The sequence below is a fragment of the Sycon ciliatum genome, chromosome 1 (assembly GCF_964019385.1).
Source record: "Sycon ciliatum chromosome 1, ocSycCili1.1, whole genome shotgun sequence".
Taxonomy (NCBI): Eukaryota; Metazoa; Porifera; class Calcarea; order Leucosolenida; family Sycettidae; genus Sycon; species Sycon ciliatum.
Window position 1 is genome coordinate 8,842,465 of NC_088643.1, and position 70,280 is coordinate 8,912,744.

Genomic DNA, 70,280 nt, shown 5'->3' on the forward strand with positions numbered 1-70,280 from the left:
ATGAGCCAGATGAGCCAGATGAGCCAGATGAGCCAGATGAGCCAGATGAGCCAGATGAGCCAGATGAGCCAGATGAGCCAGATGAGCCAGATGAGCCAGATGAGCCAGATGAGCCAGATGAGCCAGATGAGCCAGATGAGCCAGATGAGCCAGATGAGCCAGATGAGCCAGATGAGCCAGATGAGCCAGATGAGCCAGATGAGCCAGATGAGCCAGATGAGCCAGATGAGCCAGATGAGCCAGATGAGCCAGATGAGCCAGATGAGCCAGATGAGCCAGATGAGCCAGATGAGCCAGATGAGCCAGATGAGCCAGATGAGCCAGATGAGCCAGATGAGCCAGATGAGCCAGATGAGCCAGATGAGCCAGATGAGCCAGATGAGCCAGATAGATGAGCCAGATAGATGAGCCAGATGAGCCAGATGAGCCAGATGAGCCAGATGAGCCAGATGAGCCAGATGAGCCAGATGAGCCAGATGAGCCAGATGAGCCAGATGAGCCAGATGAGCCAGATGAGCCAGATGAGCCAGATGAGCCAGATGAGCCAGATGAGCCAGATGAGCCAGATGAGCCAGATAGATGAGCCAGATGAGCCAGATGAGCCAGATGAGCCAGATGAGCCAGATGAGCCAGATAGATGAGCCACATGAGCCAAATGAGCCAGATGAGCCAGATGAGCCAGATGAGCCAGATGAGCCAGATGAGCCAGATGAGCCAGATGAGCCAGATGAGCCAGATGAGCCAGATGAGCCAGATGAGCCAGATGAGCCAGATGAGCCAGATGAGCCAGATGAGCCAGATGAGCCAGATGAGCCAGATGAGCCAGATGAGCCAGATGAGCCAGATGAGCCAGATGAGCCAGATGAGCCAGATGAGCCAGATGAGCCAGATGAGCCAGATGAGCCAGATGAGCCAGATGAGCCAGATGAGCCAGATGAGCCAGATGAGCCAGATGAGCCAGATGAGCCAGATGAGCCAGATGAGCCAGATGAGCCAGATGAGCCAGATGAGCCAGATGAGCCAGATGAGCCAGATGAGCCAGATGAGCCAGATGAGCCAGATGAGCCAGATGAGCCAGATGAGCCAGATGAGCCAGATGAGCCAGATGAGCCAGATAGATGAGCCAGATGAGCCAGATGAGCCAGATGAGCCAGATGAGCCAGATGAGCCAGATGAGCCAGATGAGCCAGATGAGCCAGATGAGCCAGATGAGCCAGATGAGCCAGATGAGCCAGATGAGCCAGATGAGCCAGATGAGCCAGATGAGCCAGATGAGCCAGATGAGCCAGATGAGCCAGATGAGCCAGATAGATGAGCCAGATAGATGAGCCAGATGAGCCAGATGAGCCAGATGAGCCAGATGAGCCAGATGAGCCAGATGAGCCAGATGAGCCAGATGAGCCAGATGAGCCAGATGAGCCAGATGAGCCAGATGAGCCAGATGAGCCAGATGAGCCAGATTAGCCAGATAAGCAAGATGAGCCAGATGAGCCAGATGAGCCAGATGAGCCAGATAGATGAGCCAGATGAGCCAGATGAGCCAGATGAGCCAGATGAGCCAGATGAGCCAGATGAGCCAGATGAGCCAGATGAGCCAGATGAGCCAGATGAGCCAGATGAGCCAGATGAGCCAGATGAGCCAGATGAGCCAGATGAGCCAGATGAGCCAGATGAGCCAGATGAGCCAGATGAGCCAGATGAGCCAGATGAGCCAGATGAGCCAGATGAGCCAGATAGATGAGCCAGATGAGCAAGATGAGCCAGATGAGCCAGATGAGCCAGATGAGCCAGATGAGCCAGATGAGCCAGATGAGCCAGATGAGCCAGATAGAGGAGCCAGATAGAGGAGCCAGATAGAGGAGCCAGATAGAGGAGCCAGATGAGCCAGATGAGCCAGATGAGCCAGATGAGCCAGATGAGCCAGATGAGCCAGATGAGCCAGATGAGCCAGATGAGCCAGATGAGCCAGATGAGCCAGATGAGCCAGATGAGCCAGATGAGCCAGATGAGCCAGATGAGCCAGATGAGCCAGATGAGCCAGATGAGCCAGATGAGCCAGATGAGCCAGATGAGCCAGATGAGCCAGATGAGCCAGATGAGCCAGATGAGCCAGATGAGCCAGATGAGCCAGATGAGCCAGATGAGCCAGATGAGCCAGATGAGCCAGATGAGCCAGATGAGCCAGATGAGCCAGATGAGCCAGATGAGCCAGATGAGCCAGATGAGCCAGATGAGCCAGATGAGCCAGATGAGCCAGATGAGCCAGATGAGCCAGATGAGCCAGATGAGCCAGATGAGCCAGATGAGCCAGATGAGCCAGATGAGCCAGATGAGCCAGATGAGCCAGATGAGCCAGATGAGCCAGATGAGCCAGATGAGCCAGATGAGCCAGATGAGCCAGATGAGCCAGATGAGCCAGATGAGCCAGATGAGCCAGATGAGCCAGATGAGCCAGATGAGCCAGATGAGCCAGATGAGCCAGATGAGCCAGATGAGCCAGATGAGCCAGATGAGCCAGATGAGCCAGATGAGCCAGATGAGCCAGATGAGCCAGATGAGCCAGATGAGCCAGATGAGCCAGATGAGCCAGATGAGCCAGATGAGCCAGATGAGCCAGATGAGCCAGATGAGCCAGATGAGCCAGATGAGCCAGATGAGCCAGATGAGCCAGATGAGCCAGATGAGCCAGATAGATGAGCCAGATGAGCCAGATGAGCCAGATGAGCCAGATGAGCCAGATGAGCCAGATGAGCCAGATGAGCCAGATGAGCCAGATGAGCCAGATGAGCCAGATGAGCCAGATGAGCCAGATGAGCCAGATGAGCCAGATGAGCCAGATGAGCCAGATGAGCCAGATGAGCCAGATGAGCCAGATGAGCCAGATGAGCCAGATGAGCCAGATAGATGAGCCAGATAGATGAGCCAGATGAGCCAGATGAGCCAGATGAGCCAGATGAGCCAGATGAGCCAGATGAGCCAGATGAGCCAGATGAGCCAGATGAGCCAGATGAGACAGATGAGCCAGATGAGCCAGATGAGCCAGATGAGCCAGATGAGCCAGATGAGCCAGATGAGCCAGATGAGCCAGATGAGCCAGATAGATGAGCCAGATGAGCCAGATGAGCCAGATGAGCCAGATGAGCCAGATGAGCCAGATGAGCCAGATGAGCCAGATGAGCCAGATGAGCCAGATGAGCCAGATGAGCCAGATGAGCCAGATGAGCCAGATGAGCCAGATGAGCCAGATGAGCCAGATGAGCCAGATGAGCCAGATGAGCCAGATGAGCCAGATGAGCCAGATGAGCCAGATGAGCCAGATGAGCCAGATGAGCCAGATGAGCCAGATGAGCCAGATGAGCCAGATGAGCCAGATGAGCCAGATGAGCCAGATGAGCCAGATGAGCCAGATGAGCCAGATGAGCCAGATGAGCCAGATGAGCCAGATGAGCCAGATGAGCCAGATGAGCCAGATGAGCCAGATGAGCCAGATGAGCCAGATGAGCCAGATGAGCCAGATGAGCCAGATGAGCCAGATTAGCCAGATAAGCAAGATGAGCCAGATGAGCCAGATGAGCCAGATGAGCCAGATAGATGAGCCAGATGAGCCAGATGAGCCAGATGAGCCAGATGAGCCAGATGAGCCAGATGAGCCAGATGAGCCAGATGAGCCAGATGAGCCAGATGAGCCAGATGAGCCAGATGAGCCAGATGAGCCAGATGAGCCAGATGAGCCAGATGAGCCAGATGAGCCAGATGAGCCAGATGAGCCAGATGAGCCAGATGAGCCAGATGAGCCAGATAGATGAGCCAGATGAGCAAGATGAGCCAGATGAGCCAGATGAGCCAGATGAGCCAGATGAGCCAGATGAGCCAGATGAGCCAGATGAGCCAGATAGAGGAGCCAGATAGAGGAGCCAGATAGAGGAGCCAGATAGAGGAGCCAGATAGAGGAGCCAGATGAGCCAGATGAGCCAGATGAGCCAGATGAGCCAGATGAGCCAGATGAGCCAGATGAGCCAGATGAGCCAGATGAGCCAGATGAGCCAGATGAGCCAGATGAGCCAGATGAGCCAGATGAGCCAGATGAGCCAGATGAGCCAGATGAGCCAGATGAGCCAGATGAGCCAGATGAGCCAGATGAGCCAGATGAGCCAGATGAGCCAGATGAGCCAGATGAGCCAGATGAGCCAGATGAGCCAGATGAGCCAGATGAGCCAGATGAGCCAGATGAGCCAGATGAGCCAGATGAGCCAGATGAGCCAGATGAGCCAGATGAGCCAGATGAGCCAGATGAGCCAGATGAGCCAGATGAGCCAGATGAGCCAGATGAGCCAGATGAGCCAGATGAGCCAGATGAGCCAGATGAGCCAGATGAGCCAGATGAGCCAGATGAGCCAGATGAGCCAGATGAGCCAGATGAGCCAGATGAGCCAGATGAGCCAGATGAGCCAGATGAGCCAGATGAGCCAGATGAGCCAGATGAGCCAGATGAGCCAGATGAGCCAGATGAGCCAGATGAGCCAGATGAGCCAGATGAGCCAGATGAGCCAGATGAGCCAGATGAGCCAGATGAGCCAGATGAGCCAGATGAGCCAGATGAGCCAGATGAGCCAGATGAGCCAGATGAGCCAGATGAGCCAGATGAGCCAGATGAGCCAGATGAGCCAGATGAGCCAGATGAGCCAGATGAGCCAGATGAGCCAGATGAGCCAGATGAGCCAGATGAGCCAGATAGATGAGCCAGATGAGCCAGATGAGCCAGATGAGCCAGATGAGCCAGATGAGCCAGATGAGCCAGATGAGCCAGATGAGCCAGATGAGCCAGATGAGCCAGATGAGCCAGATGAGCCAGATGAGCCAGATGAGCCAGATGAGCCAGATGAGCCAGATGAGCCAGATGAGCCAGATGAGCCAGATGAGCCAGATGAGCCAGATGAGCCAGATGAGCCAGATGAGCCAGATGAGCCAGATGAGCCAGATGAGCCAGATAGATGAGCCAGATAGATGAGCCAGATGAGCCAGATGAGCCAGATGAGCCAGATGAGCCAGATGAGCCAGATGAGCCAGATGAGCCAGATGAGCCAGATGAGCCAGATGAGACAGATGAGCCAGATGAGCCAGATGAGCCAGATGAGCCAGATGAGCCAGATGAGCCAGATGAGCCAGATGAGCCAGATGAGCCAGATAGATGAGCCAGATGAGCCAGATGAGCCAGATGAGCCAGATGAGCCAGATGAGCCAGATAGATGAGCCAGATGAGCCAAATGAGCCAGATGAGCCAGATGAGCCAGATGAGCCAGATGAGCCAGATGAGCCAGATGAGCCAGATGAGCCAGATGAGCCAGATGAGCCAGATGAGCCAGATGAGCCAGATGAGCCAGATGAGCCAGATAAGCCAGATGAGCCAGATGAGCCAGATGAGCCAGATGAGCCAGATGAGCCAGATGAGCCAGATGAGCCAGATGAGCCAGATGAGCCAGATGAGCCAGATGAGCCAGATGAGCCAGATGAGCCAGATGAGCCAGATGAGCCAGATGAGCCAGATGAGCCAGATGAGCCAGATGAGCCAGATGAGCCAGATGAGCCAGATGAGCCAGATGAGCCAGATGAGCCAGATGAGCCAGATGAGCCAGATGAGCCAGATGAGCCAGATGAGCCAGATGAGCCAGATGAGCCAGATGAGCCAGATTAGCCAGATAAGCAAGATGAGCCAGATGAGCCAGATGAGCCAGATGAGCCAGATGAGCCAGATAGATGAGCCAGATGAGCAAGATGAGCCAGATGAGCCAGATGAGCCAGATGAGCCAGATAGAGGAGCCAGATGAGCCAGATGAGCCAGATGAGCCAGATGAGCCAGATGAGCCAGATGAGCCAGATGAGCCAGATGAGCCAGATGAGCCAGATGAGCCAGATGAGCCAGATGAGCCAGATGAGCCAGATGAGCCAGATGAGCCAGATGAGCCAGATGAGCCAGATGAGCCAGATGAGCCAGATGAGCCAGATGAGCCAGATGAGCCAGATGAGCCAGATGAGCCAGATGAGCCAGATGAGCCAGATGAGCCAGATGAGCCAGATGAGCCAGATGAGCCAGATGAGCCAGATGAGCCAGATGAGCCAGATGAGCCAGATGAGCCAGATGAGCCAGATGAGCCAGATGAGCCAGATGAGCCAGATGAGCCAGATGAGCCAGATGAGCCAGATGAGCCAGATGAGCCAGATGAGCCAGATGAGCCAGATGAGCCAGATGAGCCAGATGAGCCAGATGAGCCAGATGAGCCAGATGAGCCAGATGAGCCAGATGAGCCAGATGAGCCAGATGAGCCAGATGAGCCAGATGAGCCAGATGAGCCAGATGAGCCAGATGAGCCAGATGAGCCAGATGAGCCAGATGAGCCAGATGAGCCAGATGAGCCAGATGAGCCAGATGAGCCAGATGAGCCAGATGAGCCAGATGAGCCAGATGAGCCAGATGAGCCAGATGAGCCAGATGAGCCAGATGAGCCAGATGAGCCAGATGAGCCAGATGAGCCAGATGAGCCAGATGAGCCAGATGAGCCAGATGAGCCAGATGAGCCAGATAGATGAGCCAGATGAGCCAGATGAGCCAGATGAGCCAGATGAGCCAGATGAGCCAGATGAGCCAGATGAGCCAGATGAGCCAGATGAGCCAGATGAGCCAGATGAGCCAGATGAGCCAGATGAGCCAGATGAGCCAGATGAGCCAGATGAGCCAGATGAGCCAGATGAGCCAGATGAGCCAGATAGATGAGCCAGATGAGCAAGATGAGCCAGATGAGCCAGATGAGCCAGATGAGCCAGATGAGCCAGATGAGCCAGATAGAGGATCCAGATAGAGGAGCCAGATAGAGGAGCCAGATGAGCCAGATGAGCCAGATGAGCCAGATGAGCCAGATGAGCCAGATGAGCCAGATGAGCCAGATGAGCCAGATGAGCCAGATGAGCCAGATGAGCCAGATGAGCCAGATGAGCCAGATGAGCCAGATGAGCCAGATGAGCCAGATGAGCCAGATGAGCCAGATGAGCCAGATGAGCCAGATGAGCCAGATGAGCCAGATGAGCCAGATGAGCCAGATGAGCCAGATGAGCCAGATGAGCCAGATGAGCCAGATGAGCCAGATGAGCCAGATGAGCCAGATGAGCCAGATGAGCCAGATGAGCCAGATGAGCCAGATGAGCCAGATGAGCCAGATAGATGAGCCAGATGAGCCAGATGAGCCAGATGAGCCAGATGAGCCAGATGAGCCAGATGAGCCAGATGAGCCAGATGAGCCAGATGAGCCAGATGAGCCAGATGAGCCAGATGAGCCAGATGAGCCAGATGAGCCAGATGAGCCAGATGAGCCAGATGAGCCAGATGAGCCAGATGAGCCAGATGAGCCAGATGAGCCAGATGAGCCAGATGAGCCAGATGAGCCAGATGAGCCAGATGAGCCAGATGAGCCAGATGAGCCAGATGAGCCAGATGAGCCAGATAGATGAGCCAGATGAGCAAGATGAGCCAGATGAGCCAGATGAGCCAGATGAGCCAGATGAGCCAGATGAGCCAGATAGAGGAGCCAGATAGAGGAGCCAGATAGAGGAGCCAGATAGAGGAGCCAGATAGAGGAGCCAGATGAGCCAGATGAGCCAGATGAGCCAGATGAGCCAGATGAGCCAGATGAGCCAGATGAGCCAGATGAGCCAGATGAGCCAGATGAGCCAGATGAGCCAGATGAGCCAGATGAGCCAGATGAGCCAGATGAGCCAGATGAGCCAGATGAGCCAGATGAGCCAGATGAGCCAGATGAGCCAGATGAGCCAGATGAGCCAGATGAGCCAGATGAGCCAGATGAGCCAGATGAGCCAGATGAGCCAGATGAGCCAGATGAGCCAGATGAGCCAGATGAGCCAGATGAGCCAGATGAGCCAGATGAGCCAGATGAGCCAGATGAGCCAGATGAGCCAGATGAGCCAGATGAGCCAGATGAGCCAGATGAGCCAGATGAGCCAGATGAGCCAGATGAGCCAGATGAGCCAGATGAGCCAGATGAGCCAGATGAGCCAGATGAGCCAGATGAGCCAGATGAGCCAGATGAGCCAGATGAGCCAGATGAGCCAGATGAGCCAGATGAGCCAGATGAGCCAGATGAGCCAGATGAGCCAGATGAGCCAGATGAGCCAGATGAGCCAGATGAGCCAGATGAGCCAGATGAGCCAGATGAGCCAGATGAGCCAGATGAGCCAGATAGATGAGCCAGATAGATGAGCCAGATGAGCCAGATGAGCCAGATGAGCCAGATGAGCCAGATGAGCCAGATGAGCCAGATGAGCCAGATGAGCCAGATGAGCCAGATGAGCCAGATGAGCCAGATGAGCCAGATGAGCCAGATGAGCCAGATGAGCCAGATGAGCCAGATGAGCCAGATGAGCCAGATAGATGAGCCAGATGAGCCAGATGAGCCAGATGAGCCAGATGAGCCAGATGAGCCAGATAGATGAGCCAGATGAGCCAGATGAGCCAAATGAGCCAGATGAGCCAGATGAGCCAGATGAGCCAGATGAGCCAGATGAGCCAGATGAGCCAGATGAGCCAGATGAGCCAGATAGATGAGCCAGATGAGCCAGATGAGCCAGATGAGCCAGATGAGCCAGATGAGCCAGATGAGCCAGATGAGCCAGATGAGCCAGATGAGCCAGATGAGCCAGATGAGCCAGATGAGCCAGATGAGCCAGATGAGCCAGATGAGCCAGATGAGCCAGATGAGCCAGATGAGCCAGATGAGCCAGATGAGCCAGATGAGCCAGATGAGCCAGATGAGCCAGATGAGCCAGATGAGCCAGATGAGCCAGATGAGCCAGATGAGCCAGATGAGCCAGATGAGCCAGATGAGCCAGATGAGCCAGATGAGCCAGATGAGCCAGATGAGCCAGATGAGCCAGATGAGCCAGATGAGCCAGATGAGCCAGATGAGCCAGATGAGCCAGATGAGCCAGATGAGCCAGATGAGCCAGATGAGCCAGATGAGCCAGATGAGCCAGATGAGCCAGATGAGCCAGATGAGCCAGATGAGCCAGATGAGCCAGATGAGCCAGATGAGCCAGATGAGCCAGATGAGCCAGATGAGCCAGATAGATGAGCCAGATGAGCAAGATGAGCCAGATGAGCCAGATGAGCCAGATAGAGGAGCCAGATGAGCCAGATGAGCCAGATGAGCCAGATGAGCCAGATGAGCCAGATGAGCCAGATGAGCCAGATGAGCCAGATGAGCCAGATGAGCCAGATGAGCCAGATGAGCCAGATGAGCCAGATGAGCCAGATGAGCCAGATGAGCCAGATGAGCCAGATAGATGAGCCAGATGAGCCAGATGAGCCAGATGAGCCAGATGAGCCAGATGAGCCAGATGAGCCAGATGAGCCAGATGAGCCAGATGAGCCAGATGAGCCAGATGAGCCAGATGAGCCAGATGAGCCAGATGAGCCAGATGAGCCAGATAGATGAGCCAGATGAGCCAGATGAGCCAGATGAGCCAGATGAGCCAGATGAGCCAGATGAGCCAGATGAGCCAGATGAGCCAGATGAGCCAGATGAGCCAGATGAGCCAGATGAGCCAGATGAGCCAGATGAGCCAGATGAGCCAGATGAGCCAGATGAGCCAGATGAGCCAGATGAGCCAGATGAGCCAGATGAGCCAGATGAGCCAGATGAGCCAGATGAGCCAGATGAGCCAGATGAGCCAGATGAGCCAGATGAGCCAGATGAGCCAGATGAGCCAGATGAGCCAGATGAGCCAGATGAGCCAGATGAGCCAGATGAGCCAGATGAGCCAGATGAGCCAGATAGATGAGCCAGATGAGCAAGATGAGCCAGATGAGCCAGATGAGCCAGATAGAGGAGCCAGATGAGCCAGATGAGCCAGATGAGCCAGATGAGCCAGATGAGCCAGATGAGCCAGATGAGCCAGATGAGCCAGATGAGCCAGATGAGCCAGATGAGCCAGATGAGCCAGATGAGCCAGATGAGCCAGATGAGCCAGATGAGCCAGATGAGCCAGATAGATGAGCCAGATGAGCCAGATGAGCCAGATGAGCCAGATGAGCCAGATGAGCCAGATGAGCCAGATGAGCCAGATGAGCCAGATGAGCCAGATGAGCCAGATGAGCCAGATGAGCCAGATGAGCCAGATGAGCCAGATGAGCCAGATAGATGAGCCAGATGAGCCAGATGAGCCAGATGAGCCAGATGAGCCAGATGAGCCAGATGAGCCAGATGAGCCAGATGAGCCAGATGAGCCAGATGAGCCAGATGAGCCAGATGAGCCAGATGAGCCAGATGAGCCAGATGAGCCAGATGAGCCAGATGAGCCAGATGAGCCAGATGAGCCAGATGAGCCAGATGAGCCAGATGAGCCAGATGAGCCAGATGAGCCAGATGAGCCAGATGAGCCAGATGAGCCAGATGAGCCAGATGAGCCAGATGAGCCAGATGAGCCAGATGAGCCAGATAGATGAGCCAGATGAGCCAGATGAGCAAGATGAGCAAGATGAGCCAGATGAGCCAGATGAGCCAGATGAGCCAGATGAGCCAGATAGAGGAGCCAGATAGAGGAGCCAGATAGAGGAGCCAGATAGAGGAGCCAGATAGAGGAGCCAGATAGAGGAGCCAGATGAGCCAGATGAGCCAGATGAGCCAGATGAGCCAGATGAGCCAGATGAGCCAGATGAGCCAGATGAGCCAGATGAGCCAGATGAGCCAGATGAGCCAGATGAGCCAGATGAGCCAGATGAGCCAGATGAGCCAGATGAGCCAGATGAGCCAGATGAGCCAGATGAGCCAGATGAGCCAGATGAGCCAGATGAGCCAGATGAGCCAGATGAGCCAGATGAGCCAGATGAGCCAGATGAGCCAGATGAGCCAGATGAGCCAGATGAGCCAGATGAGCCAGATGAGCCAGATGAGCCAGATGAGCCAGATGAGCCAGATGAGCCAGATGAGCCAGATGAGCCAGATGAGCCAGATGAGCCAGATGAGCCAGATGAGCCAGATGAGCCAGATGAGCCAGATGAGCCAGATGAGCCAGATGAGCCAGATGAGCCAGATGAGCCAGATGAGCCAGATGAGCCAGATGAGCCAGATGAGCCAGATGAGCCAGATGAGCCAGATGAGCCAGATGAGCCAGATGAGCCAGATGAGCCAGATGAGCCAGATGAGCCAGATGAGCCAGATGAGCCAGATGAGCCAGATGAGCCAGATGAGCCAGATGAGCCAGATGAGCCAGATGAGCCAGATGAGCCAGATGAGCCAGATGAGCCAGATGAGCCAGATGAGCCAGATGAGCCAGATGAGCCAGATGAGCCAGATGAGCCAGATGAGCCAGATGAGCCAGATGAGCCAGATGAGCCAGATGAGCCAGATGAGCCAGATGAGCCAGATGAGCCAGATGAGCCAGATGAGCCAGATGAGCCAGATGAGCCAGATGAGCCAGATGAGCCAGATGAGCCAGATGAGCCAGATGAGCCAGATGAGCCAGATGAGCCAGATGAGCCAGATGAGCCAGATGAGCCAGATGAGCCAGATGAGCCAGATGAGCCAGATGAGCCAGATGAGCCAGATGAGCCAGATGAGCCAGATGAGCCAGATGAGCCAGATGAGCCAGATGAGCCAGATGAGCCAGATGAGCCAGATGAGCCAGATGAGCCAGATGAGCCAGATGAGCCAGATGAGCCAGATGAGCCAGATGAGCCAGATGAGCCAGATGAGCCAGATGAGCCAGATGAGCCAGATGAGCCAGATGAGCCAGATGAGCCAGATGAGCCAGATGAGCCAGATGAGCCAGATGAGCCAGATGAGCCAGATGAGCCAGATGAGCCAGATGAGCCAGATGAGCCAGATGAGCCAGATGAGCCAGATGAGCCAGATGAGCCAGATGAGCCAGATGAGCCAGATGAGCCAGATGAGCCAGATGAGCCAGATGAGCCAGATGAGCCAGATGAGCCAGATGAGCCAGATGAGCCAGATGAGCCAGATGAGCCAGATGAGCCAGATGAGCCAGATGAGCCAGATGAGCCAGATGAGCCAGATGAGCCAGATGAGCCAGATGAGCCAGATGAGCCAGATGAGCCAGATGAGCCAGATGAGCCAGATGAGCCAGATGAGCCAGATGAGCCAGATGAGCCAGATGAGCCAGATGAGCCAGATGAGCCAGATGAGCCAGATGAGCCAGATGAGCCAGATGAGCCAGATGAGCCAGATGAGCCAGATGAGCCAGATGAGCCAGATGAGCCAGATGAGCCAGATGAGCCAGATGAGCCAGATGAGCCAGATGAGCCAGATGAGCCAGATGAGCCAGATGAGCCAGATGAGCCAGATGAGCCAGATGAGCCAGATGAGCCAGATGAGCCAGATGAGCCAGATGAGCCAGATGAGCCAGATGAGCCAGATGAGCCAGATGAGCCAGATGAGCCAGATGAGCCAGATGAGCCAGATGAGCCAGATGAGCCAGATGAGCCAGATGAGCCAGATGAGCCAGATGAGCCAGATGAGCCAGATGAGCCAGATGAGCCAGATGAGCCAGATGAGCCAGATGAGCCAGATGAGCCAGATGAGCCAGATGAGCCAGATGAGCCAGATGAGCCAGATGAGCCAGATGAGCCAGATGAGCCAGATGAGCCAGATGAGCCAGATGAGCCAGATGAGCCAGATGAGCCAGATGAGCCAGATGAGCCAGATGAGCCAGATGAGCCAGATGAGCCAGATGAGCCAGATGAGCCAGATGAGCCAGATGAGCCAGATGAGCCAGATGAGCCAGATGAGCCAGATGAGCCAGATGAGCCAGATGAGCCAGATGAGCCAGATGAGCCAGATGAGCCAGATGAGCCAGATGAGCCAGATGAGCCAGATGAGCCAGATGAGCCAGATGAGCCAGATGAGCCAGATGAGCCAGATGAGCCAGATGAGCCAGATGAGCCAGATGAGCCAGATGAGCCAGATGAGCCAGATGAGCCAGATGAGCCAGATGAGCCAGATGAGCCAGATGAGCCAGATGAGCCAGATGAGCCAGATGAGCCAGATGAGCCAGATGAGCCAGATGAGCCAGATGAGCCAGATGAGCCAGATGAGCCAGATGAGCCAGATGAGCCAGATGAGCCAGATGAGCCAGATGAGCCAGATGAGCCAGATGAGCCAGATGAGCCAGATGAGCCAGATGAGCCAGATGAGCCAGATGAGCCAGATGAGCCAGATGAGCCAGATGAGCCAGATGAGCCAGATGAGCCAGATGAGCCAGATGAGCCAGATGAGCCAGATGAGCCAGATGAGCCAGATGAGCCAGATGAGCCAGATGAGCCAGATGAGCCAGATGAGCCAGATGAGCCAGATGAGCCAGATGAGCCAGATGAGCCAGATGAGCCAGATGAGCCAGATGAGCCAGATGAGCCAGATGAGCCAGATGAGCCAGATGAGCCAGATGAGCCAGATGAGCCAGATGAGCCAGATGAGCCAGATGAGCCAGATGAGCCAGATGAGCCAGATGAGCCAGATGAGCCAGATGAGCCAGATGAGCCAGATGAGCCAGATGAGCCAGATGAGCCAGATGAGCCAGATGAGCCAGATGAGCCAGATGAGCCAGATGAGCCAGATGAGCCAGATGAGCCAGATGAGCCAGATGAGCCAGATGAGCCAGATGAGCCAGATGAGCCAGATGAGCCAGATGAGCCAGATGAGCCAGATGAGCCAGATGAGCCAGATGAGCCAGATGAGCCAGATGAGCCAGATGAGCCAGATGAGCCAGATGAGCCAGATGAGCCAGATGAGCCAGATGAGCCAGATGAGCCAGATGAGCCAGATGAGCCAGATGAGCCAGATGAGCCAGATGAGCCAGATGAGCCAGATGAGCCAGATGAGCCAGATGAGCCAGATGAGCCAGATGAGCCAGATGAGCCAGATGAGCCAGATGAGCCAGATGAGCCAGATGAGCCAGATGAGCCAGATGAGCCAGATGAGCCAGATGAGCCAGATGAGCCAGATGAGCCAGATGAGCCAGATGAGCCAGATGAGCCAGATGAGCCAGATGAGCCAGATGAGCCAGATGAGCCAGATGAGCCAGATGAGCCAGATGAGCCAGATGAGCCAGATGAGCCAGATGAGCCAGATGAGCCAGATGAGCCAGATGAGCCAGATGAGCCAGATGAGCCAGATGAGCCAGATGAGCCAGATGAGCCAGATGAGCCAGATGAGCCAGATGAGCCAGATGAGCCAGATGAGCCAGATGAGCCAGATGAGCCAGATGAGCCAGATGAGCCAGATGAGCCAGATGAGCCAGATGAGCCAGATGAGCCAGATGAGCCAGATGAGCCAGATGAGCCAGATGAGCCAGATGAGCCAGATGAGCCAGATGAGCCAGATGAGCCAGATGAGCCAGATGAGCCAGATGAGCCAGATGAGCCAGATGAGCCAGATGAGCCAGATGAGCCAGATGAGCCAGATGAGCCAGATGAGCCAGATGAGCCAGATGAGCCAGATGAGCCAGATGAGCCAGATGAGCCAGATGAGCCAGATGAGCCAGATGAGCCAGATGAGCCAGATGAGCCAGATGAGCCAGATGAGCCAGATGAGCCAGATGAGCCAGATGAGCCAGATGAGCCAGATGAGCCAGATGAGCCAGATGAGCCAGATGAGCCAGATGAGCCAGATGAGCCAGATGAGCCAGATGAGCCAGATGAGCCAGATGAGCCAGATGAGCCAGATGAGCCAGATGAGCCAGATGAGCCAGATGAGCCAGATGAGCCAGATGAGCCAGATGAGCCAGATGAGCCAGATGAGCCAGATGAGCCAGATGAGCCAGATGAGCCAGATGAGCCAGATGAGCCAGATGAGCCAGATGAGCCAGATGAGCCAGATGAGCCAGATGAGCCAGATGAGCCAGATGAGCCAGATGAGCCAGATGAGCCAGATGAGCCAGATGAGCCAGATGAGCCAGATGAGCCAGATGAGCCAGATGAGCCAGATGAGCCAGATGAGCCAGATGAGCCAGATGAGCCAGATGAGCCAGATGAGCCAGATGAGCCAGATGAGCCAGATGAGCCAGATGAGCCAGATGAGCCAGATGAGCCAGATGAGCCAGATGAGCCAGATGAGCCAGATGAGCCAGATGAGCCAGATGAGCCAGATGAGCCAGATGAGCCAGATGAGCCAGATGAGCCAGATGAGCCAGATGAGCCAGATGAGCCAGATGAGCCAGATGAGCCAGATGAGCCAGATGAGCCAGATGAGCCAGATGAGCCAGATGAGCCAGATGAGCCAGATGAGCCAGATGAGCCAGATGAGCCAGATGAGCCAGATGAGCCAGATGAGCCAGATGAGCCAGATGAGCCAGATGAGCCAGATGAGCCAGATAGATGAGCCAGATGAGCCAGATGAGCCAGATGAGCCAGATGAGCCAGATGAGCCAGATGAGCCAGATGAGCCAGATGAGCCAGATGAGCCAGATGAGCCAGATGAGCCAGATGAGCCAGATGAGCCAGATGAGCCAGATGAGCCAGATGAGCCAGATGAGCCAGATGAGCCAGATGAGCCAGATGAGCCAGATGAGCCAGATGAGCCAGATGAGCCAGATGAGCCAGATAGATGAGCCAGATGAGCCAGATGAGCCAGATGAGCCAGATGAGCCAGATGAGCCAGATAGATGAGCCAGATGAGCCAAATGAGCCAGATGAGCCAGATGAGCCAGATGAGCCAGATGAGCCAGATGAGCCAGATGAGCCAGATGAGCCAGATGAGCCAGATGAGCCAGATGAGCCAGATGAGCCAGATGAGCCAGATGAGCCAGATGAGCCAGATGAGCCAGATGAGCCAGATAGATGAGCCAGATGAGCCAGATGAGCCAGATGAGCCAGATGAGCCAGATGAGCCAGATGAGCCAGATGAGCCAGATGAGCCAGATGAGCCAGATGAGCCAGATGAGCCAGATGAGCCAGATGAGCCAGATGAGCCAGATGAGCCAGATGAGCCAGATGAGCCAGATGAGCCAGATGAGCCAGATGAGCCAGATGAGCCAGATGAGCCAGATGAGCCAGATGAGCCAGATGAGCCAGATGAGCCAGATGAGCCAGATGAGCCAGATGAGCCAGATGAGCCAGATGAGCCAGATGAGCCAGATGAGCCAGATGAGCCAGATGAGCCAGATGAGCCAGATGAGCCAGATGAGCCAGATTAGCCAGATAAGCAAGATGAGCCAGATGAGCCAGATGAGCCAGATGAGCCAGATGAGCCAGATGAGCCAGATGAGCAAGATGAGCCAGATGAGCCAGATGAGCCAGATAGAGGAGCCAGATGAGCCAGATGAGCCAGATGAGCCAGATGAGCCAGATGAGCCAGATGAGCCAGATGAGCCAGATGAGCCAGATGAGCCAGATGAGCCAGATGAGCCAGATGAGCCAGATGAGCCAGATGAGCCAGATGAGCCAGATGAGCCAGATGAGCCAGATGAGCCAGATGAGCCAGATGAGCCAGATGAGCCAGATGAGCCAGATGAGCCAGATGAGCCAGATGAGCCAGATGAGCCAGATGAGCCAGATGAGCCAGATGAGCCAGATGAGCCAGATGAGCCAGATGAGCCAGATGAGCCAGATGAGCCAGATGAGCCAGATGAGCCAGATGAGCCAGATGAGCCAGATGAGCCAGATGAGCCAGATGAGCCAGATGAGCCAGATGAGCCAGATGAGCCAGATGAGCCAGATGAGCCAGATGAGCCAGATGAGCCAGATGAGCCAGATGAGCCAGATGAGCCAGATGAGCCAGATGAGCCAGATGAGCCAGATGAGCCAGATGAGCCAGATGAGCCAGATGAGCCAGATGAGCCAGATGAGCCAGATGAGCCAGATGAGCCAGATGAGCCAGATGAGCCAGATGAGCCAGATGAGCCAGATGAGCCAGATGAGCCAGATGAGCCAGATGAGCCAGATGAGCCAGATGAGCCAGATGAGCCAGATGAGCCAGATGAGCCAGATGAGCCAGATGAGCCAGATGAGCCAGATGAGCCAGATGAGCCAGATGAGCCAGATGAGCCAGATGAGCCAGATGAGCCAGATGAGCCAGATGAGCCAGATGAGCCAGATGAGCCAGATGAGCCAGATGAGCCAGATGAGCCAGATGAGCCAGATGAGCCAGATGAGCCAGATGAGCCAGATGAGCCAGATGAGCCAGATGAGCCAGATGAGCCAGATGAGCCAGATGAGCCAGATGAGCCAGATGAGCCAGATGAGCCAGATGAGCCAGATGAGCCAGATGAGCCAGATGAGCCAGATGAGCCAGATGAGCCAGATGAGCCAGATGAGCCAGATGAGCCAGATGAGCCAGATGAGCCAGATGAGCCAGATGAGCCAGATAGATGAGCCAGATAGATGAGCCAGATGAGCCAGATGAGCCAGATGAGCCAGATGAGCCAGATGAGCCAGATGAGCCAGATGAGCCAGATGAGCCAGATGAGCCAGATGAGCCAGATGAGCCAGATGAGCCAGATGAGCCAGATGAGCCAGATGAGCCAGATGAGCCAGATGAGCCAGATGAGCCAGATGAGCCAGATGAGCCAGATGAGCCAGATGAGCCAGATGAGCCAGATGAGCCAGATGAGCCAGATAGATGAGCCAGATGAGCCAGATGAGCCAGATGAGCCAGATGAGCCAGATGAGCCAGATAGATGAGCCAGATGAGCCAAATGAGCCAGATGAGCCAGATGAGCCAGATGAGCCAGATGAGCCAGATGAGCCAGATGAGCCAGATGAGCCAGATGAGCCAGATGAGCCAGATGAGCCAGATGAGCCAGATGAGCCAGATGAGCCAGATGAGCCAGATGAGCCAGATGAGCCAGATGAGCCAGATGAGCCAGATGAGCCAGATGAGCCAGATGAGCCAGATGAGCCAGATGAGCCAGATGAGCCAGATGAGCCAGATGAGCCAGATGAGCCAGATGAGCCAGATGAGCCAGATGAGCCAGATGAGCCAGATGAGCCAGATGAGCCAGATGAGCCAGATGAGCCAGATGAGCCAGATGAGCCAGATGAGCCAGATGAGCCAGATGAGCCAGATGAGCCAGATGAGCCAGATGAGCCAGATGAGCCAGATGAGCCAGATGAGCCAGATGAGCCAGATAAGCAAGATGAGCCAGATGAGCCAGATGAGCCAGATGAGCCAGATGAGCCAGATGAGCCAGATAGATGAGCCAGATGAGCAAGATGAGCCAGATGAGCCAGATGAGCCAGATAGAGGAGCCAGATGAGCCAGATGAGCCAGATAGAGGAGCCAGATGAGCCAGATGAGCCAGATGAGCCAGATGAGCCAGATGAGCCAGATGAGCCAGATGAGCCAGATGAGCCAGATGAGCCAGATGAGCCAGATGAGCCAGATGAGCCAGATGAGCCAGATGAGCCAGATGAGCCAGATGAGCCAGATGAGCCAGATGAGCCAGATGAGCCAGATGAGCCAGATGAGCCAGATGAGCCAGATGAGCCAGATGAGCCAGATGAGCCAGATGAGCCAGATGAGCCAGATGAGCCAGATGAGCCAGATGAGCCAGATGAGCCAGATGAGCCAGATGAGCCAGATGAGCCAGATGAGCCAGATGAGCCAGATGAGCCAGATGAGCCAGATGAGCCAGATGAGCCCAGATGAGCCAGATGAGCCAGATGAGCCAGATGAGCCAGATGAGCCAGATGAGCCAGATGAGCCAGATGAGCCAGATGAGCCAGATGAGCCAGATGAGCAAGATGAGCAAGATGAGCCAGATGAGCCAGATGAGCCAGATGAGCCAGATGAGCCAGATGAGCCAGATGAGCCAGATGAGCCAGATGAGCCAGATGAGCCAGATGAGCCAGATGAGCCAGATGAGCCAGATGAGCCAGATGAGCCAGATGAGCCAGATGAGCCCAGATGAGCCAGATGAGCCAGATGAGCCAGATGAGCCAGATGAGCCAGATGAGCCAGATGAGCCAGATGAGCCAGATGAGCCAGATGAGCCAGATGAGCCAGATGAGCCAGATGAGCCAGATGAGCCAGATGAGCCAGATGAGCCAGATGAGCCAGATGAGCCAGATGAGCCAGATGAGCCAGATGAGCCAGATGAGCCAGATGAGCCAGATGAGCCAGATGAGCCAGATGAGCCAGATGAGCCAGATGAGCCAGATGAGCCAGATGAGCCAGATGAGCCAGATGAGCCAGATGAGCCAGATGAGCCAAGATGAGCCAGATGAGCCAGATGAGCCAGATGAGCCAGATGAGCCAGATGAGCCAGATGAGCCAGATAGATGAGCCAGAGAGAGGAGCCAGAGATGAGCCAGATGGAGCCAGATGAGCCAGATGAGCCAGATGAGAACCAGATAAGAGAGCAGATAGAGGAGCCAATAGAGAGCCAGATAGAGGAGCCAGATAGAGGAGCCAGATAGAGGAGCCAGATAGAGGAGCCAGATAGAGGAGCCAGATAGAGGAGCCAGATAGAGGAGCCAGATAGAGGAGCCAGATAGAGGAGCCAGATAGAGGAGCCAGATAGAGGAGCCAGATAGAGGAGCCAGATAGAGGAGCCAGATAGAGGAGCCAGATAGAGGAGCCAGATAGAGGAGCCAGATGAGCCAGATGAGCCAGATGAGCCAGATGAGCCAGATGAGCCAGATGAGCCAGATGAGCCAGATGAGCCAGATGAGCCAGATGAGCCAGATGAGCCAGATGAGCCAGATGAGCCAGATGAGCCAGATGAGCCAGATGAGCCAGATGAGCCAGATGAGCCAGATGAGCCAGATGAGCCAGATGAGCCAGATGAGCCAGATGAGCCAGATGAGCCAGATGAGCCAGATGAGCCAGATGAGCCAGATGAGCCAGATGAGCCAGATGAGCCAGATGAGCCAGATGAGCCAGATGAGCCAGATGAGCCAGATGAGCCAGATGAGCCAGATGAGCCAGATGAGCCAGATGAGCCAGATGAGCCAGATGAGCCAGATGAGCCAGATGAGCCAGATGAGCCAGATGAGCCAGATGAGCCAGATGAGCCAGATGAGCCAGATGAGCCAGATGAGCCAGATGAGCCAGATGAGCCAGATGAGCCAGATGAGCCAGATGAGCCAGATGAGCCAGATGAGCCAGATGAGCCAGATGAGCCAGATGAGCCAGATGAGCCAGATGAGCCAGATGAGCCAGATGAGCCAGATGAGCCAGATGAGCCAGATGAGCCAGATGAGCCAGATGAGCCAGATGAGCCAGATGAGCCAGATGAGCCAGATAGATGAGCCAGATGAGCCAGATGAGCCAGATGAGCCAGATGAGCCAGATGAGCCAGATGAGCCAGATGAGCCAGATGAGCCAGATGAGCCAGATGAGCCAGATGAGCCAGATGAGCCAGATGAGCCAGATGAGCCAGATGAGCCAGATGAGCCAGATGAGCCAGATGAGCCAGATGAGCCAGATGAGCCAGATGAGCCAGATGAGCCAGATGAGCCAGATGAGCCAGATGAGCCAGATGAGCCAGATGAGCCAGATGAGCCAGATGAGCCAGATGCAGATGAGCCAGATGAGCCAGATGAGCCAGATGAGCCAGATGAGCCAGATGAGCCAGATGAGCCAGATGAGCCAGATGAGCCAGATGAGCCAGATGAGCCAGATGAGCCAGATGAGCCAGATGAGCCAGATGAGCCAGATGAGCCAGATGAGCCAGATGAGCCAGATGAGCCAGATGAGCCAGATGAGCCAGATGAGCCAGATGAGCCAGATGAGCCAGATGAGCCAGATGAGCCAGATGAGCCAGATGAGCCAGATGAGCCAGATGAGCCAGATGAGCCAGATGAGCCAGATGAGCCAGATGAGCCAGATGAGCCAGATGAGCCAGATGAGCCAGATGAGCCAGATGAGCCAGATGAGCCAGATGAGCCAGATGAGCCAGATGAGCCAGATGAGCCAGATGAGCCAGATGAGCCAGATGAGCCAGATGAGCCAGATGAGCCAGATGAGCCAGATGAGCCAGATGAGCCAGATGAGCCAGATGAGCCAGATGAGCCAGATGAGCCAGATGAGCCAGATGAGCCAGATGAGCCAGATGAGCCAGATGAGCCAGATGAGCCAGATGAGCCAGATGAGCCAGATGAGCCAGATGAGCCAGATGAGCCAGATGAGCCAGATGAGCCAGATGAGCCAGATGAGCCAGATGAGCCAGATGAGCCAGATGAGCCAGATGAGCCAGATGAGCCAGATGAGCCAGATGAGCCAGATGAGCCAGATGAGCCAGATGAGCCAGATGAGCCAGATGAGCCAGATGAGCCAGATGAGCCAGATGAGCCAGATGAGCCAGATGAGCCAGATAGAGGAGCCAGATAGAGGAGCCAGATAGAGGAGCCAGATAGAGGAGCCAGATAGAGGAGCCAGATAGAGGAGCCAGATAGAGGAGCCAGATAGAGGAGCCAGATAGAGGAGCCAGATAGAGGAGCCAGATAGAGGAGCCAGATAGAGGAGCCAGATAGAGGAGCCAGATAGAGGAGCCAGATAGAGGAGCCAGATAGAGGAGCCAGATAGAGGAGCCAGATAGAGGAGCCAGATAGAGGAGCCAGATAGAGGAGCCAGATAGAGGAGCCAGATAGAGGAGCGGAGCCAGATAGAGGAGCCAGATAGAGGAGCCAGATAGAGGAGCCAGATAGAGGAGCCAGATAGAGGAGCCAGATAGAGGAGCCAGATGAGCCAGATGAGCCAGATGAGCCAGATGAGCCAGATGAGCCAGATGAGCCAGATGAGCCAGATGAGCCAGATGAGCCAGATGAGCCAGATGAGCCAGATGAGCCAGATGAGCCAGATGAGCCAGATGAGCCAGATGAGCCAGATGAGCCAGATGAGCCAGATGAGCCAGATGAGCCAGATGAGCCAGATGAGCCAGATGAGCCAGATGAGCCAGATGAGCCAGATGAGCCAGATGAGCCAGATGAGCCAGATGAGCCAGATGAGCCAGATGAGCCAGATGAGCCAGATGAGCCAGATGAGCCAGATGAGCCAGATGAGCCAGATGAGCCAGATGAGCCAGATGAGCCAGATGAGCCAGATGAGCCAGATGAGCCAGATGAGCCAGATGAGCCAGATGAGCCAGATGAGCCAGATGAGCCAGATGAGCCAGATGAGCCAGATGAGCCAGATGAGCCAGATGAGCCAGATGAGCCAGATGAGCCAGATGAGCCAGATGAGCCAGATGAGCCAGATGAGCCAGATGAGCCAGATGAGCCAGATGAGCCAGATGAGCCAGATGAGCCAGATGAGCCAGATGAGCCAGATGAGCCAGATGAGCCAGATGAGCCAGATGAGCCAGATGAGCCAGATGAGCCAGATGAGCCAGATGAGCCAGATGAGCCAGATGAGCCAGATGAGCCAGATGAGCCAGATGAGCCAGATGAGCCAGATGAGCCAGATGAGCCAGATGAGCCAGATGAGCCAGATGAGCCAGATGAGCCAGATGAGCCAGATGAGCCAGATGAGCCAGATGAGCCAGATGAGCCAGATGAGCCAGATGAGCCAGATGAGCCAGATGAGCCAGATGAGCCAGATGAGCCAGATGAGCCAGATGAGCCAGATGAGCCAGATGAGCCAGATGAGCCAGATGAGCCAGATGAGCCAGATGAGCCAGATGAGCCAGATGAGCCAGATGAGCCAGATGAGCCAGATGAGCCAGATGAGCCAGATGAGCCAGATGAGCCAGATGAGCCAGATGAGCCAGATGAGCCAGATGAGCCAGATGAGCCAGATGAGCCAGATGAGCCAGATGAGCCAGATGAGCCAGATGAGCCAGATGAGCCAGATGAGCCAGATGAGCCAGATGAGCCAGATGAGCCAGATGAGCCAGATGAGCCAGATGAGCCAGATGAGCCAGATGAGCCAGATGAGCCAGATGAGCCAGATGAGCCAGATGAGCCAGATGAGCCAGATGAGCCAGATGAGCCAGATGAGCCAGATGAGCCAGATGAGCCAGATGAGCCAGATGAGCCAGATGAGCCAGATGAGCCAGATGAGCCAGATGAGCCAGATGAGCCAGATGAGCCAGATGAGCCAGATGAGCCAGATGAGCCAGATGAGCCAGATGAGCCAGATGAGCCAGATGAGCCAGATGAGCCAGATGAGCCAGATGAGCCAGATGAGCCAGATGAGCCAGATGAGCCAGATGAGCCAGATGAGCCAGATGAGCCAGATGAGCCAGATGAGCCAGATGAGCCAGATGAGCCAGATGAGCCAGATGAGCCAGATGAGCCAGATGAGCCAGATGAGCCAGATGAGCCAGATGAGCCAGATGAGCCAGATGAGCCAGATGAGCCAGATGAGCCAGATGAGCCAGATGAGCCAGATGAGCCAGATGAGCCAGATGAGCCAGATGAGCCAGATGAGCCAGATGAGCCAGATGAGCCAGATGAGCCAGATGAGCCAGATGAGCCAGATGAGCCAGATGAGCCAGATGAGCCAGATGAGCCAGATGAGCCAGATGAGCCAGATGAGCCAGATGAGCCAGATGAGCCAGATGAGCCAGATGAGCCAGATGAGCCAGATGAGCCAGATGAGCCAGATGAGCCAGATGAGCCAGATGAGCCAGATGAGCCAGATGAGCCAGATGAGCCAGATGAGCCAGATGAGCCAGATGAGCCAGATGAGCCAGATGAGCCAGATGAGCCAGATGAGCCAGATGAGCCAGATGAGCCAGATGAGCCAGATGAGCCAGATGAGCCAGATGAGCCAGATGAGCCAGATGAGCCAGATGAGCCAGATGAGCCAGATGAGCCAGATGAGCCAGATGAGCCAGATGAGCCAGATGAGCCAGATGAGCCAGATGAGCCAGATGAGCCAGATGAGCCAGATGAGCCAGATGAGCCAGATGAGCCAGATGAGCCAGATGAGCCAGATGAGCCAGATGAGCCAGATGAGCCAGATGAGCCAGATGAGCCAGATGAGCCAGATGAGCCAGATGAGCCAGATGAGCCAGATGAGCCAGATGAGCCAGATGAGCCAGATGAGCCAGATGAGCCAGATGAGCCAGATGAGCCAGATGAGCCAGATGAGCCAGATGAGCCAGATGAGCCAGATGAGCCAGATGAGCCAGATGAGCCAGATGAGCCAGATGAGCCAGATGAGCCAGATGAGCCAGATGAGCCAGATGAGCCAGATGAGCCAGATGAGCCAGATGAGCCAGATGAGCCAGATGAGCCAGATGAGCCAGATGAGCCAGATGAGCCAGATGAGCCAGATGAGCCAGATGAGCCAGATGAGCCAGATGAGCCAGATGAGCCAGATGAGCCAGATGAGCCAGATGAGCCAGATGAGCCAGATGAGCCAGATGAGCCAGATGAGCCAGATGAGCCAGATGAGCCAGATGAGCCAGATGAGCCAGATGAGCCAGATGAGCCAGATGAGCCAGATGAGCCAGATGAGCCAGATGAGCCAGATGAGCCAGATGAGCCAGATGAGCCAGATGAGCCAGATGAGCCAGATGAGCCAGATGAGCCAGATGAGCCAGATGAGCCAGATGAGCCAGATGAGCCAGATGAGCCAGATGAGCCAGATGAGCCAGATGAGCCAGATGAGCCAGATGAGCCAGATGAGCCAGATGAGCCAGATGAGCCAGATGAGCCAGATGAGCCAGATGAGCCAGATGAGCCAGATGAGCCAGATGAGCCAGATGAGCCAGATGAGCCAGATGAGCCAGATGAGCCAGATGAGCCAGATGAGCCAGATGAGCCAGATGAGCCAGATGAGCCAGATGAGCCAGATGAGCCAGATGAGCCAGATGAGCCAGATGAGCCAGATGAGCCAGATGAGCCAGATGAGCCAGATGAGCCAGATGAGCCAGATGAGCCAGATGAGCCAGATGAGCCAGATGAGCCAGATGAGCCAGATGAGCCAGATGAGCCAGATGAGCCAGATGAGCCAGATGAGCCAGATGAGCCAGATGAGCCAGATGAGCCAGATGAGCCAGATGAGCCAGATGAGCCAGATGAGCCAGATGAGCCAGATGAGCCAGATGAGCCAGATGAGCCAGATGAGCCAGATGAGCCAGATGAGCCAGATGAGCCAGATGAGCCAGATGAGCCAGATGAGCCAGATGAGCCATGTTTTGCCGAAGAAGTGGCTTTGTTGAGCGATGGCCAGCCTGTCAGCACCAGCAGTCGTCTACGACAGCTAGCACCAGCCATTGATGAGGACGGGATCCTGCGGGTTCAGGGTCGCCTCACACATGCGACGGAAATGGCGTACAGTGCGAAACATCCGGCTATCCTGTGTCCGAAGCATAGGTACACACAGCTCCTAGTCCACGAATACCATCTGCGTTCTGGCCATCATGGACACGAGAGGACATTGAATGAGCTTCGCCAGCAGTACTGGGTGACGACAGGTCGAGCAGCTGTGAAGCGAGCATGGTCTGAGTGTCAATACTGCAAGAACCAACGAGCCAATCCCAAGCCACCTGTAATGGGAAATCTACCTGTCCAGCGCTTGACCCCGTTCCTGCGACCATTCACGTTCACCGGGCTGGACTATTTCGGGCCGTTGCACATCAAGATCGGGAGGCGCCGCGAACTACGCTACGGTGCGTTGTTCACATGTCTGAGTACCCGCGCTGTACATTTGGAAGTGGCTCACTCTCTGAACACTGATAGTGCCATCATGGCAATCAGGCGAATGTGCGCCCGGCGAGGTTGCCCCCAAGAAATCCACTCGGATAATGGAACCAATTTCCGAGGAGCTGACAGGGAGCTGAAGGCGGCATTGGAAGATTTCCGCCAAGACCGACTAGCCGCTGAGTGTTCCAGTAAGGGCATCTCATGGCACTTCAACCCGCCACTTGCTCCCCACATGGGTGGAAGCTGGGAGCGCCTCGTCAGAGCAGTGAAGATCGCTATGAAATCCGTCATGAAGGAGCGTGTCGTGACAGAAGAAGTACTAGCCACAGTCTTCGCTGAAGCCGAGCAACTCGTGAATAGTCGGCCGCTGACTCACGTCTCAGTAGATCCTGATGATGAAGAGTCCCTCACACCCAACCACTTCCTCATTGGGTCCAGTAGTGCAACTAGTCGGCCAGGCGTGTTTGTAGATGCTGATTTGAGCCTGAGGAAGCACTGGCGGATTGCACAGAAGATCACCGACGAATTCTGGAAGAGGTGGATCTTGGAATACCGGCCAGAACTCACCAGGCGGAGGAAGTGGCAGGACGGCACACCGTCACTGGCTGTAGGTGATGTCGTGGTGATCGTCGACAGCAACCAGCCACGAGGGCAGTGGCCTCGGGGCCGACTAGAGGCTGTACACCCGGGCAGTGATGGCGTTGTGCGGGTGGCAGATGTGCGCACCAAGTCTGGACTGTACCGGCGCCCAGTCGTTAAGCTTGCCAAGCTGGACGTGCTGCGCTAACTTTGTTTGTGACTTGTAACAGGTCATCGGTTCCCTGTTACCAGGGGGGGGGGGGGGGAGAATGTTACAGACCCTTGCACATGAATTCACAATTATTGTATTTGCTCGTTCGAATTTATTTGTATTTTGTCTCTCTCACCTTTCACTATTCCTGAGTTGATCACGTACCTGCGTGCTCCACTCTGCTGCAGTTAGAGGCAGCTACTCTACATGCAGTCGAGTCGATTCTATTGTGTATCTGCATGTCTCCTTGACGATATCTGTCCAGCTCTAAATAATTAGAATTAAATTCCTTCACTCTTCTCTCTCTCGCTTCTTCTCTTCAATTTATTTATTTTCGCTTCTCTCAGTTATTTTTGTTTTGTTTGTACTTTGTACGCTATCGCTCTATCTGCATGACGCGATGCAGTTTATGTATGTCGTCACCATGGTCACTCCTTGGGGCGCCGTGCCTGCACCTTTGGGGCGCAGTGCACCGGATGTGCAGTGACCTCTACGATGTACGCCAGAGCTAGGCATCTTTTTGGCTGCATGTTTCCTTTTGCGCGGCCAGCTTTTCTGCTTGAGGCTACATGTATGCGTGTCACGCTTTGCTTTTCAGAACTCTTTGAGATTCAGTTTTATTCCACTTTGTAAAGAACAAGTAATGGTTCGAAGGAAATCTTGTCTACCATGGCCACAGGGCCGCAACATGGTCCTTCGAGCCGGATGAGCAGTTCTAAAGAAATATACAGTCTTCAGATTACAGAAACACAGCAATGATGCTGCGAAATCGTAGAGGTAAGGGCGAAACGGATATGGCCGATGTCGCCGAGCAGGCTGCTGAGCTGGAGTTGCCAGCATCCCCTGCCTCACTCGCCTCATCGATGAGATCGTCCTCCTCCGTGAAACGGCAAAAAGCGGAGGCCAATTTGGAGATGGCACGACGTTTGATGGCAATTGAGGAGGCGGATGCGCAAGAACGACTGGATAGGCAGAGGCGCTTGCTTCAATTGGAGTTGGAGGCGCGCCATGCCCAAATCGACAGCACCTCGTCCTCTCGTTCGCGACGATCGTCTCGTCCTGCATCCAGTGCGCCGACACAGCATTTGAGGCCGTTGTTGGCATCGTCGACTACCCGATCAGCAGCGTCGTTGATCAGCTCTGGCCAGGAGAATAAAGTAGAAGTAAGCTCATCTCAGCCCCGATTAGAAACAGTGTGTAAACTTCCGGGAAAGTCCGCCTTGACAGCTACTAGGCATTGGGTAGAGACCCAGAAACCCGTCACTGCACACGCCACATTTGCGGCAGGGACAACAGCAACAAAGCCAGCTAAGGAGAGTCCTGAGGCTGGAGGCCTGCACCCAGCGCAAGCAGCATACGGCATGCAGAAGTTTCTGATCCGACAGACGGTTGGTCGTGACTTGCCGGCATTCTCTGGCGACTCGGAGGAGTGGCCCATATTCGCCTCTACCCACCAGAGGACGTCAGACGAGTGTGGGTTTTCGCCATCGGAGAATGTAATTCGTCTGCAACGTTGCCTAAAAGGCCCAGCCAAGGCTGCCGTCGGAGCGATGCTCACCGTGCCGGAGAATCTGCCGACAGTACTCCAGGTCCTGGAAAGCCGGTTTGGTCGACCTGATGCTGTGATTGCTGCCATGATCGGGAAAGCCAAGGCCATTGGACAGGTCAAGCCAGGAGACTTTGATAGTCTTATCAACCTGTCCACTGCTGTGACGACTCTAGTTACTACCATGGAGCACCTTCGAAGTGAAGGTCACATGTACAACCCTCAGCTACGTCAAGAGCTTGTTGGTAGGTTGCCAACATCCCTGCGACTGCAGTGGGGAGAAGTACTTGTGCGTCAGGGTAGCCATGACATCAGCTTGCGAGTGTTTTCTTTGTGGCTGGCGGACAAGGCCGAAGCAGCTGTGCGCGTCGTGGATCTGCCGGGTACCCGAACCGACAAGACGCAGCGGGTTTACAGTCACCAGGAAGTTTCGACAGTACACAGCACAGCAGCAGCGATGGCACCAGCAAGTGCAACCAGTAAAACTCAGTCAGCCTGCCTTTGCTGCAAACAAGTGCAGCATGCCCTCAGTAAGTGTTCAACATTCACGAAGCTTGGCCAGAAAGCCCGTTTTGAGCTGGTAAAACGTCATCGTCTTTGCTTTTCTTGCCTGGCCAGTGGACACGCTACCAGGAAGTGTGGCAGCAGGAAGCAGTGCAGTGAGCCTGACTGCAAGTACCACCATCATGTGCTCCTGCACAAGGGCAAGGCCGCAGAGAAGCCAGTCGACACTTGTGGGCACACTGGTATTCCTGGTGCAACCCGAGTGTTGCTGAGAGTGTTGCCAGTGACGGTTAGTGGCCCAAAGGGCTGTGTGGAGACACTTGCTCTGCTGGACGAAGCCTCAACTGTCACGCTAATGGACAAGGCCTTAGCGGATGACATAGGTGCTGTTGGACAGTCGGATCCCCTGCATATGGCATGGACGAATTCGACGACGCACACGGACAACTCGTCATGCAGAGTCTCTGTATTGGTCAATGGCAGCGATGGCACCCAGCATCAAATGGATGATGTGAGAACAGCCAAGGACCTCAAGTTGCATTCGCAGTCAATAGATGGCAGAGGGCTGGCGAATCGATGGCCTCATTTAGATGACTCCAGAGGGGCGTCGTACCCAGCAGTACAACCGAGGATGCTCATTGGGCAAGACAATGGACACCTCACAGTGGCACGTGAAGTCGTCGAAGGCCCGCCAAATGCACCTATGCTGACGAGAACCCTTCTTGGTTGGGTAGTGCACGGTCGCATTGGAGCCCGGACTCACCAAGATCAACTCGAACCGGAGGCGATCTACCACATCTGGCAGCCTGAGTCGGATTTGCACCAACTAGTGAAAGAGTCATTCACCATTGAGAACTTTGGCGTTGTACCGTCTGCTTCTGCTGGCAAGCCAAAGGCCATGATCCGTGCTGAAAGTATCCTGAACGACACCACGGTTCGCGTTGGTGACCGGTATGAGACAGGCCTCCTCTGGAAGTCAGATCAGCCCAAGCTTCCGTCCAGCCAAGACATGGCTTTCAACCGTCTAATGGGCATAGAAAGAAAGATGGCTAAGTCTCCAGAATTCGCAGCAGAGTATGCCCAGAAGATCGATGAGTACGTTCAGAAAGGCTACGCTCGTAAGCTAACACCAGCAGAGGCTGCCGAGCAAACCGCACATACCTGGTACCTACCACATTTCGCTGTGTTCAATCCGAACAAGCCCGGGAAGCTGCGTTTCGTATTCGACGCGGCCGCCAAAGCTAGAGGGATGTCGCTAAATGACGCACTGCTCCCAGGCCCAGATTTGCTGAACCAGCTCGTGGGTGTCCTGATGAAGTTCCGCCAACGTGCTATTGCCTTTGCGGCTGACATCAAAGAGATGTTTCATCAAGTTCGGATACGCCTAGAAGACCAGCCAGCTCAGCGCTTCCTGTGGCGACAACCTGGTGAGACTGGCCCGCCTGACACGTACGTCATGGAAGTCATGATCTTTGGCGCAGTGTCATCGCCATGCTCCGCGCAGTTCACGATGCGGCGCAATGCTGAGGAGCACCGCGAGGAATTCGCTGCTGTAGCCGCAGCATGCGAGGAGAACTACTACATGGACGACTACCTGGACAGCGTCGATACTACCGACCAGGCGGTACAGCGTGTAGCCGATACAATTGAGATCCAGCAGCGAGGCGGGTTTACGATCCGCAACTGGATTAGCAACTGTAGCGAAGTGATGATGAGTGTGCCAGCTGATATGAGAACAGCTGGAGTCGTTGACCTCAGCTCACAACTGCCTGTGGAGCGCATGCTGGGTCTTCGGTGGGACCCGAACAGTGACCAGTTCCTGTTTCAACTCAACGTGACACGCCGAGAGCAGCTGTCTGCCGCGCATCCCACCAAGCGATCCCTACTCAGCATCGTCATGTCAGTTTTCGACCCGCTAGGCTTCCTGGCTGCGTTTGTCATTGCCGCACGGATACTCCTCCAGGACATCTGGTTGAGCGGCATCGGTTGGGATGATGAGATTCCACCCGAGCTGCTATCGCGCTGGCAGATTTGGTGTGGACAGCTGCTGGAGATCAGCAAGTTCAGAATCTCACGTGCGTACTCCTGTTTCACGTCGTCCGCTACTGACTTGTCTCTACATGTGTTCTGCGATGCCAGCAGTAAAGCGTTTGCGGCAGTGGCGTACCTGAGAGTGGAGCACGCAGATGACGTCGAGTGCACCTTGGTTGCCGCCAAGACTAGAGTAGCCCCGCTGAAACCAACATCCATTCCACGTCTGGAGCTCCAAGCTGCAGTGCTTGGCTGTCGACTCGCCCAGATGTTAGCTCAAGAGCATGGGCTTAAGTGGCACAGCACCTGTTTCTGGTCAGCCTCCAGAACCGTTCTCCAATGGATCAAGTCAGATGCGCGACAGTTCAAGCCGTTTGTCGCTCACCGAGTAGCTGAGATCTGCGACGCCAGTGAGGCCAGCAGTTGGCACTGGGTACCAACACTGCTGAATGTTGCAGATGATGCATCTCGTGGTATCTCCATGCACGAGCTGAGCTGCGGCCGATGGAAGTCTGGTCCGGAATTTCTAATGCAGTCACGGGAAGCGTGGCCAGCTGCACCCGCAACGTCGGATGAGTGCATCGACACGACCGAAGTGAAGAAGGAGTTTGTTGCGGCGACAACATCCCCGCCAAGGCCCCAGCAAATTGCCGAAGCGCTGCCTGACGTCAACCGATTCTCGTCATGGAAACGTCTCATCTGCACAACCGCGTATGTTGCCAGGTTCATCGCAAACACACGGGCCAGAGTTCGCGGCCAAACTGTCGGATCAACTGCGGCCATCTCAGCCAAGGAAATGGATGCGGCCGAGCAGCTCTGGATGCAATCTGTGCAGGCAGAGTGTTTTGCCGAAGAAGTGGCTTTGTTGAGCGATGGCCAGCCTGTCAGCACCAGCAGTCGTCTACGACAGCTAGCACCAGCCATTGATGAGGACGGGATCCTGCGGGTTCAGGGTCGCCTCACACATGCGACGGAAATGGCGTACAGTGCGAAACATCCGGCTATCCTGTGTCCGAAGCATAGGTACACACAGCTCCTAGTCCACGAATACCATCTGCGTTCTGGCCATCATGGACACGAGAGGACATTGAATGAGCTTCGCCAGCAGTACTGGGTGACGACAGGTCGAGCAGCTGTGAAGCGAGCATGGTCTGAGTGTCAATACTGCAAGAACCAACGAGCCAATCCCAAGCCACCTGTAATGGGAAATCTACCTGTCCAGCGCTTGACCCCGTTCCTGCGACCATTCACGTTCACCGGGCTGGACTATTTCGGGCCGTTGCACATCAAGATCGGGAGGCGCCGCGAACTACGCTACGGTGCGTTGTTCACATGTCTGAGTACCCGCGCTGTACATTTGGAAGTGGCTCACTCTCTCATGGCAATCAGGCGAATGTGCGCCCGGCGAGGTTGCCCCCAAGAAATCCACTCGGATAATGGAACCAATTTCCGAGGAGCTGACAGGGAGCTGAAGGCGGCATTGGAAGATTTCCGCCAAGACCGACTAGCCGCTGAGTGTTCCAGTAAGGGCATCTCATGGCACTTCAACCCGCCACTTGCTCCCCACATGGGTGGAAGCTGGGAGCGCCTCGTCAGAGCAGTGAAGATCGCTATGAAATCCGTCATGAAGGAGCGTGTCGTGACAGAAGAAGTACTAGCCACAGTCTTCGCTGAAGCCGAGCAACTCGTGAATAGTCGGCCGCTGACTCACGTCTCAGTAGATCCTGATGATGAAGAGTCCCTCACACCCAACCACTTCCTCATTGGGTCCAGTAGTGCAACTGGTCGGCCAGGCGTGTTTGTAGATGCTGATTTGAGCCTGAGGAAGCACTGGCGGATTGCACAGAAGATCACCGACGAATTCTGGAAGAGGTGGATCTTGGAATACCGGCCAGAACTCACCAGGCGGAGGAAGTGGCAGGACGGCACACCGTCACTGGCTGTAGGTGATGTCGTGGTGATCGTCGACAGCAACCAGCCACGAGGGCAGTGGCCTCGGGGCCGACTAGAGGCTGTACACCCGGGCAGTGATGGCGTTGTGCGGGTGGCAGATGTGCGCACCAAGTCTGGACTGTACCGGCGCTCAGTCGTTAAGCTTGCCAAGCTGGACGTGCTGCGCTAACTTTGTTTGTGACTTGTAACAGGTCATCGGTTCCCTGTTACCAGGGGGGGGGGGGGGAGAATGTTACAGACCCTTGCACATGAATTCACAATTATTGTATTTGCTCGTTCGAATTTATTTGTATTTTGTCTCTCTCACCTTTCACTATTCCTGAGTTGATCACGTACCTGCGTGCTCCACTCTGCTGCAGTTAGAGGCAGCTACTCTACATGCAGTCGAGTCGATTCTATTGTGTATCTGCATGTCTCCTTGACGATATCTGTCCAGCTCTAAATAATTAGAATTAAATTCCTTCACTCTTCTCTCTCTCGCTTCTTCTCTTCAATTTATTTATTTTCGCTTCTCTCAGTTATTTTTGTTTTGTTTGTACTTTGTACGCTATCGCTCTATCTGCATGACGCGATGCAGTTTATGTATGTCGTCACCATGGTCACTCCTTGGGGCGCCGTGCCTGCACCTTTGGGGCGCAGTGCACCGGATGTGCAGTGACCTCTACGATGTACGCCAGAGCTAGGCATCTTTTTGGCTGCATGTTTCCTTTTGCGCGGCCAGCTTTTCTGCTTGAGGCTACATGTATGCGTGTCACGCTTTGCTTTTCAGAACTCTTTGAGATTCAGTTTTATTCCACTTTGTAAAGAACAAGTAATGGTTCGAAGGAAATCTTGTCTACCATGGCCACAGGGCCGCAACAAGCCAGATGAGCCAGATGAGCCAGATGAGCCAGATAGATGAGCCAGATGAGCCAGATGAGCCAGATGAGCCAGATGAGCCAGATAGATGAGCCAGATGAGCCAGATGAGCCAGATGAGCCAGCCAGATGAGCCAGATGAGCCAGATGAGCCAGATGAGCCAGATGAGCCAGATGAGCCAGATGAGCCAGATGAGCCAGATGAGCCAGATGAGCCAGATGAGCCAGATGAGCCAGATGAGCCAGATGAGCCAGATGAGCCAGATGAGCCAGATGAGCCAGATGAGCCAGATAGATGAGCCAGATGAGCCAGATGAGCCAGATGAGCCAGATGAGCCAGATGAGCCAGATGAGCCAGATGAGCCAGATGAGCCAGATGAGCCAGATTAGCCAGATGAGCCAGATGAGCCAGATGAGCCAGATGAGCCAGATGAGCCAGATGAGCCAGATGAGCCAGATGAGCCAGATAGATGAGCCAGATGAGCCAGATGAGCCAGATGAGCCAGATGAGCCAGATGAGCCAGATGAGCCAGATGGGCCAGATGAGCCAGATAGATGAGCCAGATGAGCCAGATGAGCCAGATGAGCCAGATGAGCCAGATGAGCCAGATGAGCCAGATGAGCCAGATGAGCCAGATGAGCCAGATGAGCCAGATGAGCCAGATGAGCCAGATGAGCCAGATGAGCCAGATGAGCCAGATGAGCCAGATGAGCCAGATGAGCCAGATGAGCCAGATGAGCCAGATGGGCCAGATGAGCCAGATAGATGAGCCAGATGAGCCAGATGAGCCAGATGAGCCAGATGAGCCAGATGAGCCAGATAGATGAGCCAGATGAGCCAGATGAGCCAGATGAGCCAGATGAGCCAGATGAGCCAGATGAGCCAGATGAGCCAGATGAGCCAGATGAGCCAGATGAGCCAGATGAGCCAGATGAGCCAGATAGATGAGCCAGATGAGCCAGATGAGCCAGATAGATGAGCCAGATGAGCCAGATGAGCCAGATGAGCCAGATGAGCCAGATGAGCCAGATGAGCCAGATGAGCCAGATGAGCCAGATGAGCCAGATGAGCCAGATGAGCCAGATGAGCCAGATGAGCCAGATGAGCCAGATGAGCCAGATGAGCCAGATGAGCCAGATGAGCCAGATAGATGAGCCAGATGAGCCAGATGAGCCAGATGAGCCAGATGAGCCAGATGAGCCAGATGAGCCAGATGAGCCAGATAGATGAGCCAGATGAGCCAGATGAGCCAGATGAGCCAGATGAGCCAGATAGATGAGCCAGATGAGCCAGATGAGCCAGATGAGCCAGATGAGCCAGATGAGCAAGATGAGCCAGATGAGCCAGATGGGCCAGATGAGCCAGATAGATGAGCCAGATGAGCCAGATGAGCCAGATGAGCCAGATGAGCCAGATGAGCCAGATGAGCCAGATGAGCCAGATAGATGAGCCAGATGAGCCAGATGAGCCAGATGAGCCAGATGAGCCAGATGAGCCAGATGAGCCAGATGAGCCAGATGAGCCAGATGAGCCAGATGAGCCAGATGAGCCAGATGAGCCAGATGAGCCAGATGAGCCAGATGAGCCAGATGAGCCAGATGAGCCAGATGAGCCAGATGAGCCAGATGAGCCAGATGAGCCAGATGAGCCAGATGAGCCAGATGAGCCAGATGAGCCAGATGGGCCAGATGAGCCAGATAGATGAGCCAGATGAGCCAGATGAGCCAGATGAGCCAGATGAGCCAGATGAGCCAGATGAGCCAGATGAGCCAGATGAGCCAGATGAGCCAGATGAGCCAGATGAGCCAGATAGATGAGCCAGATGAGCCAGATGAGCCAGATGAGCCAGATGAGCCAGATGAGCCAGATGAGCCAGATGAGCCAGATGAGCCAGATGAGCCAGATGAGCCAGATGAGCCAGATAGATGAGCCAGATGAGCCAGATGAGCCAGATGAGCCAGATGAGCCAGATGAGCCAGATGAGCCAGATGAGCCAGATGAGCCAGATGAGCCAGATGAGCCAGATGAGCCAGATGAGCCAGATGAGCCAGATGAGCCAGATGAGCCAGATGAGCCAGATGATCCAGATGAGCCAGATAGATGAGCCAGATGAGCCAGATGAGCCAGATGAGCCAGATGAGCCAGATGAGCCAGATGAGCCAGATGAGCCAGATGAGCCAGATGAGCCAGATGAGCCAGATGAGCCAGATGAGCCAGATGAGCCAGATGAGCCAGATAGATGAGCCAGATGAGCCAGATGAGCCAGATGAGCCACATGAGCCAGATAGATGAGCCAGATGAGCCAGATGAGCCAGATGAGCCAGATGAGCCAGATGAGCCAGATGAGCCAGATGAGCTAGACGAGCCAGATGAGCCAGATAATAATAATAATAATAATCTTTATTAGGATGACCCAGAGGCCTGTCGCCTATCAAGGGGTTCACCGCTTTTAGATAGATGAGCCAGATGAGCCAGATGAGCCAGATGAGCCAGATAGATGAGCCAGATGAGCCAGATGAGCCAGATGAGCCAGATGAGCCAGATGAGCCAGATGAGCCAGATGAGCCAGATGAGCCAGATGAGCCAGATGAGCCAGATAGATGAGCCAGATGAGCCAGATGAGCCAGATGAGCCAGATGAGCCAGATGAGCCAGATGAGCCAGATGAGCCAGATGAGCCAGATGAGCCAGATGAGCCAGATGAGCCAGATGAGCCAGATGAGCCAGATGAGCCAGATGAGCCAGATGAGCCAGATGAGCCAGATGAGCCAGATGAGCCAGATAGATGAGCCAGATGAGCCAGATGAGCCAGATGAGCCAGATGAGCCAGATGAGCCAGATGAGCCAGATGAGCCAGATAGATGAGCCAGATGAGCCAGATGAGCCAGATGAGCCAGATGAGCCAGATGAGCCAGATGAGCCAGATGAGCCAGATGAGCCAGATAGATGAGCCAGATGAGCCAGATGAGCCAGATGAGCCAGATGAGCCAGATGAGCCAGATGAGCCAGATGAGCCAGATGAGCCAGATGAGCCAGATGAGCCAGATGGGCCAGATGAGCCAGATAGATGAGCCAGATGAGCCAGATGAGCCAGATGAGCCAGATGAGCCAGATGAGCCAGATGAGCCAGATGAGCCAGATGAGCCAGATGAGCCAGATGAGCCAGATGAGCCAGATGAGCCAGATGAGCCAGATGAGCCAGATAGATGAGCCAGATGAGCCAGATGAGCCAGATGAGCCAGATGAGCCAGATGAGCCAGATGAGCCAGATGAGCCAGATGAGCCAGATGAGCCAGATGAGCCAGATGAGCCAGATGAGCCAGATGAGCCAGATGAGCCAGATGAGCCAGATGAGCCAGATAGATGAGCCAGATGAGCCAGATGAGCCACATGAACCACATGAGCCAGATAGATGAGCCAGATGAGCCAGATGAGCCAGATGAGCCAGATGAGCCAGATGAGCCAGATGAGCCAGATGAGCCAGATGAGCCAGATGAGCTAGACGAGCCAGATGAGCCAGATAATAATAATAATAATAATAATCTTTATTAGGATGACCCAGAGGCCTGTCGCCTATCAAGGGGTTCACCGCTTTTAGATAGATGAGCCAGATGAGCCAGATGAGCCAGATGAGCCAGATAGATGAGCCAGATGAGCCAGATGAGCCAGATGAGCCAGATGAGCCAGATGAGCCAGATGAGCCAGATGAGCCAGATGAGCCAGATGAGCCAGATGAGCCAGATGAGCCAGATAGATGAGCCAGATGAGCCAGATGAGCCAGATGAGCCAGATGAGCCAGATGAGCCAGATGAGCCAGATGAGCCAGATGAGCCAGATGAGCCAGATGAGCCAGATGAGCCAGATGAGCCAGATGAGCCAGATGAGCCAGATGAGCCAGATGAGCCAGATGAGCCAGATGAGCCAGATGAGCCAGATGAGCCAGATGAGCCAGATGAGCCAGATAGATGAGCCAGATGAGCCAGATGAGCCAGATGAGCCAGATGAGCCAGATGAGCCAGATGAGCCAGATGAGCCAGATGAGCCAGATGAGCCAGATGAGCCAGATGAGCCAGATGAGCCAGATGAGCCAGATAGATGAGCCAGATGAGCCAGATGAGCCAGATGAGCCAGATGAGCCAGATGAGCCAGATAGATGAGCCAGATGAGCCAGATGAGCCAGATGAGCCAGATGAGCCAGATGAGCCAGATGAGCCAGATGAGCCAGAAATATGAGCCAGATGAGCCAGATGAGCCAGATGAGCCAGATGCAAGGAATTACGGTAAGTTTGAGAATGTTGGTAATTTTGGTACGTTAGCTGTACGCTGTGTGGTCGATTGGCGCGACCGTTGACAAACGGACCAGTGACCATGGTGACGAGCAGAGGAGCCAGAGGAGCCCGGCAGAGGAGCCAGAGAAGCCCGGCAGAGGAGCCAGACGAGCCCGAGGAGCTCGGCACAGGAGCCATAGGAGCCCAGCAGAAAAGCCAGAGGAGCCAGATGAGCCAGACTCAGCTGCCGGAGGAGCCAAATGAGCCAGACTCAGCTGCCAGAGGAGCCCGAGGAGCCACAGGAGCCAGAAGAGCCAGAGGAGCCAGAGGAGTCAGAAGAACCAGAGGAGCCTGAGGAGAAGAGCCAGAGGAGCCAGAGGAGCCAGAGGATTTCTTGGTCGATTTTGACAACCAATACGTCGTTGCTTTTCCTTTTTCACTGGCTCACCTTTCTCTGCTTCCGAAATGCGATGCCGTCCACCTGGAAAGCCTTGAGGAGCCAGAGGAGCCAAAGGAGCCAGAAGAACCAGAGGAGCTAGAGGAGCCTGAGGAGCCAGACCCAGCTGCCAGAGGAGCCAGATGAGCCAGACTCAGCTGCCGGAGGAGCCAAATGAGCCAGACTCCGCTGCCAGAGCAGCCAGAGGAGCCAGAGGACTCCGGAGAGGAGCCAGAGGAGCCAGAAGAGCCAGAAGAGCCAGAGGAGCCAGAGGAGCCAGAGGAGCCAGAGGATTTCTTGGTCGATTTAGACAACCAATACGTCGTTGTTTTTCATTTTTCACTGGCTATCCTTTCTCCGCTTCCGAATTGCGATGCGGTCCACCTGGAAAGCCTTGGGGAGCGGAGCCGCCAGCGGGGAGCCATCAGCGCGGAGCCGCCAGCGCGGAGCCGCCAGCGCGGAGCCTCCAGCAAAGAGCCGCAAGCGCGGAGCCGCCAGCGAGTAGCCGCCAGCGCGGAGCCGCCTGCGCGGAGGTGCCGGCGCGGAGCCGCCGGGCGGAGCCGCCAGCGCGGGGCCGCCAGCGCAGAGCCGCCAGAGCGTAGTCGCCAGCGCGGAGCCGCCAGCGCGGAGCCGCCAGCGCGGAGCCGACAGCGCGGAGCCGCCAGCGCGGAGCCGCCAACGCGGAGCCGCCAGCGCGGAGCCGCCAGCGCGGAGCCGCCAGAGGGGAGGCACCGGCGCGGAGCCGCCGGCGCGGGGCCGCAAGCGCAGAGCCGCCAGAGTGTAGCCGCCATCGCGGAGCCGCCAGCGAGCCGCCAGCGCGGAACCGCCAGCGCGGAGCCGCCAGCGCGGAGCCGCCAGCACGGAGACGCCAGCGAGCCGCCAGCGCGGAGCTGCCAGAGCGGAGCCGCCAGCGCGGGGACGGCAGGGCGGAGCCTCCACAGCGGAGCCGCCAGCGAGGAGCCGCCAGAGCGGAACCGCCAGCGAGGAGCCGCCAGCGCTGAGCCGCCGGCGGCTCCGCGCAGAGCGGAGCCGCCGGAGCAGAGCCACCAGGGCGGAGCCGCCAGGGCGGAGCCGCTATCGCGGAGCCTCCAGAGCGAAGCCGCCAGTGGGGAGCCCTCAGCGCGGAGCCGCCAGCGCGGAGCAGCCGGCGCGGAGCCGCCAGCGCGGAGCCGCCAGCGAGGAGCCGCCAGCGCGAAGCCGCCAGCGCGGGGCCGCCAACGCGGAGCCGCCAACGCGGAGCCGCCAGCGCGGAGCCGCTAGCGCGGAGCCGCCAGCGCGGAGCCGCCAGCTCCGAGCCGCGAGAGCGGAGCCGCCAGCGAGGAGCCGCCAGAGCGGAACCGCCAGCGAGCAGCCCCCAGCGCTGAGCCGCCAGCGCGGAGCCGCCAGCGCTGAGCCGCCAGCGCTGAGCCGCCAGCGCGGAGCTGCCAGCGAGGAGCCGCCAGAGTGTAGCCGCCAGCGCGGAGCCTCCAGCGCGGAGCCGCCAGCGCGGAGCCACCAGTGCGGAGCCGCCAGCGCGGAGCCGCCAGCGAGCCGCAAGAGCGGAGCCGCCAGCGCGGAGAGTGCGGACGCGCCAGCGCGGAACCGCCAGCGAAGAGCCTCCAGAGCGGAGCCGTCAGCGCGGAACCGCCAGCGCGGAGCCACCAGCGCGGAGCCGCCAGCGAGCCATCAGCGCGGAGCCGCCAGCAAGCCACCAGGGCGGAGGCGCCAGCGCAGAGCCGCCGGCGGGGAGCCGCCAGCAGGGAGCCGCCAGCGCAGAGCCGCCAGCGCCGAGCCTCCAGCGCGAAGCCGTCTGCGCGGGGCCGCCAGCGCGGAGCCGCCAGCGAGCCGACGGCGCGAAGCCGCCAGCGGGGAGCCGCCAGCGCGGAGCCGCCAGCGAGGAGCCGCCAGCGCGGAGCCTCCAGCGCGGAGCCGCCAGCCTGGAGCCCCCAGCGCGGAGCCGTTGGCGCTGAGCCGCCGGCGCGCGGAGCCGCAAGCGGGAGCCACCAGCTCGGAGCCGCCAGAGCGGAGCCGCGTGCGCGGAGCCGCCAGCGTTGTTCCGCAAGCGATTGGAGCCACCATCGTGGAGCCCCAGCGCGGAGCCGCCAGCGGCTCCGGTGGCTCCGCTCCATACTGGTGGCTCAACGCTAGCGGCTCCACGCTGGCAGCTCCACGCCGGCGGCTCCGCGCTGGCGGCTCCGCGCTGGCGGATCCTCGCTGGCGGCTCCGCGCTGGCGGCTCCGCGCTGGCAGCACCGCTCCGGTTCTCCGCTCCGGTGGCTCCTCTCCGGTGGCTCCGCTCTGGTCGCGCGCTGGTGGCTCCACGCTGGTGGCTCCACTCGCTGGCGGCTCAACGCTGGCGGCTCCACGCTGGCGGCTCCACGCTGGCGGCTCCACGCTGGCGGCTCCACGCTGGCGACTCCACGCTGGCGGCTCCCTGCTGGCGGCTCCACGCTGGTGGCTCCACTCTGGTGGCTCCACTCTGGTGGCTCCACTCTGGTGGCTCCACTCCGGTGGCTCCACTCCGGTGGCTCCACTCCGGTGGCTCCCCTCCGGTGGCTCCGCTCTGGTGGCTTCGCTCAACGCCGGCGGCTCCACGCTAGCGGCTCCAAGCTGGCGGCTCCAATCCGGTGGCTCCGCTCCGGCGGCTCCATTCCGGCGGCTTCACTCCGGCGGCTCCACACCGGCGGCTCCACTCCGGCGGCTCCACTCCGGCGGCTCCACTCCGGCGGCTCCACTCCGGCGGCTCCCCTCTGGCAGCTCCGGCGGCTCTGCTCCGGTGGCTCCACTCCGGTGGCTCCCCTTCGGTGGCTCCGCTCTGGTGGCTCCTTTCCGGTGGCTCCGTTCAGGTGGCTCCGCTCTGGTGGCTCCGTTCTGGTGGCTCCGCTCTGGTGGCTCCGCTCTGGTGGCGCCCTGGCGGCTCCACCCTGGCGGCTCCAACGCTGGTAGCTCCACGCTGGTGGCTCCACTCACTGGAGGCTCAACGCCGGCGGCTCCTTGCTGGCGGCTCCACGCTGGCGGCTTCACGCTGGTGGCTCCACGCTGGCGCCTCCATGCTGGCAGCTCCACGCAGGCGGCTTCACGCTGGTGCCTCCACTCTTGTGGCTCCACTCCGGTGGCTCCACTCCGGTGACTCCACTCGGGTGGCTCCCCTCCGGTGGCTCCACTCTGGTAGCTCCCCTACAGTGGCTCCGCTCTGGTGGCTCCGCTCTGGTGGCTCCGCTCTGGTGGCTCCGGTCCACGCTGGCGGCTGCGCGGTGGCGGCTCCCCGCTGGCGGATCAACGCCGGCGGTTCCGGTTCGGTGGCTCCACTCTGGTGGCTCCACTCCGGTTGCTCCACTCCTGTGGCTCCACTCCGGTTGCTCCACTCCTGTGGCTTCCCTCCGGTGGCTCCACTCCTATGGCTCCCCTCCGATGGCTCCGCTTCGGTGGCTCCGCTCTGGTGGCGCGCTGGCGGCTCCACGCTAGCGGATCCACGCTGGTGGCTCCACGCTGGATGGTCAACGCTGGTGGGTCCATGCTTGTGGCTCTACTCGCTGGTTGCTCAACGCTGGCGACTCCACGCTGGCGGATCCACGCTGGCAGCTCCACGTTTGCGGCTCCGCGCTGGTGGCTCCACGCTGGTGAGCACCGCTGGCGGCTCCACGTCGGCGGCTCCACGCTCCATGCTCGCTGCTCCACGCTGGCAGCTCAACGCTCGTGGCTCGACTCTGGTGGCTCCACACCGGTGGCTCCCCTCCGATGGCTCCACTCCGGTGGCTCCACTCCCATGGTTTCACTCCGGCGGCTCCTAGCTGGCGGCTCCGGGCTGGCAGCACCGCTCCGGTGGCTCCGCTCCGGTTGCTCCACTCCGGTGGCTCCCCTCCGGTGGCTCCGCTCCGGTGGCTCCGCTGTGGTGGCGCGCTGGTGGGTCCACGCTGGTGGCTCCACTCGCTGGCGGCTCAACGCTGGCGGCTCCTCGCTGGCGGCTCAACGCTGGCGGCTCCGCGCTGGCGGCTCCACACTGGTGACTCCACTCCGGTGGCTCCACTCCGGTGGCTCCACTCCGGTGGCTCCACTCCGGTGGCTCCCTCCCGGTGGCTCCGCTCTGGTGGCTCCGCTCAACGCCGGCGGCTCCACGCTAGTGCTCCATTCCGGCGGCTTCACTCCGGCGGCTCCACTCCGGCGGCTCCACTCCGGCGGCTCCACTCCGGCGGCTTCACTCCGACGGCTCCACTCCGGCGGCTTCACTCCGGCGGCTCCACTCCGGCGGCTCCCCTCTGGCAGCTCTGGTCCGGCGGCTCCCCTCTGGCAGCTCTGGTCCGGCGGCTCCGCTCCGGCGGCTCCGCTCCGGCGGCTCCGCTCCGGCGGCTCCGCTCCGGCGGCTCCGCTCCGGCGGCTCCGCTCCGGCGGCTCCGCTCCGGCGGCTCCGCTCCGGCGGCTCCGCTCCGGCGGCTCCGCTCCGGCGGCTCCGCTCCGGCGGCTCCGCTCCGGCGGCTCCGCTCCGGCGGCTCCGCTCCGGCGGCTCCGCTCCGGCGGCCCTGCTCCGGTGGCTCCACTCCGGTGGCTCCCCTCCGGTGGCTTCGTTCCGGTGGCTCTGCTCTGGTGGCTCCGCTCTTGTGGTGCGCTGGCGGCTCCACCCTGGCGGCTCCACGCTGGTGGCTCGACGCTGGTGGCTCCACTCACTGGAGGCTCAACGCCGGCGGCTCCTTGCTGGCGGCTCCACGCTGGGGGCTCCACTCTGGTGGCTCCACGCTGGCGACTCCACGCTGGCGCCTCCATGCTGGCGGCACCACGCAGGCGGCTTCACGCTGGTGGCTCCACTCTGGTGGCTCCACTGCGGTGGCTCCACTCCAGTGACTCCACTCCGGTGGCTCCCCTCCGGTGGCTCCACCCTAGTAGCTCCCCTACAGTGGCTCTGCTCTGGTGGCTCCGCTCTGGTGGCTCCGCTCTGGTGGCTCCGCTCTGGTGGCTCCGCTCTGGTGGCTCCGGTCCACGCTGGCGGCTCCGCGGTGGCGGCTCCCCGCTGGCGGCTCCGCGCTGGCGGATCCGTGCCGGCGGGTCCGGTCCGGTGGCTCCACTCTGGTGGCTCCACTCCGGTTGCTCCACTCTTGTGGCTCCCCTCCGGTGGCTCCGCTTCGGTGGCTCCGCTCTGGTGGCGCGCTGGCGGCTCCACGCTGGCGGATCCACGCTGGTGGCTTCACGCTGGAGTGTCATCGCTGGTGGCTCCACGCTGGTGGCTCTACTCGCTGGTTGCTCAACGCTGGCGACTCCACGCTGGCGGATCCACGCTGGCAGTTCCACGCTTGCGGCTCCGCGCTGGCGGCTCCGCGCTGGCGGCTCCACGCTGGTGGCTCACCGCAGGCGGCTCCACGCTCGCTGCTCCACGCTGGCGGCTCAACGCTGGTGGCTCGACTCTGGTGGCTCCACACCGGTGGCTCCCCTCCAATGGCTCCACTCCCATGGTTTCACTCCGGCGGCTCCTCGCTGGCGGCTCATTGCTGGCGGCTCCATGCTGGCGGATCCACGCTGTTGGCTCCACTCTGGTGGCTCCACTCCGGTGGCTCCCCTCCGATGGCTCCACTCCGGTGGCTCCATTCCGGTGGCTCCACTGACTCCCCTCCAGTAGCGCCGCTCTGGTGGCTCCGCCCCACGCTGGCGCCTCCACGCTGGCGCCTCCACGCTGGCGCCTCCACGCTGGAGGCTCCACGCTGGAGGCTCCACTCTGGCGGCTCCACGCTGGCGGCTCAATGCTGGCGGCTCCACGCCGGCGGATCCACTCCGGCGGCTCCATTTCGGCGCCTCCACTCCGGCGCCTCCACTCCGGCGCCTCCCCTCCGGCGGTTCCCCTTCGGCGGCTCTGCTCGGGCGGCTCCACTCCATGCTGGCGACTCCCCACTGGCAGCTCAACGCAGGCGGCTCCACGCTGGCAGCTTCACGCTGGCACCTCCGCTCTGGCGGCTACGCGCTGGCGGTTCCACTTGCTGGCGGCTCACTCGCTAGTGGCTCAACGCTGGCGGCTCCAACCTGGCGGCTCCACGCTGGCGGCCCCACGCTGGCGGCTCCACGTTGGCGGCTCCACGTTGGCGGCTCCACTCTGCTGGCTCCATTCTGGTGGATCTACTCCGGTGGCTCCAAACCGGTGGCTCCACTCTGGTGGCTCCTCTCCAGTGACTGTCCGCTTCAAGCTGGCGGCTCCACGCTGGCGGCTCCAAGCTTGCGGCTCCACGCAGGCGGCTCCACACTGGCGGCTCCACTTCGGCGGCTCCATTCCGGCGGCTCCACTCCGGTAGCTCCCCTCCGGTGGCTCCGCTCTCGTGGCTACGCTCCACGCTGGCGGCTCCACGCTTCCGGCTCCGCGCTGGCGGCTGCACGCTGGTGGCTCCGCGCTGGCGGCTCCGCCCTGGCGGCTCCACGCTGGCGGCTCCGCGCGGGCGGCTCCACTCTGGCGGCTCCATTCCGGCGGCTTCCCCTCGGCGGCTCCTCTCCGGCGGCTCCGCTCCGGCGGCTCCGCTCCTGCGGCTCAGCTCCGGCGGCTTCGCTCCGGCGGCTCCGCTCCGGTATCTCCGCTCCGGCGGCTCCGCACCGGCGGCTCCGCGTCGGCGGCTCCGCGTCGGCGGCCCTAATCTGGCGGGGCCGCTCCGCGCCGGAGGCTCTACTCTGGCGGCTCCACTCTGGTGGCTCCACTCTGGTGGCCCCTTTCATGTGGCCCCACTCTGGTGGCCCCACTCTGGTGGCCCTACTCTGGTGGCTCCACTCTGGGGGCTCCACGCTCGCGGCTCCACGCTGGCGGCTCCACGCTGGCGGCTCCACGCGGGCGGCTCCACTCCTGCGGCTCTATTACGGCGGCCCCACTCCGGCGGCTCCACTCCGGCGGCTCCACTCCGGCGGCTCCACTCCGGCTGCTCCCCTCTTGTGGCTCCGCTCCGGCGGCTTAGCTCCGGCGGCTCCGCGCTGGCGGCGCTGGCGGCTCCGCGTTTGCGGCTCCGCGCTGGCGGCTGCGAGCTGGCGGCTCCGCGCTGGTGGCTCCGCACTTGCGGCTCCGCGCCGGCAGTTCCTCTGGCTCCTCTAGATCCTCTGGCTCATCTGGTTCCCCTGGCTCATCTGGCTCCTCTGGCAGCTGACTCCTCTTGTCCCTCTGGCTCTTCTGGCTCCTCTGGCTCCTCTGGGTCCTCTAGGTCCTCTGGCTCCTCTGAATCCTCAAGGCTTTCCAGGTGGACGGCATCGCAATTCGGAGGCGGAGAAAGGATAGCCAGTGAAAATGGAAAAACAAAGACGTATTGGTTGTCAAAATTGACCCAGAAATTCTCTGGCTCCTCTGGCTCCTCTGGCTCCTCTTGCTCTTCTGGCTCATCTGGCTCTTCTGGCTCTTCGGGCCGCTGAGTCTGGGCTCCTCTGGCTCCTCTGGCAGCTGAGTCTGGCTCATCTGGCTCCTCTGCCGGGCTCCTCTGGCTCCTCTGGCAGCTGAGTCTGAGTCCAGAGGAACCCGGCAGGGGAGCCAGAGGAGCCAGATTCAGCTGCCAGAGGAGCCAGATGAGCCAGATTCAGCTGCCAGAGGAGCCAGATTCAGCTGCCATAGGAGCCAGAGGAGCCAGAGGCGCCAGAACTGAAGAGACAGAGGAGCCAGAAGAGCAAAAGGAGGCAGATTAGCCCGGCAGAGGAGCCAGAGGAGCCAGAGGAGCCAGAGGAGCCAGAGGAGCCAGAAGAGCCTTAGGTGACAGAGGAGCCAGAGGAGCCCGGCAGAGGAGCCAGAGGAGCCAGATAAGCCAGAGTCAGCTGCCAGTGGAGCCAGAGGAGCCAGATGAGCCAGAGGAGCCAGAAGAGCCAGAGGAGCCAGAGGAGCCAGAAGAGCCAGAGGAGCCAGAGGAACCAGAGTGGCCAGAAGAGCCAGAGGTGCCGGAAGATCCGGAAGAGCTGGAAGAGCCAGAAGAGCCAGAAGAATCAGAAGAGCCAGATGAGCCAGAAGAGCCAGAGGAGCCAGAAGAGCCAGGAGAGCCAGAAGAACCAGGCTCCTCTGGATCCTCTGGCTCCTTTTGCTTCTCTGGCTCCTCTGAATCCTCAAGGCTTTCCAGGTGGACGGCATCGCAATTCGGAAGCGGAGAAAGGATAGCAATTTCAAATTTGGACTTCACGGAGGATTTCAAAGTTTTTAGGAAATTAGAGGGCACATGCCACGTACTGCTCTTTTCTCTCCGAAACTCAACACTTGCAAGCCAGATATGAAAGAAAGAAAAAATCATCAGTCACACCACCGGGACTCGAACCAGGGACCTTGAGTTTCGGAGAGAAAAGAGCAGTACGTGGCATGTGGCCTCTAATTTCCGGAGAAAGGATAGCCAGTGAAAAAGGAAAAACAACGACGTATTGGTTGTCAAAATAGACCAAGAAATCATTTGGCTCCTCTGGCTCTTCTGGCTCCTCTGGCTCCTCTGGCTCCTCTGAATCCTCAATACTTTCCAGGTGGACGGCATCGCAATTCGGAGGCGGAGAAAGGATAGCCAGTGAAAAAGGAAAAACAACGACGTATTGGTTGTCAAAATCGACCAAGAAATCCTCTGGCTCCTCTGGCTCTTCTGGCTCCTCCGGCCGCTGAGTCTGGCTCCTCTGGCAGCTTTGTCTGGCTCATCTGGCTCCTGTGGCTTCTCTGGCTCCTCAAGGCTTTCCAGGTGGACGGCATCGCAATTCGGAAGCGGAGAAAGGATAGCCAGTGAAAAAGGAAAAACAACGACGTATTGGTTGTCAAAATCGACCAAGAAATCCTCTGGCTCCTCTGGCTCTTCTGGCTCCTCTGGCTCTTCTGGCTCCTCTCCGGAGTCCTCTGGCTCCTCTGGCAGCGGAGTCCGGCTCCTCTGGCAGCTGAGTCTGGCTCCTCTGGCTCCTCAAGGCTTCCCAGGTGGACGGCATCGCAATTCGGAAGCGGAGAAAGGATAGCCAGTGAAAAAGGAAAAGCAACGACGTATTGGTTGTCAAAATCGACCAAGAAATCCTCTGGCTCCTCTTGCTCCTCTGGCTCGTCTGGCTCCTCTGGCTCTTCTGGCTCCTCTGGCAGCTGAGTCTGGCTCATTTGGCTCCTCTGGCAGCTGAGTCTGGCTCCTCTGGCTTTTCTGCTGGGCTCCTATGGCTCCTCTGCCGAGCTCCTCTGCCGGGCTTCTCTGGCTTCTTTGCCGGGCTCCTCTGGCTCCTCTGCTCGTCACTGGCCCGTTTGTCAACGGTTGCGCTAATCGACCACACAGCGTACAGCTAACGTACCAAAATTACCAAAATTCTCAAACTTACCGTAATTCCTTGGTTCATACGGTGTAGTTTCCAAATATTTTTTATGGACCAACGTCTTCTTTCGATAGATACCAACAGATGGTCCGCTTCGAATTTTTCGATTTGATTGCCGTTTGGCCGAAAATTACCTCCGAAACCGGCCTCCACTAGTTTCACTTGAAGGCTTTCCAGGTGGACGGCATCGCAATTCGGAAGCTGAGAAAGGATAGCCAGTGAAAAAAGAAAAACAATGACGTATTGATAATAGCAATGAAAAGTATGAATGCCGCAGACATCACCACGCAACATGACAATTTGTTCAAGGTTTGGTTTTGTGTGTTTCCAAAATCGATTTTCACGTTCCGATCATCAAACCTTGAACAAATTGTCATGTTGCGTGGTGATGTCTGCGGCATTCATACTTTTCATTGCTATTATTAAACTTTTATCTCCACGTAGATTAAATGACGTATTGGTTGTCAAAATCGACCAAGAAATCCTCTGGCTCTTCTGGTTCCTCTGCCGGGCTCCTCTGCCGGGCTCCTCTGCCGGGCTCCTCTGGCTCCTCTGCCGGGCTCCTCTTGCTCCTCTGCTCGTCACTGGCCCGTTTGTCAACGGTCGTACTAATCGACCACACAGCTAACCTACCAAAATTATCAAAATTATCAAACTTACCGTAATTCCTTGGTTCATACACTCATTGCCGAAGTTGTGTTGCCATGGTGCAAAAATGGCGTTGGATGGCTACGCCTGAGCGCTCGCGCTGTCATCGCAGCCCACGACACGTCTTCCTGCTGTGCTTTCTTGACAAATTATTTTGTTTCGCTTTGTCCTTGTTGCTGGAGGGTTTGATTCTTTGAGATACTGTAGAGCGATTTGGAGTTGGTCAGCCGAGAGTAGTCGTGAGAAATGGAGAAAGTATGTGAGAGAACCTGGACTGCGGATCAAGTCGCTCTGTTCCAGCGGAGGCGAGCAGAGGGTTACGATCTCAGTGCCCAGGCGCTAGGCACGTCGCTCCTGATTATTTCAAGGGGCTCGATGTGCAAGTGGCACTCGAAACCAGTGCTGCGCAGAGTGCCCATGTTCCCGCCAGTGTCGCTGCTTCAGCCGGGCTGGCGCTGGCGTCTCCAGTGCAAGCAGTATACCTAGTAGCTGAAACCACTCCTGAACCTGCTGTAAAACCCGCCGCTCAGGGCCAGTGCAAACAGCAGCTGATGCTGCTACTGAAAGGGCCACATATTCACTTCTGTCCAGCTCTGTCCTGCGCGCTCCCACCTAGTAGTAGTAGTAGTAGAATTTATTATTTTGATAGGGAAGGCCCTACAGACGTTGCCTCTTGTGGGGATATCATGCGCTTACGCATGCAAGGGCTGCGCCAACTTTGCAAAGACAGTATTCCCTACCAAGGGTGTGTATCCAGACGTGATCTTTACCTTCTCATCTGTGAACATTTCCACTTGAGTACTGCTGGCGAAGGGGTTCCAGACGAGGAGGCAGATAAGCCTGCATTACCAAAGCCAGTAATGGCAGCGTACAAGAAGCTACCAAGCTTTTCACACATAACATCTGGCTGGTCTCTATCTCGCCTAACTAAAATCCCTTTCTTCATTACTGAGGCTGTCAAGCACTATCTGTTAAATTCCCCGGAAAAAGATTATGACAAGGAGAGCTTGCAGTGCTACAAGCAACTTCATGCGTACCAATTATTTGATGAGCACCACCTTCACCATTTGGAGGGAAACCTGTTTGCAGGTGGAACAAACTTTTGTTTCGTCCGTGCGAAATGCTGGCCATCAAGCCTACACGTGTATCGTCTGCATCAGCAGGGACGATCCAGTGTGCTAAGGTGGATACTGCCAGTGCATTTCCGGATAAGGAGAGTGCTGTTCACATGTCGCGGCTTTGCTGTTTGCGCAGGATGATTTTTGCAGCCATGGCATGCAGAGTTTGTCTGGACCTTCCGTAACAGACATGTTGTATGCATGCACGCTTGTGCTTCTGACTGTTTTTCTAGATCATGGCTTCTCTTCTGATCTTTCCTCGTCATGTCTGTTGACGTTTGTGAATTATATCATCTTGTCCAACATAAACACAGTACACTGTGAACGAAAGCAACATTTCATTCCACCTCACCTCTCAACCCCTCACAAACAACCGAAAACTCGTCATCGATTGCACTGATTTTTTAACGACTTTCTGGATCAATAATCATCATTTTTATGTCTTCAAACCAGAAATTGGCAGACATCAAAATGGTCTGTCATCATAGTAAAACATTGACTTACAAGACATTTCTGAATAATGAACTTCGGACTGATGTTAGATTATTACTGGAACAAATCATTTCTGAATGCACAGATTGAGCTAAGTGGAATACTTGGTTGGTTGATAGAACTTGTATTTCAGGTGGAATATATGTAACAATCTTTTTCACATTCACGCAGTATTTATTGGAACAAATTCATATTCTGTGATGATGATGGTCAGCCAGTGTCGGTGAAACGTCTAATGGCCATCGCTGAGGACTAGTGGCATACAAATGTCTAAGGGTAGATAGGCCGCGCCAAGTTTGCATCCTCTTGGCTTTGGGTTCGAGGTATTTGAACAGGGCAGAGAACACTGCGTAGTTAGGCAGCCCGGTGAAATGCCTGAACTTGTCAGGATTGTTTCTGATGCTGGCTAAATCGATCGAACGACACTTCAGGCTCTCGTACTCTTTTTTAATTTCACTGAAGTCTTTTTTCTAGGCCAGCCATGTGATCATCAACTTCACTCGGGTCACTTACACTGATATATCTGTGATCACATGGCAAACCCTGCACAGGACCAGGGTCGGTGCTGGGTCAATAGCCGAACAGACACCAGACACCACAGAAACGACCCCGGCATCATCAATATCTTGTGGCTCCTCAGACTCTTGACGTTTTCTCTTCAGAACTCGCCTCGCTGGTTTAGGAGTTGCCGTCCACTGGAACTGGGTTGGCACAGCGGTGGGGTTGAGCCATTTTCTTTCTGGCTCCTCACCAGACAGGAGCTTGCCGACGTAATCATCTTGTTTGAAATGAGAGCTGCATACTCTGGTGTTTGATGTGATCTTGAAATTTGATCCCACGTCCCTCCTAATTTCAAATTGCCATAACTTGCACCTTTCTGCATCACTGGGAAAACGATGAAATGCAAGTGACATAATCTAGAGACCGATTACTGCAGAGCGGAACAGCACAGTAGTAGCCCTTGCCTGAAGTTCTTTTCGGCTTCTTGGCAGGTTGGCTGTCAGTGCCAGATTCCACTGCGGCTGACCCCACGGACACTGAAGGCGAAGAAACAACACCAACACTAGCTGCAGCGACAGTTTGTTCGACTGGAACCGGTTCAGGAATGGTTTTAGCTACTGCTTGCGCTGGAGACGCCAGCGCCAGCCCGGCTAAAGCAGCGACACTGGCAGGAACATCGGTACTCTGCACAGTGCTGGTTTCGAGTGCCACTTGCACATCGAGCCACTCGAAATAATCTGGAGCGACGTGCCTGGGCACTGAGATCGTAACCCTCTGATCGCCTCCGCTGGAACAGAGCGACTTTATCCGCAGTTCAGGTTCTCTCACGTTCTTTCTCCATTTCTCACGACTACTCTCGGCTGACCAACTCCAAATCGCTCTACAGTATCTCAAAGAATCAAACCCTCCAGCAACAAGGACAAAGCGAAACAAATAATTTTGTCAAGAAAGCACAGCAGGAAGACGTGTCGTGGGCTGCGATGACAGCGCGAGCGCTCAGGCGTAGCCATCCAACGCCATTTTTGCACCATGGCAACGCATCTTCGGCAATGAGTGTATACGGTGTAGTTTCCAAATATTTTTTATGGACCAACGTCTTCTTTCGAAAGATACCAACAGATCGTCCGCTTCGAATTTTTCGATTTGATTTGATTGAAAACCAACGACGTATTGGTTGTCAAAATCGACCAAGAAATCCACTGGCTCTTCTGGCTCCTCTGGCTCCTCTGCAGTGGCGGATCCAGGGGGGGGGGTTCCGGGGGTTCCATGGAACCCCCTAAATTTTGCAAAGGGTGGTGCTGAGAAAATTTAAATATCGAAAAATATCATGTGTGCACAAAAGGACGTCCGTCCGATCACAGTCAGTGCAGTCACTGAGTCAAGGAGTACAGACTCAGTCAGTCAGTGCACTGCATGCGCGTTCGGTAGATTTCCTGCCAGGCTTCCTCCTGTAGGACCAACCACGAAGTGACTGTACTCATCTGCAGCCGATCAATGTTCTACTGCACAAGAAGATTGCGTTTTCACCAAGCAAGTGCCCCGGCAAAGACCATCGCCATGTCACACCGTCGGAATGAGTTCATCATGATGAGAATCATCATTCGCGCGAGCGTGATGAAGAACTATTTCGAAAGACAACATAGTCTCTACCCCCGGGACGACAAATATGCGCAGGTCCTGGAAGGAGAGAATGTCTCCAGCGATAAGAACGAAGACGACGGCGGTATCTCGGCAACCTGGAGTCAGCGGAGCTCGTCAAGCTCCTCCGCCTCCGCGATCCGGTACATGTACAGTAGGTGACATGTCGACACGAGCGTGCGGAAACCCAACATACACTGTATAATGTTGCGAGAGTTTGCGGAAGAAGTCCAAGTCGGAAAATCCATGATGGCATCGGTTCCAAAGCTACCTGTAGGTGGGCGATGAGACTCCACCTTCAGACTACAACAGTCAGGACTTGTAAATAGTTGAACTTGGTGAAGCAGCAGATCGAGGAGTAAGTTGAAATCGTAGCTGTTGCGGTATGTCGGCGCTGTGTAGCTTGTATTTTTTACGGAGAGTCGATCGCCACGCGAATGTTCTTCTCCTTGCCGAGAGCTAGCTGGCCTCCAAACTCCATCAGGGTCTGCCTAAGGTACCGAAGGTCCTTTGACTAGCTGCTGGCAGGACTCCATCAAATCCTTTAGCTTCAGCTCGGTGAGCAAAAGTCTCTCTCGCCTCCGCCATGAGCTGACACATACAAACTAACAAAACGATGCACTTCACACGAGCTGGCTCGCAAGCGTGCCCCCTTTCACGAACCCAGACAATCTTTTCGGGATTGGTCTGTTGAATACGGCTATTGTAATTGTGTGTTTCGTTTGTTTTGTACATAGTCTTAGACATACATACGCTCTCGCTTGCTTTCGTTATAAAAGGCCAGGTTTGCTCCTTTACATTGTTCTGACGATGGGTGACTGACGTCATGACATGACCCGAAACGTCAATAATTTCTCGACATTATTAATTTAAGGGGCCGTCCGTAAATATCGATGTTTTTTTAGAGACGATATTGGTGCTTCTCTCCCTTGACCCCCCCCCCTCCCCCCAGAAGACGCACATGTACATCTAGATCATGGAATCAATATTTTTGGATGCTCATTTTTCCCTTTTTTTGTCAATAATATGAACCCAAGATGGCAAGTTTGAGAAGGAGAGCATTATGGCTTTACAACTCATCGTACAAAAAGCGTTCAAAGTGCAACTCATCGTGTACTGGTGTAGCCAAAGCGGCTACGCTCGGGCTTGAATTTTTTCAAATCCTTGTTCAGACAGTCTATCCCTGCGGGAATTTGCGGAAAGAACTCTCGAAAACTTGCGCAAGAAATTGCGGCAGAAAGTAACAAAAAATGCGACGAAAAGTGCGGAATGATGCAGAACTTTCCAGGAATTCGCGGAATTATTTGCAGAAAATTGCGGATTTGGGCCAAATCACGAAATTTGTTGCATCGTATATCTACTCGGGAGTCGTACTGTGCAAATAACCTACAGGATCATGGAAAGAACTGCGTGAAAAGTGCATAAAATGTGAGATGTAGAGTGCAGAAAACAACAAAAAACGCGGAAAATCACGGATTTTGCTGAAAATCGCGGTTTGGGGCCAAAATCGCGAAATTTGTTGCATCCGTGGAATCGCGATTTCCTGGAGGGACAGGACAGTGAAGACTGGAAACTCTTGTGGAGTTCGTCCGTGTTTGTTCGCACTGCCTCTACGTCTTGAAAAAGGTCTCCTGCAGGCATCGTTCGGCCGATTTCCACAATCAATAGCTCATTCTTTTGCTCTTGAAATTCGCCATGGGCGTACAGCTTCCAATTTTTGATTTTGTTCTTGTGTCGCGAGTTTTAGCTCCGCGAACGGAAGCTGGTTTCACATTTCTTGTATAGCCATTTAGCCGTCCGCGTGCAGGGATCGGCGAAACTTCAGATATTTACATCGATATTTTTTTGATGCTCGAAAAGACGCACATGGCTCAAACCCCCTCCCCCCCAGACGCACCAATATCGTCTCTAAAAAAACATCGATATTTACGGACGGCCCCTAAAAGAATTTTCATCTAAAGAGTGAACAGCAACTAAATAGAGGGGTTGTCAGTTGACAAAACCCCCTTTTTACATGTACAGTGTATGTACATTATTTTATTGGGGAAAATACGGTATGCTACATTATGCTGGAATTATGCCAATGATGGTGCTGTACTAATTGTATGGTGATAGCCATTGGCGGACTATGCTCGGCCAATCGTCAAATTATGCTTTTGATTATGCCACAATTATGCCAACAAATATGCTGAATTATGCTCGGTTCCACTATGTATTCACGCTGTACATAGAGAATTGAGAAACCACGCATACACACACGGCCATGCCCTAAGCATAATTTTTGTCTAAACCGAAAGATTACGCCGACCTTACACGTTGGAATCCGTATATTATGCCGGAGCATAATTTTTTGATGAAATCCCAAGATTATGCCAAATATTATGCCGGCATAATCCGCCAGGGACTATGACAAGGAGTCGTGACTGGGGTATTAAAAAAAACATCTGCAGGCTTTCTGACAAAGCTGTATTATGCCCCTAAGGCCTAAGCATAATTTTTGTCTAAACCGAAAGATTATGCTGACCTTACAGTTGGAATCCGTATATTATGCCGGAGCATAATGTTTTGACGAAATCCCAAGATTATGCCAAATATTATGCAGGCATAATCCGCCAAGGGCTATATGGTGAACTCAGCGCAAGCAGCCTGGGCATTGGCGGATTATGCTCGGTAAAGTGCTGAATGATGCTTTCCGTTATGCCCACATGTACCTGTATGCCAGTGACTATGCTGGACTTATGCCAATGATGATGCTATACTGTGTAGACCTACCCTGTATTCTTGTTGCACTTTGCAGGACGCCGGAAGCAGTTTTTCATTGGTCCGGTAGTATTGTGGCCTCCCGATCCCATACTTTGCGTTTCGAAATGTCTCTCCACAGTAGTAAACACGTGTTAGTAGCCAAAACGTAGTTGGTCCGGAGATAACCTGACCAACCGGTCCGGAGATAACCCGACCAACCGGACCGGTTCAGGCCGCCCTGCGTGACCGTGACCGCCGGGGGCGGTTTGCAACGTTACAACGACTCTGGCACCAAGACAGCACGGCTTATTATAAGTTATAAGGGGTGACATTCACCAGGTTATGTCCTGTAACATGCCTAAACATTCCCGGAGCATTAATCTTCAGCCAGCATCGTAAGGTTATGCCGACCATCTGGTCTCGGAAGTCCTTTTATGCCTTGGCATAATTTATAGACAAAATCCGAAGATGAAAAAATGTGACGGTTCGCGTCAAACTCGGCTAGAGGCCGAGTTTTCCGCATCCGTAGGAACGCCACCACCCTTCAAGGATCAAGGCGCAGATGCAGCTCCTGAAGCTTGTGCCAGCATAATCCACCAAGGGCTAGTGAAGTATGTACCAGACTTAAAGCTATTTTATCATGCAATGATCATGTCCAGACTAACATACGCGTCCAATGCAATCTATCCGTCTCTGATGGCCAGAAACATGGACGCCCTCACTCGAATGACGAAAGCTGCAATCCGTGCCTTCGTTGGCTTTCCGCCGTGGACTTTCACTGCAGGGCTCTTCGAGAGACTCTGTCTTCCTACCCTCGAGGACGCCCTGGCAGCGAAAATCCTAATATTCGTTCGCCGCTGCATTCATGGCCGTTCAAGAGTCCTGTTTAGGAATTACTATGCCAGAACAAAGAGTGATCGCACCCGTGGAGCTGACCAAAACCTATTGCAGGTACCCTTCTGGCCCGGTCCTTCTGGTCGAGGTAGGATCCAGTTCATTGGTGCCATTCTCTGGAACAAGACACCGCCCATGATGCGCTGTGAACCTTGTCACGCCCATTTCTGTGCTCTCTTGAAAGCGTCCAAGTATTCAAAATAGGTCACTTTTTTATCTGGTCACCAATGGTCAATCCTTCGGGTCAGTTACGTTTTCAGTTTTCAACAGGGTTCTTTTTCCCACAGATCTATCTGTAACATATTCAGTTATCTTCGGTGACGTCTTTCACTTGTGATTTTTTCTCCTACCTCCCCATTACGAGTGGAAGGTGCGACGTGCTCCTCGTGTGCTCCGGACGGCAGTCGTGAGTCAGTCAAGTGTCAAGTTCGGCAAGAAGCGTGTGTTCCTAGTTGGAACAATCAACTTCATGACTATTACCGCCGAAGTAATAACATATTCGCTGCCTTGTCATTGAGCATTTGTGCTCGTTTGGATTTGCGAATTCAAATAAAGTATACATACATACATACAAGTCGCAACTTCTAAGTTCGTATTGTTGTCCCTCACGCGGACGTGCGACTAGTTGTTGGAGGTGACAGCGTTGCGAATAGCTATACTGGCTCTCAACGTCTGTTTATCACAACTACATGAGCGACTCTGACTCACGCTGCTACCTGGAGCTTCACGAGGTGTTTGTCGCGCTGGAAACAAAGCGTCTCTGTAAGTTTGTATCCCTGGTGATGGTTTGGCCTGGAGAGCAGTATATAAGTGGTGCTTTTCAGGCACAATCTTCCTCAGCCTACTCAAGCTCAACCGATGAGGGGTGAATTCCCGAAACACCGTGTATTGAGCAGGGAGTGGTGCTTTCTTGCAGGTTTGCCGAGTGGAAGGTGCGACGTGCTCCTCGTGTGCTCCGGATGGCAGTCGTGAGTCAGTCAAGTGTCAAGTTCGGCAAGAAGCGTGTGTTCCTAGTTGGAACAATCAACTTCATGACTATTACCGCCGAAGTCGCAACTTCTAAGTCCCCATTACTATTATTATTATTATAAAATTTGTCATGTCGCTCACATGTATAAAGAAGGCGCCATCGCCTGTTTGTGTTGCGACTTCAAATAAAATTCAACAACAACAACTTAGGGAGAATATTAGAAGATGGATGGCGACTAGTACGGGATACGGAAAAAGAGAAATGTTGCCACAATGATGGGTATCGGGGAAAAAACATGGTGGAAGTAAGCGAATCCTAAAATTTGCCGCCGCCTTGCAAGTGATTCCCAGGAGGAAAATACGGTAATCACAGGCATAATCTGGGCATAATGGAGAGAATAATTCAGCAATTTACCGAGCATAATCCGCCAAGAGATACTTCACTCAATCCCCTCTAGTTCAGCATGGGCGGGTAATGCTAGCATTATAATTTATAGCTGGCATTATAGTCCCTTTTTTCTAGGTGGCATAATAATGCTGGCATTATAACACCATTTCGCATGCAAAATTGGCATTACAAGTACCGGTAGGCATAATTGCGGTGTCATGCAAGAAGCTGGCTAGGTCCAGTTCCGAAAATCGTGCATCTGAACCCGTCTGGCTTCGTCTGGAGACTTGACGTTGCAAATCAACCTTCTCAGTGGATTGTTTCAGACAACATGCTCACTGCTGTTTAAGTTTTTTTCTTCTACGCTTTGACCTTGATCCAAGACGGCCTTCTTAAATCGACTTTTCCAACTTTCAAACTGGCATTATGGAGTAGTGTGAGCATTATAAGTGGCATTATATCCTCATAATTATTATGAGCATTGCCTTTAGCATTAACGTTATTGCAGCAAACAACTAGCATTACCCGCCCATGCCTACCTCTAGTTCGTCTCAGTGTTGCCTGGAATAAGCTGCCAGAAGAAATCCGCTGTCTGACATCCGCTAGCCGATTTACTGGTGCTATGCGTAGACACTATCTGCATCACAAGTATTCTGTGCAAGGTATACCAAATTTTTGCAAGTAGCTCCTGCTATTCCTGTTGTATTATTTTTGTTTTTTCACCTTGTCATATCCCTTCCTCCCTCTCACATAGCAGCCACCTTCACCTCCTTTCCCCAGGAGACTCCCTTTGATAGGCATCCATTTGCCTCTGGAGAATCCTTGAAAATACAGTATTATTAAAAATTAATTTCACGGTTCGCGTGAGACTCGGCCAAAGGCCCAGTTTTCCGCATCCGCAGGAACGCCACCACCCTCTTGGATCAAGGCGCAGATGCAGCTCCTAAGCGGTGGGAGGTGAGTAGATCAGACCCACCACAAAGTGGTCAAAGACCGAAATCCCATTCACTGCATCCATGTTTCCCTCGTGCCAGCCCACGAGTTCCCAATTAACTGTGGGTCGCAGCACGGCTGGAAAAAATCCTTCCGCTTCCAAGCAGGACTTGAACCTGGTACCCTCTGTTTCTCAATCATGGTCTTATTTATTTATTTATTACAGCATCTCATAGCACAGTGAGAACACCGGCCAATACAAAGAGAGAGGGTGTTAGCCAACCACGGCAAGGCAGGGAGAAGGGGAGGAGAAGAAAAAGGAACCGGCATGGATAAGCAGTGATTGCAACCAAATCAGAAACACAAAATCAAAATCAAGGCGCGACAAGGCTCTTAAAAAGGCGGAGGGAAGAAAGGTCCTTAGCTTCTTGGGGAAGTGCCAGCCACGCAGAGTACGCAATAAAAAAGGGAGAGTGAAGTAGAAAGGAGGACTTAGGTTTCTGAAGGGAAAGGGAGTTTCTCGTGCTACGGGAAGAGAACCAGTTGAAACAGTGGAGGTGAGGTGGACACAGATTGAGTTTGAGAGAATGGATAAGGGTGACAAGATGTGAATTACGTCTCTTAGACAAAGGGGAAGTGTCAGCAAGGGCATAAAGGGTGGAAGATGGAAGCATGCGGGGTTTTCGGAGGAGGATTTTGAGAACTTTTTTGTGTTGAATTTCGAGCTTGGCAGCACGGGTTGTGGAAATTCCAGCCCAAGCAGTATCTGCATAATCAAAAATGGGGCGTAAGTAAGCTGAGTAAAAGAGGAGTTTACAAGAGATTGGGAGATGGTAACAGTGAGAAGAGAGAATTCCTAAAGATGAACTTGATCGTTTACATATGTAATCGATGTGGGGTTCCCATGAAAGATTAGAGTCAATGAAAATGCCAAGATGCTTATGGCTGGAGACTATGTCTATAGGCTGGGGGAAAGTGGGATGGAGGAGGGGCGGAACATCGGGCTGAGAAGGAAAGAGCATGATTTTAGTTTTAGACAGATTGGGCGATAACTGTAACAGGTTTAATCAAACTTGAAAAGTAAGAGGCCTGGTTGAGCGCGCCTCGACCAGTTATATGCAAAATGTGATAGTATACATGTGGCAATGGCGCCAATGAAGGTGCTAATAGACAGGCGTAAGACGCATGAGGTGCGAGGGAGTGTAAAGTTATAGAGAACAGGGGAAAACTGTTACATCATCCCCCTCCTATGGAGAGGAAGGAGCTTATAACCCAAATGCTCAAGTGGAATAGAGTACAATAAGCGCAAACACGTGCGAGACGAAAAAGGCTTCGCACTGAAGTAACACAATAAGACGACTGAAACTCCATGCAAATAAAGTGTAATAAGCTCAACAAATGTGTAAGGTGAAACTAGAAGTTCAACTGCAAAACTCAGCGGGCAGAAGCCAAGGTTTTGTACTTCTGAAGTGGAACAATGTCATTACCAGATTCATCCAACAAATAATGTTCAGGCTCCCAAGTGGCATCAGAGTAGCCTTGCCACTTGACTAGGTACTGAAGCTGATTCTGCCGGCGGCGGTGACTGAGAATGTTCTCCACCACATAGCGGGCATGACCATCAAGGTCCGTGATAGGCGGAGGCGTAGGCTGTCTCCTATTAGGAATAGCGTTCTTCTCGTAGGCACGGAGTGCCGACACATTAAATACCGGGTGACAGCGGCTGGTATGAGGCAACTTGAGCTTGTAGGCATTCGGGCCGACCACATGGGTTATAGGAAAGGGGCCAAACCACTTGGGGCGTAATTTATGGGATGGTCGGTCCCGAGCTTCAGGAGTCAGGAGGAAATCCCGGTAGACCATTACCAAATCTCCCACCTTCAGCTTTCCCTCGACCCTTGTCCGATCTGCATAGAAGGCCTGACGAGCTTGAGCTGCCACTAGCGCATCTTGTGAGATCTTGACCGCGTCTTGTCTTGCTTGCAACCAATCAGCTGAATCTCTGCCTCCCTGAATAGGGTTGAGGAAGTCGGGTGGTGCTCTGGGATTTAGACCGTAATTTAAGAAGAACGGTGTGTTTCCTGTAGATGATTGAGTAGCGCTGTTGATAGAAAACTCACAGAGAGGTAGGAGCATATCCCAGTTATCTTGTTTATGATTTACAAAAGCCCTCAGCACATCCTCAACTATTCTGTTTACTCGTTCAGTTAGGCCATCTGTCTGAGGGTGATTGGCAGTACTAAATGCTAGTTTCGTTCCTAAGCGATCAAACAATTCCTGAAAAAATGCTGCCGTAAATCTTGGATCACGATCACATACAATACTAGAACTCAAACCATGAAGTCGAAATACATGTTGAATATACAGATCAGCACTTCCTTTAGCGTCAATAGTAGAGGAAGTAGGTGCTAAATGTACACACTTTGTCAAGCGGTCTACAAATACATATATAGCATCATGACCTGTGTCGGTCCTAGGCAAACCCATGATAAAATCCATCGAGATATCCGCCCACGGCTGACTGGGCACTGGTAAATTCTGCAAGAGACCAGTTTTTAGCTGGCCGCCTTTAACTCGTTGGCAGACGTCACATGACTTGACAAACGCCTTTACATCCAGTCCCATTCTGGGCCAATAGAAATATCTAGCGAGTCTGAAGTAGGTGCGATCTCGACCGGGATGCCCCGCAGTCACACAGTCATGGTATTCTTGAAGCAGGGCGAGTCGGAGTTTGCTACTCTTTGGAATGCATAACCTGTTCTGTGGTGAAGATCTGAGATAAAGATAACCGGGTGTTTCATTTAGAAGGTAACGGTCGTGCAGATTGTCATGGCTTGAATTTTTCAGTCTCCTGATAATGGGAGCAAGATCCTTGTCGCACTTGTAACCGCTGACAATTAACTGCGCTAAGTCTGGATTAATCTCTAGGGTATGCTCTATGGCATTCAACTGAATGTTAGGAGGATAGGATGACCCGCCTATTTCAGAATCACTGAACAGATCTGGACGGCGTGAAAGCGGGTCGGCAATGTTTTTCTTTCCTGGTTTGTGAAAGACCGTAAAGTCATAGTCAGCTAAAAACTCTACCCATCTTGCCTCACGCTTGGTGAGAGTCGGTTTGGTTCGTAAATAGACAACACCCATATTATCAGTCATCAGGTCAAAGTGGCGGAATAGATAGATTCTCCAGCACTTTAATGCAAATACCACAGCCAACGTTTCCCTCTCGGCCGCAGTATAGTTGCGTTCTGCAGCTGACAGTTTCCGACTACAATAGGCTACGGGATGCAAATCCATATCTTCTCCCTGCTGCAGGAGCACACCCGCCACGGCAAAGTCACTTGCGTCAGTTTCTACCGTGAAGCAGTGTCGAATAAGTCATCAATATTAGGAAGACAAGCTTTGTTTTTGATCGTAATTCTATTCAATTCTCGCCAATCGCACACCATTCTCAGAGTACCATCCGACTTTTTCACAAAAAACACAGGTGCACCGTATGGCGACTTACTTGGCTCAATGAATCCCTTCTCAAGTAATTCTGACAGCTGTGACTGGAGCTCGTCCATCTCTGGTTTCGGCAGGCGGTAGGCGGGTCGAGACGGTGGTCTGGCTCCATCTTCTATCTGGATTTCATGGTCGACTGGTCTCTTCGGTGGAAGCTCATTCGGCAGCTCGTCTGGAAATAAATCCTGGTACCTCTTGAGCAGGTTCTGGATGTCTTGTTGCTCTGATTCCTGGAGTTGTGGCCCGGAACGATTCTCCTCGTTTGCAGCAGTGACTCATGCAAGAAACCCCTCGGCTCCACTCCTCAGGGCATGACGAGCTTGTCGGCCACTGATAAACATGCTTTCCACAGATGGCCGGTCGGCTGTCGGCGGGTTAGCTGAAGGCAATTTGGCAACAAAGGGCTCACCGTCCAACTGAACTTCGTTCGTACGGAAGTTGATGCTGGGGTTGTTCCTTGTAAGCCACGGCTTGCCAAGAATAGCGTCGTAGCGAGTCAGGGGGTACACAGTAAAGTGCTGTTCCTCACTGAAGCCCCCGACTGTCAACCTTAGCGTGCGTGTGGAAATCTGCGGGACCTCGCTGGTCGAGCCGTCCGCCAATGTTACGCTCAGCACTGCTGAGCTTGCATCCGTGTCAAGATGATGCTTTCGAACAAAACTGTCTGCAATGAAGTCATGCGTCGAACCGGAATCTATCAGCATCACTGCACGGCGACCGCCGATCTTTCCCTGTATGCGCAGTAGGTCGTGTTCAGGTTCATTGCCGACGCTGACGTTGCTGACATGACACCTTTCTGCAACGGGACAATTTCCTACAGCTATGGGTGTCTCCGGCTCCGTAGGTTCCTGGAGAGCAACGTCTTCAACCTCCAGAGCTCCGAACCGGTTAGCGACTGGTACCGGCGTGGGTGCTTGGGTCGTCGCCAGTAAGCGCACCCCCTTTCTTACTGGCGACCAGCGTTTGGGTAGCGCTGTCCACCCTCAGTACAGTCTTTAGCGAGGTGGCCTGGCTTCCTGCAAGCAAAGCAGTGTCCCATTGCTCGCAGTTGGACACGCTCTTGGTCCGTCAGCTTGCGGAGGCCCTGAGTCTGACCACGGAAGCTGGGCACGGAACGCGACTCTCTACTGGCTGGTGGCCCCGACGCCGGTGGCCCTGACGACTGCTCCACGGTGTTTGCTGCCATGACAGCTTGCTCCAGGGTACGTGGATGCTCACGCATGACCTGTCGCTGGATGTGCGGCACTAGACCCCTGACGAACAGCAGCGCTCTGGTGTGGTGGTCGATTTCCGGCACTTGCAGGCTGAGGCGAGTGAAAGCAGCAATGTATGCGTCCAGCGACCCGCGCTGCGCTGCGGAAATTAGTCCCATACGCGATGTTTCCTCGTTGTGCCGTGGTCCGTACATGTACATATCGCCAAGTGCCGCTTTCAGAGCAGGCCAGTCGGAAAACACTTGGTTAGCTTCCAATGCCGCTATCAACCAAAGACGAGCGTTTCCAGTCAAAAATCCTGCCGCGTAGTCGACCCTCTGTGCCGCATTTGGGAGCGCCAACGACCGTAGGGCCATGTCCATTGCAAACGTCCATTCTTTGAATGTAGCGGAATCTCCTCCAAACACAGGCGGCTCTTTCGTAAGGCGGGGTGTTGGCTCCCACGGTTCCGAGTTCGGATGTATCGTTCGGTTTCCTTGGCTAACGCGCTGAGCGGTCTTGATATCGTTTATCAGCCGAACGACGAGTACGAGGAGCGTAAGCAGAGCGACCAGAACACCTGCCAAAAGCAGAGTAGGAACCATCCTCTGCTACCAGTGTAACAGGTTTAATCAAACTTGAAAAGTAAGAGGCCTGGTTGAGCGCGCCTCGACCAGTTATATGCAAAATGTGATAGTATACATGTGGCAATGGCGCCAATGAAGGTGCTAATAGACAGGCGTAAGACGCATGAGGTGCGAGGGAGTGTAAAGTTATAGAGAACAGGGGAAAACTGTTACAATAACCGCCAAGACGACATCCAGGAAATTACTCTTTGAATACCGTTAGCTAGGTTACTCATCAGGCCAGTGATGTTAGGAGATGCCCGTAGGAGCGTTGTGTCGTCTGCGAACAGTGATGTGCCCGGGGCAGCTGCGGGCAGATCATTGACGTATAAAATAAAAAGAAGGGGGCCGAGGATGGAACCCTGGGGAACTCCGGATAGTACTGTTGTGTCGGCCGAGGACGTCCCATGTACCGTGACGTACTGCGTTCGCCCAGTCAGGTAAGATGTCAGCCATAGCAGGGGATTGCCGTCTACAGTAAATGATCCACGAAGCTTGGCCAAAAGCCCCCGGTGCCAGACGGTATCGAAGGCCTTGGCAAGATCGAAAAAACAAATCCCGACTAGATCTCCAGGATCCCGATGTCGACACACTAATTGCACCAGGCGCGTCAGCTGGAGGGTGGTAGAATCGCCTCTGCGAAATCCGGACTGAGCTGAACTCAAACGTGACGAGACATGACAGTACAATTGGTCGTAGAAAACGCGCTCACAGAGTTTGGAAACACAGGACAGTAGAGATATCGGACGGTAGTTTGATGCTTCGTGGCGGGACCCTTTCTTGTAGATCGGTATAACATTAGCTGTTTTAGACCATCCCACTATGCCTGTGCCTGTGCCTGTAGTATTATTAAATATCAATGAATTTATTCAGTTTTGAACGATTCAAACAGAGCCGAAACACAATCAAGTAGTCAGCTGATTCACCGTCGGGTGCGCCCATACACGAACGCCGCCAAGAGATGTGATGTGTGGAACTCTAACGTTAGTCAACAGCGCAATCCTTTGAGCATCAATCTCCTGATGATTGCGATATTAAGCAAGAAACGTTGAGTGGACATTTACATGTACATGACATTTTAGTGATTGTGAGTAGCTAAAACATCCTAGTTTAGAGATACACGGCCATGTACAGAGTTAGCCACTTGAAGAGAAACTGCGGCAGGTGTTTCTGCCTTTGCCTCTAGCTGTGGCCAACAATGGCACTGTGGGCTAGGCATATGCGGATAATGCCGGCAGAAAAATTGGCAGAATTCGGTACTTTTTCTGCTAAGTTTCATGCATGTTTGGCATGTAGATAAAGAAATGGAGCAGAATTCGAGGAATTGCCCGCCATAAGGTTTGTATGGTTCTGCCAATTTCACTGCTTTTCGAGCAGAATCTGCCACCTTTTCGAGCATTATCCGCCAATGCTTACAGTGTGGGCATGGCAGTCTCTTCCACAGTGTTCGCTTGGTCCCACGCGCACAGAGACCTCAACAACACAAAAAGGTCATGCAGTCGAGCGTCTTTCCGGTCCACATCACTTTATTTCTTGAAATGTGTTAGTTTGTCACATATGTGTGTCAGTTGAGTACAGTGAAACTTGTCTAAGACGACCGCTCAAGGGCCTTCAAAATATGGTCTCTGTCACCAAGTTGATAAAATATGGTGGTACAGACACACCTGGCAATATGGCGGTAAACACACGCCTGCCCACACACGCTCTCTAGGCTGCAAAGTTCTGGCACAGAGCTCTCCTGCTCACCACCACCACCATCAGTTCGCGCCTGGCGCCTCGTCGATGCATGGTTGGCGGTATCCGACATAGCAGGCTGGTACATCAAGTAGCGCATGGTGGTGGTGGTGAGAAGGAGAGCTCTGTGCCAGAACTTTGTAGCCTAGAGAGCGTGTGTGGGCAGGCGTGTGTTTACCGCCATATTGCCAGGTGTGTCTTTACCACTATATTTATCAACCATAACATAAGTACAGCTGCAGTGGTGTCTTCAACTTCATTCTCCCGAGTCAAGCTCCGTATGAAGACATCCAAGAAGAAGATTGCCTGATGAGTCCAGCGGGGACGAAACGTACGTCGCAATCCAGCTATGTCGTTGCTGTGTCACCAAGTGGTCGCCTTATCCAGGGTCAATTGACTGGAAATAGCATCTACTACGTCATGTACTACATTTGGTACATGACTTTAATAGTAGCCGTCTGGCATGGTATAATAACCTTTTCTTCTTATTTTATTTTCTTTATTAATGGCTTTCTCTTTTACCTCGTATGGTTTACAATCTGTATCACAATTATTTGTGGGTTCAGCAATAAATGATGTGACTGGCAAATAGCATCCCTTGGTCCTGGTTGCAGTGGTCCTCTAGGACAGGTGGTCGCCTTCACAGGTTTTACTGTATACTGGTGTTTGTACTTTGCGCCAGTATCTTAATCTTCTGTAGATAGTAGTCTAGCTCGTATCCAACCCCGTTGGCTTTCATTCAACATCGGCTCTCCTCTGATGAGGTCCCACTATCTCAATATGGAACGAAACAAGCAATTACTTGCTGTTATGTTGTGGAGTGCTGCTGGTGCACGGTGAGCTGTGTTCGCAAGCGTCGTGTGGTCTCTTCTGGTCGAAAAAAAGAACTTTCTACTACACTGTACTATGAATCGACGGACCAAATGAAGATGGCATCATCGAATAATGAATTGAGTGTTCTAGTAAGTAGTTAGTGCCGACTTGGGTCTTAAAATGCTGTATGGTGTCACGCAAGTGGCTTTGTGAATAAGCCCGTTCACAAGACTAGTACAATGTAGTACTTGAGAACGGGGCTATTCACATATACTACAGTCATGTTCAATGTACATACAATGTAGTGTAACATATTGCCGGTAGTACACACACACTATAGCCTAGCCTCTGGGTGATTTTGTACATCTACGTATTAAATCGCGTCAGGTGATGCTGCCGCGAATCCGGCTAACTTCACTTTTTGTTTACATCAGTTCTACTTCAAAGAGCTTAAGTCTAGCTTGGAGTGCTGAAGTCATGTGTGCGGGTTGCATTCTGTGTTGTATTCGCTTCTCCTCTCTTTGTATGTTAATGTTGATTACTTCAAAGTAGTATTATACTATACTATAGACAACAGTATAATGTACACACAGACAGGAAGAAGCTAGCTGTGCCTTTGTATTGGGACACTGTAATAATTACCGGTGTTTTTATAGTGCTAGATACAAACGTGCGATCGCGTGAAACTCGGAGTCACAGCAAGATGTGACATGGTGTGCACTACTGAGTCTAATCATCCATGACAACTCAGTGCCAGTGGTAGTTATTTACCTGTAAATATTCTGTAAAGTGGCAGGCGCCTTCTTTTTACGAGAAACACGTGACAGACAAGGTAAGATTAAGGTAAGAGCTGTGGTGGTTAGCACTTACTATTGTGTTGCCCTGTCCTTCGCTGCAGAGTCACCAAAGGGTAGTAATACTAATAGACCGACACATGCAGAAGTGTCAGTGAATCACAGTGACAGTGATAACGAAACGCTGTAGTTCTTCGTATCTTGGAACTGCAGGCACTTGTACATATACATGACATTGTATACCCAGTCATGTACATACATGTACAATGTAATTATGTACCTGTGGCTACTTTTTGCGTTGTTCTCCCCCGCAAGGCGTAAGAAGTCGTCAAATCACAGGTGATACGATCTTCGCGGATGACCGTGTTATTCATTTGACGCCGATGAAACGCCTGAAGTGATCGCGACGCTGATCTACCGGTACATCCAGTTTATATGAAATAATGGCTACATTGATTATACATTGTCCACTCAAGCGTTCCTGCTACCAGTACCAGGAGTACCGGAATCTCAATTGCGTTTGAAGTCCAATTGTGTTCGAAAGGAATCTGAAGAGTTGATTGAAGAATACGGCGCATTTGTCCGCCCCTCGGCGAAGGCGAACAGCAGAGACGGAGAGAGACCAATAGCCTCTACCAATAGTGTAGGTCACCGTCACCACCACAGTCCGCAACTATTGTGTGGAAGAGTACTTTCCATTGTTCCAAGGCATGTGCTAATGGCGTTCGTCTTCACAGGCGTGAACTGTGTCTGTGAGGCTTGGAGTCACATCGGGCGAGGCAGTGGTGTCTCGTTCGACGGAAGCAATGAATGGAAAAGGGTTTGTTTGAAGCCTTGGGGCGGAGGGAGTGCGTTCCGGCGACACTTCGGACGGGATCAGTAACGCCAACGCCAGCGCCGACCGCTCATGCACTTTCGTTTGTACATACTGAGCAGAGGCAGAGTGCAGGCGAGCGTGTACTCGTATGTGGGCGTAGAGTCGACCGTGACTCACTGCCGTAGATCTACTGCTGCCCTGGTACTTGAACTCGCAGCTCGAGTCTCTAGACAAAGGTTACGGCGATTCAATCCACGCAGCGCGACCCCTAATTTTGTCCTCCTACACCGCGGCTCGGATCGCACAGCGAGTTGATACGTCTTCGGACTGAGTTCTGCCAGCCGAGTCGACGGAGCTAGCTACTGGCTGCGCTGACCAGTGCTAGCATGCTCTCCTGTGCTGCACACGGAAAACGACGAAATCAATGCAAGTAATAGTTTGCAACCCAATACGGAGATACAGACAGAGTAAGGAGAGGGAGGTCGACCCGCGAAGCTTACTGCTACTCGGAGTGCTCAGTCCGCGGTGCCGCTCACCGCACGCTGAAGGCGGATGGCCTGTCAATCATCATACCAACTGACTCGTTATGTCAAGGTGTCAGACGGGGCTAGTCAACACGCTGTCAGAGAGGCATGGGCAAGCTGTCCACCTTCCAAGCTTCTCATTTGCCAGGGGAAGACTTTATTTATCCCGGCCGCACACAGCCCATGTCTATTAGTATTTTCTGTCTCTGGCAAGGCCCGCATCGAATTTTAATAATTGCTCCTGCAAGACTACAACTGGGAGTCAGTACAGCCTCAACGTTTTTGGCAGAGTGGTGTGAATCTGTGATAGGCTCAGACCAATTGCAGGACTGCCTGCTCCCATTCAACTGGCGGTGTTATGGCGCCTGTGACGCTTGCCACCCTGCTATCAGTGCTGGCCGTGGTGCTCTTGACTGCAACAGCAATGGAAGAGCAGTCGACATCAAGGTTACCGGTGAGTGAGGAGAACAATTATGTAGTGCTAGCCAGCGTATTTGCGCATCAGCGTATTACACCGTTCCCAAGCAACCAGACATTTCTAGGGTTACCACTCACATCAGTACTCCCAGGGTACCATGTTTGTTATAAATTATACTGTCGTAGCCACCTCATGTTTCTTACACTTTACAGGACGTGTAGCCGTACAACGTATGGCTGTGTTTGCATCACACTGTGACAGACCATGTAGCAAATACATGGACGTTAGCCTATTCCTATGGTGTCTGTGCAGGCTTGCACTAGTGGAGGTAATTTCACCAGCTGTGCAGCGTGACCCACGTGCAGTGCGACCCACATTAGAATCCCGGCACTCAATACTTCATTCATTCTCTCGTTTTTGTGGCGGCAATGCATGAAATCAGCCAGTCCGGTAGTAATCAGCAGATTCAGAGCTTGGGCGTGGTGGCATCTGTCTGAAAGCAGTGTGCCAATCATCAGCTCATCTGTCATGTGCATGTGCGTGGGCGGAGGTGCTGCAAGGCTGAATAATTCACTGAACTCGAGACAGAGAGTTTGGCAGTAGCAGTGTTAAATGTCCGTTACAGTTCCTCTGAAGGGATCGGGGTGCCGTGATTTGAACCAGCGTGACACTAATAGGCCGAGATTGACATTCGATGCCGAATGCAGTGCAGGATGAACTGGTATGGATTTTAATGACAGACACTCCATGATACAGTGATCAGTAAATAGTCTATAGGCTAATATAGGGATCAGAATGGTCATGTCAAACACTATCACACATAGACATCATTGGCAGCTTGAAAACATTTTGGCTGTGATCGATTTTAATTTCGGCCAGCTCGACCATATCCTGCATAGTGCTAGCTTTCTGGGGGGGTATCCAATATTGGAGGTAAAGCTGCAAGTTGTTTTTGACGTGACACGAAAGTTCAGCTCGCGTTAGGGGCCATCCAGGGTTACTGATTGTTTTTACAAAACGAAAAGTTTTAGTATGTTTCAGCAACCCAACCACTCACCCATCTTTTCTGCAGGTAAAACGAATTCCAATAAAATATTGATGTCAATTTTCGACACCCAGCAGTAACTGGACATTCTCCATCTGCATTCAATAATTATTTTCAAAACAAAACTCCATCAAACCCACCGACCCCCAAACGAAAACTTTTCGTTTCGAAAATATTATTGGTAACCTTGGACGGCCCCTTATATGGCTCGCGCATTGGAAAATAACGCGAGTGACCTTCAGCTCAAGTCGAAATTTGGAGTTTTGCACCAAATTTGACGTGAAGTTGCGCGTCACTTCAGAAATAACGTGCAGCTTAACCTCACTACACTGTTTTCTTAAGTGAGTGAGTTCAACACTGGCAGTTGGAAAACAGTATGGCCATAATAATTACTCTTGTTCAGTGCGTTCCGACCCACCCTGTTCTGGGATGGGGGGGGGGGGATTTTCCAGTATTCTGTTTGATTATGAATGAATTCAGAAGAGATACACTTGTGCTACGGGACCACTCACTGTACAAGTAGTGAGATACCGCCTTCCGGAGACCACCCGCCTCAGGCTCCAGACCGCGCTCCAATGCATGCCAAGACCGGTGTGAAAACCCACCTGCAGCTTTCCTGATTTTCCTGGTCATCAAGATCCTAGATCTTCTGTTGCTTTAAAAGGGGGTACACATACTGTATAAAACGACACCATTGCCATCTCCGCGAGTCATGCTTGCATCTGCTCTTTGATTATTATTATTATTATTATTAGACAAAATCTCATAGCATGTGACAAGCATAGCTAATGCAGGGACAGAATCCCCTGAGACAAGGGCGTTGAGCCAGCCACTCGTGACTGGACTTCCTAGATTTGTCTGTTCGTTGTCCAAAATAAAGACCGAAAAAATGGATAAAGCCAAGAGGATCAGGCATGTGCTGTATGTGCAGGTTTGTGGGGGGGGGGGGGGGCATCCACTCCCAGTCACTGAAAATAGAGTTCAGCATATGAACTGCCACCTCCAATCCCAACGTCATGCATGAATGGATGGCCACCATAGAATGTTTGGATGTTGGCGAGCAACCGTTTTAACGTCTGCATGTGCAAACTCATGATGTGTGTGGGTTTTTTTAGTGAATAGGATTGATTTGTGTGCCATACATCTCCTGCAGGGCCAAGGCATGCATCAGTACATGAGCGAGCGGCACCTGCGGACATTCTTCGGCAGTGAAGACGTGGATGGTGAAGGTAAATCCCCTGAACATATTTGTTAATCCACAATGA

At 54.3% G+C, this 70,280-nt stretch overlaps 5 protein-coding genes across 5 annotated transcripts in view; 4 read left to right on the top strand and 1 right to left on the bottom strand.

The window, feature by feature from the left end:
* The first annotated feature begins 25,238 nt into the window (after positions 1–25,238).
* On the top strand, positions 25,239–26,402 carry LOC135808888 (uncharacterized). The gene has a single exon (XM_065322165.1). It carries the CDS (start codon positions 25,239–25,241, stop codon positions 26,400–26,402), a length of 1,164 nt encoding a protein of 387 aa, XP_065178237.1.
* Positions 26,403–27,199: 797 nt separating this feature from the next.
* LOC135808982 (uncharacterized) lies at positions 27,200–32,608 on the top strand. Its single transcript, XM_065322271.1, has one exon. The coding sequence runs from the start codon at positions 27,200–27,202 to the stop codon at positions 32,606–32,608; it is 5,409 nt and encodes a 1,802-aa protein (XP_065178343.1).
* Positions 32,609–33,800: 1,192 nt separating this feature from the next.
* On the top strand, positions 33,801–38,103 carry LOC135809078 (sporozoite surface protein 2-like). The gene is made up of 3 exons (XM_065322378.1): positions 33,801–34,054; positions 35,439–35,507; positions 37,822–38,103. Exons 1-3 carry the CDS (start codon positions 33,803–33,805, stop codon positions 38,101–38,103), a joined length of 603 nt encoding a protein of 200 aa, XP_065178450.1. The 5' UTR covers positions 33,801–33,802.
* A 3,841-nt stretch (positions 38,104–41,944) lies between these two features.
* On the bottom strand, positions 41,945–42,736 carry LOC135809168 (splicing factor 3A subunit 2-like). The gene has a single exon (XM_065322487.1). The coding sequence runs from the start codon at positions 42,734–42,736 to the stop codon at positions 41,945–41,947; it is 792 nt and encodes a 263-aa protein (XP_065178559.1).
* A 24,778-nt stretch (positions 42,737–67,514) lies between these two features.
* The window catches only part of LOC135812114 (A disintegrin and metalloproteinase with thrombospondin motifs 16-like), a 21,438-nt gene continuing 18,672 nt past the window's right edge, over positions 67,515–70,280 (top strand). The window contains exons 1-2 of the mRNA XM_065325446.1: positions 67,515–68,006; positions 70,169–70,244. Coding sequence (XP_065181518.1) covers positions 67,911–68,006; positions 70,169–70,244 — 172 coding nt within the window. The 5' untranslated portion in view covers positions 67,515–67,910. The remainder of the gene's footprint in view (positions 68,007–70,168; positions 70,245–70,280) is intronic.

Bases quoted from the DNA above. Each gene is read 5' to 3' on its own strand.
- LOC135808888 (XM_065322165.1), top strand. From the start codon at position 25,239: ATGGCGTACAGTGCGAAACATCCGGCTATCCTGTGTCCGAAGCATAGG.
- LOC135808982 (XM_065322271.1), top strand. From the start codon at position 27,200: ATGGCCGATGTCGCCGAGCAGGCTGCTGAGCTGGAGTTGCCAGCATCC.
- LOC135809078 (XM_065322378.1), top strand. From the start codon at position 33,803: ATGAGCCAGATGAGCCAGATGAGCCAGATGGGCCAGATGAGCCAGATA. The intron at 34,055-35,438 runs CCAGATAGATGA...GAGCCAGATGAG, and splicing joins AGCCAGATGGGCCAGATGAG to CCAGATGAGCCAGATGAGCC. The intron at 35,508-37,821 runs GAGCCAGATGAG...TGCCGGAGGAGC, and splicing joins ATGAGCCAGATGAGCCAGAT to CAAATGAGCCAGACTCAGCT.
- LOC135809168 (XM_065322487.1), bottom strand. From the start codon at position 42,736: ATGGAGGCGCCAGCGTGGAGTCGCCAGCGTGGAGCCACCAGAGTGGAG.